This window comes from Primulina eburnea, chromosome 14 (genome assembly GCF_022965805.1).
Source record: "Primulina eburnea isolate SZY01 chromosome 14, ASM2296580v1, whole genome shotgun sequence".
NCBI lineage: Eukaryota > Viridiplantae > Streptophyta > Magnoliopsida > Lamiales > Gesneriaceae > Primulina > Primulina eburnea.
Window position 1 is genome coordinate 17,594,225 of NC_133114.1, and position 72,089 is coordinate 17,666,313.

The 72,089-nt window shown below is 39.0% G+C and overlaps 1 protein-coding gene and 1 non-coding gene across 5 annotated transcripts; one reads left to right on the forward strand and one right to left on the reverse strand.

Annotated features, from left to right (window-relative positions):
- The first annotated feature begins 17,427 nt into the window (after positions 1–17,427).
- On the forward strand, positions 17,428–41,072 carry LOC140813314 (telomerase reverse transcriptase). 4 transcript variants are annotated; one of them, XR_012113883.1, is made up of 14 exons: positions 17,428–17,823; positions 19,085–19,162; positions 19,358–19,423; positions 19,509–19,677; positions 20,285–20,407; positions 20,532–20,779; positions 30,410–30,536; positions 30,944–31,088; positions 32,191–32,329; positions 33,264–34,535; positions 34,688–35,247; positions 38,461–38,733; positions 39,030–39,403; positions 40,890–41,072. XR_012113883.1 is itself a non-coding variant. In XM_073171816.1 (13 exons), the coding sequence occupies exons 1-13, from the start codon at positions 17,536–17,538 to the stop codon at positions 39,301–39,303; spliced, it is 3,762 nt and encodes a 1,253-aa protein (XP_073027917.1). In that variant the 5' UTR covers positions 17,428–17,535; the 3' UTR covers positions 39,304–39,610. The 4 variants fall into 4 exon arrangements, 3 of the variants coding, with proteins under 3 accessions (XP_073027917.1, XP_073027919.1, XP_073027918.1); XM_073171816.1 differs by lacking the exon at positions 40,890–41,072 and having other exon boundaries at positions 39,030–39,610; XM_073171817.1 differs by lacking the exon at positions 40,890–41,072 and having other exon boundaries at positions 17,685–18,483; positions 39,030–39,610.
- An 8,383-nt stretch (positions 41,073–49,455) lies between these two features.
- LOC140813384 (small nucleolar RNA R71) lies at positions 49,456–49,561 on the reverse strand. Its single transcript, XR_012113919.1, has one exon. It is a non-coding gene; the product is annotated as a small nucleolar RNA R71 (small nucleolar RNA).
- Positions 49,562–72,089: the final 22,528 nt, after the last annotated feature.

The following is a 72,089-nucleotide window of genomic DNA, read 5'->3' on the forward strand; positions in this document are numbered from 1 at the left end:
TTAGAAGAACTTTGACCTTCGCATTTCTATAAGTTAGTTCTAGTAATTATTGGGTTCAGCTTAATGTTCCAATCTTTCAGGGAGAATTTTTATAGCTGGTTCAGCTACGAATGCCTTGATAGATTCAGGGGCTACTCATTCGTTCATTTCGGAGACCTTTGCAAATTTTCTCCAGATCAAGACCATTGGGCTAGATGTATCGTATTCAGTAGTATTGCCTTCTAGAGAGGAGCTGGCAGCTGCTAATGTGATCTGAGACATAGACCTCGAGCTTCATGGTAATCTCGTTTATGCGGATCTTATCGTACTGCCGATGCCAGAGTTTGACATCATTTTGGGGATGGACTGGCTATTAAAGAACAGGGTTTTGATTGATTTCCAGCGGAGATCTGTGCTAGTCCGACTGCCGGGGAGAGAGCAGTTCTTATTTGAACCAAACAGGTACTTTCCTTTACCGCGCATTATACCTTGTGTCCAGGCTAGGAAGCTTATGCGTAGAGGGTGTCGAGCGTTTTTAGCGACTTTTGTATCTGTTCCCGAGGCACCCAGTCAGTCAGCCTCCGATGTCCCAATTGTTAGGGAATTTCTAGACGTGTTTCCTGATGATGTCTCTGGTACGCCACCTGTGCGAGAAGTGGAGTTTTCTATTGAGCTTATGCCAGATACCGCACCGATATTAAAAGCACCGTACCGATTAGCACCGACAGAGATGGCAGAACTCAAGAAGCAGATTCAGGAACTTCTTGACAAGGAGTTCATTCGCCCGAGTTTTTCACCATGGGGCGCGCCAGTCTTATTTGTGAAGAAGAAGGATGGTTCGATGAGGCTCTGCATTGATTACCGGGAATTGAACAGGGTTACAGTGAAGAACAAATACCCACTCCCGAGGACTGAAGATTTATTTGATCAGTTGCAGGGAGCTTCAGTATTCTCGAAGATTGATCTGCGTTCTGGTTATCACCAGTTAAGGATAAGAGATGCCGATGTTCTCAAGACTGCTTTTAGGACTCGTTATGGCCACTTCAAGTTCCTTGTGATGCCGTTCGGTTTGACGAATGCCCCAGCGATCTTCATGGATCTCATGAATCGCGTATTTCAGCCGTATCTTGATCAGTTCGTGATAGTATTCATAGATGACATTATCGTCTACTCAAAGAATCAAGAAGATCACAGCAGACATCTGACCGCAGTTTTGCAGACCTTGCAGAAGCACTAGCTATTCGCGAAGTTCAGTAAGTGCGAGTTCTGGTTAGAGAAGATGGCGTTCTTAGGCCACATCGTTTCTAGCAGCGGTATTGAGGTAGACCCAGCGAAAGTTGCAGCAGTCAGAGATTGGGTCGTGCCGCAGAATGAATCAGAGATTCGTAGTTTTCTTGGGCTAGCAGGATATTATCGTAAGTTTATTCAGGGATTCTACTCTATCGTAGTTCCACTCACGTCGTTGACAAAGAAGAATGTTAAACTTGTGTAGAGCGATGAGTGTCAAAAGAGCTTCGATACCTTGAAGCAAGCTCTTAACTCCGCGCCGATATTGGCCATGCCGTCAGGGCCCGAAGACTTTGTTTTGTATACCGATGCTTCGAAGCTCGGTCTAGGCGCAGTGTTGATGCATCATGGGAGGGTGATAGCATATGCTTCTCGTCAGTTGAAGATCCATGAGAAGAATTACCATAATCACGATCTAGAATTGGCAGCCGTATTTTTTGCCTTGAAGATTTGGAGGCATTATTTGTACGGAGAAGTGCCAGATCTTTACCGACCATAAGAGCCTCAAGTACTTTTTTACGCAGAAAGAGCTGAATATGCGTCAAAGGCGTTGGTTGGAGCTAGTGAAGGACTATGACTGTGACATTAGCTACCACCCTGGCAAAGCTAATGTAGTTGCGGATGCATTGAGCAGGAAAGTCGCAGTGATGGCTCATTTGGTGATTTCGAGACCTCTTCAGTTTGATATGCAGAGGTTTGATCTAGATACATATCCTTGAGGTAAAGTTCCCCGTCAATCTACTTTGACGATTCAGTCTTCTCTTCTAGACCGTATTCGCAGGGGCCAGCCAGCAAATGAGCAGTTGGCAAAGTGGAAGCAGAGAGATGAGCCCAAGGGCAGTATCTTGTATACAGTTAGCGACGGTATTGTGAGATATCGAGACAGAATGTGGGTTCCTAGCAGTGGTTCTATTCGAGCAGATATTTTATCCGAGGCCCACATGTCGCCGTACTCTTTTCATCTTGGGAGTACGAAGATGTACGAAAATCTGCAGTTATTGTATTGGTGGCGCCGAATGAAGAAGGATATCAGACGTTTTGTATCCGAGTGTCTGACGTGTCAGCTAGTGAAGGCGGAGCATCAGAGACCAGCAGGTATGCTCAAGCCCCTTTCTATTCCCGAGTGGAAGTGGGAGAATGTTACCATGTACTTCGTGATCGGTTTGCCGAAGTCAGTTAGAGGATCAAATGCTATCTGGGTGATTGTTGACTGTCTTACCAAATCAGCGCACTTCTTGCCTATCAAGATGACTTTCACCATGATTCAGTATGCAGAGTTGTATATCCGAGAGATTGTCAGATTTCATGGTATTCCCGTTTCTATAGTGTCTGACCGAGATCCTAGATTCACTTCTTCATTTTGTAAGAGTTTGCATTCGACTATTGGTACGAAGTTGTTGTTTAGCACAGCTTTCCACCCTCAGACAGACGGTCAGTTAGAGAGAGTTATCCAGATTTTGGAAGATCTTCTCCGTGCATGTGTCATCGACTTCTCAAGGAGTTGGGAGTCGAATTTGTCATTGGTAGAGTTCACCTATAACAACAGTTTCCAGTCGTCTGTAGGTATAGCTCCATATGAAGCACTGTACGGTCGTAAGTGCAGATCTTCTATTCATTGGGATGAAGTAGGGGAGAGATCATAATTGGGTCCGGAGATTATTCAGCAGACTACCGATGTAGTAGTCAAGATCCGTGATAGGTTGAGGTATGCTCAGAGTCGACAGAAGAGTTATGCGGATCAGAGGAGGAGAGATCTAGAGTTTGCCGTTGGAGACCATGTGTTTGTGAAGATAGCACCTATGAAGGGAGTCATGCGGTTCGGGAAGAAAGGGAAGCTCAGTCCGAGATTCACCGGAACATTTGAGATCCTCGACAGGGTTGGGACGTTAGCTTATCGTGTTGCTCTTCCGCCGAATCTGGCCGGAGTACACAATGTGTTCCACGTCTCCATGCTGAGGAAGTATATGGCGAATCCTTCGCATGTCCTAAATTTTGAACCATTGCAGCTCACTCCGAACCTATCTTATGAAGAAAGACCAGTGCAGATCTTAGACAGACAGGAGAAAAAGCTTCGGAACAAACTGTTTAAGCTAGTAAAAGTCAAATGGCTTAATCATTCGGAGGAGGAAGCTATGTGGGAATCTGAACTAGAAATGAGAAGTTGGTATCCCGAGTTATTCGGTAAGTTTTAATTTCGAGGATGAAATTTCTTTTAAGGGGGGAGAGTTGTAGAACCCGATAAATCAGATTACTTATAAGTCATGCATAATTACTATTATTTAAATTAAAAGGATTTTTATGCATGAGGGTTTAAATTCTTTCTTTTTAAATTCATTAAGTTATGATTATTTATTTTTCGCAGAAGTTTAGTTTTATCTTTTCGGTTAAATAAGCGAGGCCGGACTGGAGTCGGAGCATTGAGATAAAATTTAATAATAAGAAAATATTCCTAGAATTTATTTAAGATAAAGAATGATTTATTTTAATGTAAAAGAAGGTTTAAGGATTTATTTAATTAATTCAAGTTAAGTTAGTAAATAAGTTCTTTTTGTCCAATAATTAATTAAAAGCCTAAAGTAAATTATGTGACTAATTGGGATAAATTAATCTAGGCCTAATTTATTTAAGAAATTGTAATTTAACATGTTAGTAATTTATTTTAAGAATTAGCCATGCATACAAGAAAATTACTATCCTAAATTAATTTATTAATTCACTAAAATACATAATAAGTGTTTAAAACTTTAAAGAGTTAAAATTCAAGAATTAAGCAATATTTTACCCCATTTTAATAAGCATAATTCGGCCACCCCTTGTAGGATTTAAATATTGATCGACAACTCTCCATTTTTATTCCTTTCCTTATCCTTTCTTGGTAAGATAATTCCCTCACTTTTTAATCACCAACAATTAATAATTTAAGAAATATTTCTACCTTACTTGGCTAGCGAAAATCGGCCATCACCTCAGCCCATCAAATCTCCCTCAATCCCATAATATCATATGATTTCCTATCTAACAAACAACTAGGATAGAAAGATCTTGAATTTCCATTCTAAATGCCCATTTTATTTTGCAACTTCCCCATTCATTCCTAGCCATTCTCCTCCCCCATCCCTTCGAATATTTCAGAGAGAAACCTCAGCAAAATCGGGAGTTTCTTTGAGAGAAACAAGAGAGAAAATAATAAAACGAAAGGGACTCTGTCTCTGCCGCGCCGCATTCGTCGTAATTTATTTGTTTTATTCAAAACGAATTTCCAGGCATGTATATGTATTCTCTCCTCTTAAATCAAGTCTTATACGTATTTTTAAACCATTTAGTGACCATAAATTATGAAGAAAAACCAAAAATATGACAGAACTTTTCGAAAAACATGCACAGAATTTTTCGGCCCTTTCCTTGTCCTTCACGGGTTTGTGTGCTTTTGATGTTTACAGGGAGTTGGTCAGTTCCAGGCGCTCGAGGCTGCATCTAGACATGATATAGAGTGTGTTAAGAAGGTGTTGGTCCATCGGTTTAAGTCCATTCGCCACAGCAAGACGAAATGGTCAGCAACTCTCCATAGTTGCATACTTGGAGTCTCGATTTCATGGTTTATTGTCTAAGTTGAAGGTTCGGATCATGGTTGGTCTAAGGCCTGTAACCATGGTTAGAACCCTTCCTTAGCATGTCTAGGACGTGACCAAGATGACCCTTCAAGGCTTGGTTCATGGTCCCATCGATTTTGAAACGAAACAACACGAGTGTCCCTCGGTTTTCTTTTAATTTGCTGGTGTGAGTGAGTTTTGATTTTTAGGGTGTTGGGTAGATCTTGATTGGCTTTTAGCCCTTAACCACGGTTCACACAATACCTTTTGATGTCTAGATCATGCCATGGTCGATCATATGGCCACTGGAATGAAAATGACAGAAAAATGAAAGCAACACCCCACACGTGCAATATGTGTTATCGGGTGAAGCTTTGGATTGTCTTAGGTGTTTTCTTGGATTGTGTTGGCCTAGGGCCCTTAACCATGGTTCAAGCCATACCTTAGATGTTGGGAAGAGGCTGTGGTCGGTGGTTCAAGCCCCAATGGCCAATAGCCTCGTAAACGAAGCGATGCAAGCACAAGTGCTGCTACTGTAATTGGACAGAAGCTTGGGTTTGGTTCAGGAGGCTGGTGCGAGTTCTAGGTCGGCTTTTAGTCTATGGCCATTGACTGGACAATACCTCAATGATTAGGAAGGTCATGTTTTTGGCCGTTCGTGATTTGGTTGAGTTTAGAGGTCGTACGAGAATTTACGGTACAATGTGCCAAAGTGACTCTCGAAAGACTTTTTTTTCGATTTTGGCCTCCATTCACCCTTTTCGTGCATTTCGGTTAGTATGAACATTGTTTCATCGTTTTAGGTGTATTTTAATCATGACTAAACAATGGTTCAATGTTGGTTCGGGTTGGTACGAAGTCATGGTTGAATACTAAGTTTGTGGGCGTAATCGTCTCGTTTTTTGTTCGATTATGAAGTGTTGGTCAAGTTAAGTTTATTTGCATGTTTCTCATGTTAGAATTAGGTCGCAGCGAGCCTGGGAACGATCCAACTCAATTGGTAAAATAAAAGAGGATTTTAATTATATTACGTACATAAAATGTAAAATGTTTATTTTTGAGATATATGCAATATGTCTTGTGGCTACCTTACGCTTATGGGATTACTTCACCCGGTGACTTACGACCGGTCATGTTTATGTATGGGTACATATATCCAGTCCAATGGATGTGATGATCTCTACCGTCCAGTATACTGTGGTTTAGTCTGATCAAACATGCATGTTATGTTACGGGCCACTTGCGTAGAACATTATCTCTACAGAAAATTACGATATGATAATTTATGACAGGGCTCTATCGAGCAACTCTCTTACGTACGATTTTAATTTATGCACGTATTTATAATTATCCATGACACGGTTTTCACCTTACGCTTTACGATACGATATTTTATGTTAAGCGCAATTTTATGATATATTTACTTGTTATTCACGATATATGCATGCTGAGTCTTTAGACTCACTAGACTTGATTGTTGTAGGTACTGATGAGGTCGGAACGAGGGCGGGGACCAGTGAGCTAGCTTGGGTCAGTAGTAGTGGGAACCTGAGGACCTCACTTTTTCAGCACTTACTATTTTTATTCAAACTCAGTTTTTACTTTGATGAAATATTTTTAAGTTGTGGTTTTGAAAACAATATTTTCTTCCGCTGTTACATTAAACATTAAACCTTTTTATCAGTTTATTCTATGAATGAGGCATATTATTTATTTAAAAAGAAAATTTTTAAATAATTCCGCAAATTTACAAATACGAAATACGGGCCTCTAAAATTCTTGTGCAAGCATTGAAAACCAGGTTGCAAGGCAAAGGAAAAGACTGAGGGGAAGAGCTACCCAGTGTTCTCTGGGCATACAGAACCACTCCCCGGGCACCCACTCAAGAAACTCCCTTTAATGTGGTATATGGTTCTGAAGCAGTCTTGCCAGTTGAAATTGGGAAAACTTCTTCTCGGGTAGAATCTTACCCGGACAACAATGATCAAAGCCGGGCCATGGAGTTGGACTTGGTAGAAGAAAGGAGAGATCGAGCGTTGATTCGAATGGAAGCATACCGGGGTCGGGTTATGAAATCGTATATAACAAGAAAGTATGGATCCGAGACTTCCAAGCAGGGGATCTGGTTATGAAGAAAGTTAATCCATCAGGAGATGTGGGGAAGCTGGAAGCTCGATGGGAAGGACATTACAAAATAACCTGGAGGGTCAGCTCGGGATCCTTTTATCTAGAAGATGCCCAAGGATGTTCTCTCAAAAGGCCTTGGAATGTATTTAATTTAAAGAAGTATTATGATTGACAGATGTAATTATTTGATGGAAGATATAATGAAATATCTATTTTCTCAGAGAAAAGTGTTGTGTATGTTTCTTATATCTTAGCATGGGAGGTACAAAGCCCCGGTTATTTAAAAAGCCAAGGGAACGACACCTTGGCTCGGGGAACCACACAGGGATTAACAAAAAGCCCAGGGCACCACACCCTAGCTCGGGGAACCACACCTCGATCAACAAAAAGTCCAGGGCACCACACCCTGGCTCGGGGAACCACACCTCGATCAACAAAAAGCCCAGGGCACCACACCCTGGCTCGGGGAACCATACCTTGATTAACAAAAAGCCCATGGCACTACATCCTGGCTCGAGGCACAACACCTTGACTATTCCCAATTCTCAGGACATGATCCCCGGCCCAAGGTTTCTATGTCCTAGTTATTCATACAATGAAAAATTCTGCACCCTGGCTTAAAGGATCTACACTTCGAGCATTTATTAAAAATACAAGGATCTTTACTCGAGAGCATGGTTCATTATCTTGATTGCTTGTTAATAATCCCGGTCAGTTCACAACATTTAGAAAATTTTCTGATTTTTTGCATACCAGCAATTATGTTACCCGGGTTTTGAAGATTTATCAAGATATTATTAAGGAACAGTTGAAGGAAAGAAAAAATTTTCATTAATAAAAGCCCGGAGACTGAAGATTACAAAAGAAAAAATTACAGAGAATACAATCCTACTTTAAGTCTATTGGTCAGACCCGGGCTGTTCTTCATAAGCCTCCTCCTTCTCTTCCTCGCCCACCTTAGGAAGGAATGCTATGGCACGTCCAAATTCCGGGAAATCTTCCTTATCCTCAGGTATAAGCCCGGCTTCTTCGAATTGTTCCGTTTGGAAGAGAGGATAGGCCCGGTCTTCAACTGCCTTCTTGAACTCGGGAGACTGAAGGAAGGAGGCCTGCCATTTTCCTTTATTGTACTCAGCCAGGGCCAGGGCGCTTTCGGCTTTCTCTGCCCGCGATTGTTGTACCTCTACCTGCTCGGAGAGAGAATGGTTCCTCGACTCCAAAACAGATATGGTACCTTGCAGATTTTCTTCCCGAACAAGGCCTTCATTGATGTCATCTTCGGCCTTGTCCAAGGCAGAGCGCAAGCTAGCCACTTCCTCTTCATAGGTGGCTCGAGCCCGAGACAATTCCTCTTGTAGTTTTGCTTGAGTATCCTGGAATTGCAGGGCTTGATTATTGGAAATGGTGGCAGTAGCAGCAACCTCCTCGAAAGCCGAGATCATCGGTTGAGCAGCCTGTTCAAAACAAGTTGGTAGTAAAAAAAGAGAAAGAAAAAAGGAAAGAAGGACTTACAGCCAAGAGTTTGTTGGAACCTTCAAAAAGCTTGGCAGAAGGCCGAGACTTTTTTCTTGTTATGATAGAGTGCTCCGCCCCTGTCAAATAAAGTATAGGAAGAGAACTAGAAGAACTCTTCAAGCGAGCCTCCTCGTCGGGAGTAAGGAGCTGCTTAAAGATCCTAAGCCCTGTCGCCGAAGATCCCTCCTCAAAAATATTAACACGGGTGGGCTGCTCGGAGATGAGGGACTGTTGGGTAGCCTGTTGTCGGGGATGAGGGACTACTGATTTGCTTGGGAGGAGCCCTGATCCTTTTCTTGATTACTCTCGACCAGAATCAGCTCAGGGCTTGTAACAGCCTTTCGCTTCCTCTGGGTGAGAGGGAAGCGGTCTTCAAAATCTTCACGAGATTCATCTCGGGTCGCCTCCTCCTCCTGTTGAGTCTCAACCCGAGTCGATTCAGCCTGCTGGGCTACCTCCTCCTCGGCATGTTTCTTCCTCTCAGTCACAGCCTTCCGGGCTGCCAGTTTATTTTCCTTTGCTGCCTTCTCAGCCACCCACTTCCTAGCAAAGGTTTCTTGCATTTCGGTGTTATCTACACAAGAGCAAAAATGTTAGTATGATTATGATTTAGAAACTAAAGTACAAAAGAATGCATTAAAGGGATTTATCGGGTTGAGCGCCCGAGTCAGCAACCTCATCAATTACCCGGTCTGTCGGGTCTTCAGCCCGGGCAATCAACCCATAGGCGATCAAGTTCTCATCTGAAATGAGAATATAGGAGGAATATTTGTGGCCTTTCACCAAAGGTTGGCTCATGAGGAAAGAATCCTCAAATTTGTAAGACTTGGGAAGGGCAGTTTGTGGAGGAGGAGAAGGGAGAAACCCGATCAGACAGGGAAGAGGACCCGAGAGTAGAATATAAAAGAATCGTCCTTTCCACCCCTTCTGAGAAGAAAGAATGTCATCAAGGAATCAGGAGTTAAGGTGGGCAGACAGGGAGAAAGCATTATCTCCCAGTCTGCAAACAAAGAAGTAGTGAAGAATGAGGGGGTTGAGGAGGAGATTATTCATTTTAAAAAGAACATAGGCAGAGGCCATAATGTGGAAGGAATTGGGGTGGAGTTGATTGATAGGCACGCCAAAGAATTTGCCGACCTCGATGTAGAAAGGAGGGACATGGAACCGAAGGCCATTTCCAACTTGGCCCCGGAAGAAAGTATTGTAACTCAGGGAAGGGTTGTCTGCCCTGTCAGAAGCCCCGGGAATTATGATGGAAAAGGTAGAGGGGATGGTGCCCAGAACGCGGAGTTCCTCGTCTGCCTCCGAGCGCAAAGTGCTGCTCATTGATGAGAACCAAGGAACTTCTGGGGTCTCAGAAGTAGGAGGGTCTTCAGCCCGGGCTTTGCCCTTACCCTTGTCCTTTTTCAGAACTCGGGAAGTGCCCGAGGAGGTGGGTTTAGAAGAAGATGATTTTGTTTGGCGAGCCTTTGGTTTTTTGGAAGCTGGGGTAGAAATGCGACGGCGAGGCGGAGATAGGGGAGAATCGGAGCACATCGCGGTGGACTCATCACTAGGCGAGCCCCACGCATTTGCTCCAGAGGTAGAAGAAGTGGAATTCGATATATTTTTGAAGGAAAAGATAGATAAACTTACGAGTTTTTGAAGAGGAACGGTGGCCGGACGATTGAAAGGAAGTTGAAGATCACCGGAGGAGGATGATTTTGTGCGTCGGAACTTCGAGAAGAAAAATTGTAAGGGCTTGGCCGAAGTTGTGCCTTTGCGTTTTAAACGCTCGAATATCCTTTGAAGACGAAGAACGGAACGCGACGACGACTTGAAATTGGCTTGATGCTTCGACAATTACTTCTGAAATTTGTGTGCAAGTGTGCCTTGTGGTTTTCAGAAATTGGTAGGCTGCCGAGAGAGTATGTGGGAGAGAGTTTTGGTATTGGGAAATAGGGTGGCCGAACTTATGTCTAGCTTTGAGTAGGGTTTGAGATCAATTTAACAAATTAAATACTAATTATCACTAAGTAGGCTTTTAGGCCTATTAAGCCATAAATTTAAGCCCATTAGTTTAATTTAGGATTTAATAAAAATATTGGCAAAGTTTTCTTTTAATACAAAATTTGAATTTATTAGTCGAGTTGCTAAGAAGCTCGATTTTTAGTTGAAAAACCAACACCGATAAAATTTACGTCCCGGCGTAAAAATTATTTCAAAACCCCTTATTTTCAAAAATACTAAAAAGCATCAACCATCTTTTAAATAATTAAAAATAATTCTTTAATAAAAACATTTTACATTTCTTCAGCCCTCGGTCCCCGTTCCTCGATCGTCACTTGAATATTCCTTAAAAATACAATTTTTATGCAATCATGAAGAAAATACATTTTAAATATGCATGTATGCCAAACATAATTAATTCATGCAATTAAAATCTTTAATTAAAATACACAAAGAATTTAATAATTGCATGCATGTGGTTTGCGTGGACTTTAAAATTTTCGGGGCGTTACAATCTTCCCCCCTTAAATTGAATTTCGTCCTCGAAATTCGCTTATCCTTAATAACCCAAAGTTTAGACTTAGTTCTAGTATCCCAAAAATCCACGCTTCCGCTGCACTTTCTCTGATAAAACTTAAACTCTAGAATGTCCTTACATATCCTTGATCCGAATTAAATTTTCTTTCTAAATCCTTATTTTCAAATCGCGACTTAAAAAGACCCAAATACTTTGTGTTATTACTATTATAACCTCGAATTTAAATTTTTCTTGCGATTCCCAACATTAAAAGGTAACTGTCCACACTTTAACGTATATTATTTTTCTTAATTTATACCCAAAATTTTCATCAATTTATCATATTTCAATCTTAAAATCCCAAATGCGTCTGCTAACGCTTAAATTTTCAAGCCTAATATCGATTCATCCTTAAAAATCCTTGATTCAAACTCCTTATAATACTAAAACCAAGATATCCCAAGGTTCTGAATATTCTTAAAAGTCTAAATCATCGAAATTCCTACCATATAACCCTTACAATTTGCGCTTATTGCTAAACTAGTCCCAAATCTCTTAAAAATTGCAAAATAAATTCTTAATTTTCCTCAAAATTATCTTAATTGGTCCTTAATTTCAAAAATCTTACAATTAACCCATAAATTCTTGGAATTCTTAATTCCTTTCTACCGGTTTCCCATAACATAATTTCAATAAATTTAAACTTATTTACCCAAAAATCAATGACTATAACAAATTTTACCTCTCATCAAAACTTAAAATTCCAATTTATACATTTTCTTATTTTCAAGTCATTGCAAATCCTCAAATCATTATTTCTCATGAGTAATTCCCAAAAATTTATTCGACTAGTAACCATGATTCATAAATATTTTCTTAAAAAAATCTACGTGTCCCAAAAACATTCATAATATTCACGATTAGCTTATGACCCAAAAGTAGAATGTCAATACTAAAATCCAAAAATCAACGTAGTCCAATTCCACCACAAATCCAACATGCGTTGAAATAAAATAATTTTTTATTCCGCAACGTAACACGTATAAAAATCATGAAGCATATAATCTTTTAGCATAACAAAGTCATGCAACTATGCAGGAAGAAAATCGTTTACCATGCAACCTTAAACACCAACGTCATTCACTTCAAAACGTGTATGCACATGTAGCTCAAACATATAGATCATGTAAACGTGTAGGTAACATCATAAAATCATAATAAGCATTTAAACTTACAACTTTGAGGCTTGACGACTGATCTTCCCGGCACTGATGGTGGCACAACCCTTTACAGAACCATTGGCTCTGATACCAACTGAAACGTCCCGTGCTCTTGCGTTTAAAATGTACTAGGAAATTTTTTTTTTTTTAAATTCGGACCGCCCATGAAAATATTTTAATAAAATATTTTGCCCATGATCTAGAACATTCGCTAGCTAGCATTTTAAAATCAAGTGAATAGACATGAAGGATAAAATCATCGCATGAGTTACCAAACCTAAAAAGCAATATCCGTGAAACATATTCTCCTCTCCAAAACCACTTAAAAGCATAAATAAAGGGTTTTAAAAAATATTTTAACGTAACATTATAACCCATAATCATGAGTGCGGAAAATCGTAGAAGCGGTGGTCCTTGGGTTGTGTGCACCTTCAGTCCAGTCATCTCATGCATCAAGTCCTCCCTCACCCTCACCTGCATCCATCACACCTAGTGAGTCTAAAGACTCAACACACCAAATCTTTGTAACGAGTAATATATATAAAATCCCATGCAACAGTGAAAATACTTTTACGTAAAATAACCTTTTCGTGATATGCATGACATGAACCTTACCTTTACCTTTTCCTTGATCATAACATAACATGATAACATGACATAATAGCATGGCGTGATTCTTTTCATGCTCATAACTTTATCTTTTCCTTGATTGAATTCAGATCGTTAATTGTGACTTTTCTGACGTGACATGACATGACATGACATGACGATTGTACCATCTACATGAAACCACAGTACTGGGCGGCGGGGACATCAGCGACACATGATCGTCAACTGAGCCTTGGCATATTCTTGATCATAACCTCAAATCCTCAAATCCTCATAGTCACAATTACTTCACTTTCATCAAAATTTTCATGTTTTCATCACCTTATAAAATCATGCATGAATATATTTTCTTTTGAAACCAAGCATGCACCATGTAATTTAAATGTCAACTTTAATCATAAAATTTCATGGACATTTAAAATAAATCATAAATAAATCATGAACATCTCATAAGTATTTAACAATGATCATAATATCATAAAAACAGCATTTAGGGCACTGCCATGACCGTTACTAATTTTAGGTGTAAAAAGACCGTTTTACCCCTAATCGTGCCATTTTACGTTTCTGACTTTTTTCTTGATTTCTTGACTCTAACATGTCCCAAATAAATATTTAAGCTTACATGAATTTTTTCGTAATTTTACTTAACTTAAATAATAGACATTTTCAATTATCTTTTCTTGATTATTTTAACGGTGTTTTAATCCCGAAAAATACCAAACTTTAATATATAATTCCTAAATTCAAAATTTAGTCTTTTTATATTATTTTAGCCCTTATGGATCACGACCCGACCCCCGTGAGCCGTTTTCCAACTTTTCTTCATTTTAAAACTCATTTTGACACCTAAACTTCGACCTCGAGCCATCTCTTAATTTTATCGAGTTACCCCCGAACCAAATTGAGCCAAAACTTGACCAACATCTTAATTAATCCTACTGGACAATAGCTTCATCAGGTAGACCATCCTAAACTAAAAAAAACGAGCAGCCCCAACAACCCCTATGCTTGGCCGAGAGTTACTCTTAGAAAGGACTCTACGTTTTGGCGCTCGTGGCTCCAGCCAGCGTCCCAACCCTCGAACCCAACCCATGTGCACTTGCTTAGGACTCTAGGGACTCCTTCTAACCCAGCCCGTGGCCCCTGAACCGAGCCCCTCCCTCCTGGACTCCTACACTTCCCCACGCTCATGCAGTGTGTTTTCTCGGATGGGAGTCCTAGCATGGCTAGGACTCCTTTCCCAGCCCTTACCGTGAGTCCTAGCTTGGCTAGGACTCTCGTCCTGACCCTTGACAGCCCTGACCGAGCCTTGGCTCAGCCAAAACCCTGACCAACCCCTCCCTCGCGAAACCTGGACATGCGACCATGCAGCAGAAAATTCGCACCAGCAGGTTTCCCTCAATTCTGTGGCGTTTAGGTTGCAATTCTAAGACTCTAACCCATGTAAAAACTTGGCTTGATCCTGTCCTAATCATGGCAGCCCTTAGAAGCACATAAAAACATGTTTTTGAAACTTTAAATCATGACTTTTACCCATGGTTATGCAAATATACGAAAATTTCATATGAATTTCCAACTTATCATGCAAACATAATTTAAACCACTAATATGATGTAATGGATGAGCAAAGGAGATTAGGGTGTGCCTTTGCGTTTTAAACGCTCGAATATCCTTTGAAGACGAAGAACGGAACGCGACGACGACTTGAAATTGGGTTGATGCTTCGACAATTACTTCTGAAATTTGTGTGCAAGTGTGCCTTGTGGTTTTCAGAAATTGGTAGGCTGCCGAGAGAGTATGTGGGAGAGAGTGTTGGTATTGGGAAATAGGGTGGCCGAACTTATGTCTAGCTTTGAGTAGGGTTTGAGATCAATTTAACAAATTAAATACTAATTATCACTAAGTAGGCTTTTAGGCCTATTAAGCCATAAATTTAAGCCCATTAGTTTAATTTAGGATTTAATAAAAATATTGGCAAAGTTTTCTTTTAATACAAAATTTAAATTTATTAGTCGGGTTGCTAAGAAGCTCGATTTTTAGTTGAAAAACCAACACCAATAAAATTTACGTCCCGGCGTAAAAAATATTTCAAAACCCCTTATTTTCAAAAATACTAAAAAGCATCGACCATCTTTTAAATAATTAAAAATAATTATTTAATAAAAACATTTTACATTTTCTTCAGCCCTCGGTCCCCGTTCCTCGATCGTTACTTGAATATTCCTTAAAAATACAATTTTTATGCAATCATGAAGAAAATACATTTTAAATATGCATGTATGCCAAACATAATTAATTCATGTAATTAAAATCTTTAATTAAAATACACAAAGAATTTAATAATTGCATGCATGTGGTTTGCGTGGACTTTAAAATTTTCGGGGCGTTACAGAATCAATCTCCACCGTTGATCTAGATCAGATCAGACGATCAGGATGAATCTAGGAAATTGTGCAGGCAGGTGAAAGGACGCGAACAGATATCGAGGAGACATGCTTATTATTATCTCGGAATACGAAACGAGTTTTGGCGGTTTAAATGCTAAAGCATGCGTCATAATGACACCCCTATGACTGCCCGAGAATACTAAACGACAAAAATATTCAAAGTCCGGAAGACATGAGGCCCTGGCACAATATTCAAATTCCGGGAGACATGAGGCCTTGACACATTATTCAAAGTCCGGGAGATATAAAGCCCCGACATCTTACCCTAAGCCCCGGTGATATCAGACCTCGGTATCTCGTCCCATCTCTGGGATATTTTAAGCCCCCGATGCTCTTACACATTTTGAATTATTTTTCTATAAAAAAACAAGTATGATTGATCGGGACAGCGAGTAAGAGTCTAGCCAGATTATTTTAAGAATGGGTGGTGATACCCCCATAAGGATCCGGGTCATGAATGACCCGGGTTATTAGTTGTATAGCCCAGATTAGAGCCAATATGCCGGGTACTTTCCTCACTAGCCGGGCATTTCTCCTCTTCCCGGGTAATCAATAGCCCGGGCCTTCATACAAGCACCCGAGTACCTTACACCCGAGCCACCTCGAGAATTGCGCCACACTCGATTGTGATTGATACAAGCTGTCTAATCTATCAGAGCTACATGGGGTTGGAGTGTTCTAAAAGTCATCAGAAGCTATAGTATGGCAACCGACTTGCCATACTTAGTAGGTGGCACTGGAAACGAGGCACCTACCCCTTTTTCTACTATAAATAGCAGGTATTAATGTCATTTACATATTCTGAATCTTTGAACTCTCAAGATGGAGCTATATTTTTCAGTACAACAACAGAACAGCTGGAAAAGGCACACATGAAGCATTTTATTTTATAAAGCTAAGGAGGTCAGAGACAAATATTCAAAAATTTATCAAAGATCCTCCAACCGAAGAAAAACCCCTTGTAGCTTCATTAGCTGAAGATAACATCTCTACCAGAAGAGCATGGGGTCTATGAATCTGTATAATCGAAATGGAAAAAGTCAAATTTCTATTTAAGTTTTATCAGAATTTCGTAAATGGATCTTTTTTTTAAATACTATGACAAAAAAACAAGTTTTGCAGAATAGTTATTTGAAAAAAGTTAATCTTCCGTGGAATAGCAACCTGCCGAGGAACAAAGAATCTCGTCAGAAATTTTGTAACATGACTCATGTGGGAAGATGGTCGGAAAGCATCTGCTAAAATAAAGCAGACATGTTATCCAACCAGTCCATTGGAGAAGGATGAACCACTACTAAAAGACAATTTAACTAACTAGTGGAAGATGAACCGCTCATCCACTCATAAAGACACGCCAATAACTAATGGTTGAAGGGACCACCACTCACAAGATGCTGCCGGCTACAACTGGCAGAATAATTTACAAGATTTAAAGTTCGGATTTCAAATCCACAAGACTCCTATAAATATTAAGACAGAAGGAAGATAAACTCATTTCTTTCAAATAAATCGTAAGATTTCTCCTTTTAAATTTATGTGTTGTATTTCGGCTACTATAAGTAGCTAAGCAAGTTTCTCCTATTCTACATGAGATTATCATTATTAATAAATTGTATGTTTGAATAAAAAGACCAATGCTTACTGCTTTTCTTATGTATTATTTTCAAATTGAACTACTTTTTTATATAACCTAAAATATGAAATGAAACATGTTTGTGCTAAGTACTGTTGAAGGAATCTACACAAGGAACAATCTGTTGCGATTATGTGATTAGATTGTAAGGAGCAATCTGTAAAACCCGTGGATACAACCCGGAGGCACTTCGATCAAAGAGGTAAAACGTTCAATTTATTTTACGGAAGCGTGATGGACCATAAAAAAATTAAAAAAAATAAATTTAATTTAATCAAGATATATAGGTGAAAACTTTGTGTAATTGTATGTTTTTAGGCTATATGCTATAAAAACATGTTTGATATATATAACAACATCATATATCAAGATTATAGAGCTCAAAGATGAATTTATAACATTGAAAATAAAATAGAAAGTTTAAACTAATTTATGAGAAAAAAGAGAATAAACTTAAATGATGATTTAGAAATTTATTTACAATTTGCCAAACAATAAACAGTGTTCGTAAAAAAAGTTGGAGCTCTATTACGTACAGTTTCTTTCTCTATAATGGCAATTACTGTACACTGACACACCCCAAAGCGACTGTTCAATTCTCCATTGCTCCTCCGCGCCGATGGCCAGGAAAAGGAGAGTCCCGGAGGTCCTGTGGAGGCTGTTCCACAACAGTGCTCGCACTCTAGCCGAAACAATCTTAGCTTTGGTCCCTCCACCGCCGGCCGAATGCAGGTGCCGTGGGCGGCGCTGCCTCAGTTGCATGTGCGACCAAGCAATGTCCTTCATTCTTGGACCCGAAGATCCTCCCGAGTACCGTAAGCTCTTAACTGGATGCTATGCTGTTGTTTCAGAAAATGCTCCTCCGATTCCGGTGTTTGACCCTCACTGCCGTTGGCCGCAACGAGAGGTATTGTTCTCCATTCCTTTCTTTGGTTGTCAGTGCTTCTTACTGTAGAGATGAAGAGAATAGTGAAGTATCTCCAGTTTTGGCGGGAAAACACGATGGGTCTCGTTCCATTGATTTTTAGAGGGAGGCTTTTGCTATGCCATGGCGTGATTCGTGTTTTTTGCATCCTCTTGTAATAGTTGTCGTGCCTCCAGTCCGGGTTTAAACATTTAGTGGACCTGTATGAAGTTTCTATGGTGAACCGTTATATTTACAAACATGACGTGCATATCTAGATCCTTGTGTACTTAGGAATTTCTTGAATGGTCGAAAGTTACAGATATACGCACCATGGTGGATGGCCTGGACGAACTTCTATGGGAGATTTATTAGGAAAATTAGAGGTGAACAAGATGAATGACCTTGAAAGCCCCTAAGAAAAATTAAAAACTTGAGAAGGAAATCGTGGAATCATGACTTCCTGCCCTATTGAAATGATTCCTTTACACAGTTCAATACTTTAGTTTACATGTTTTTAGCTGGAGTTTATCTGAGATTGCGGAGACATCAGAATGTACAAGTCACCGATTTGGACACACTAGGTGTGCACCTGATCAAGCGATGTACTAATAATACATAAAAGTGGTCGAGCATGCCTACAACAGAGAGAGACTGCATCATGTAATTTGGATTTCCACCGTTGTATCAGTATTCACATGATCATTAAAATATGCATGACATTTAAACTTTTCTGATTCTAAAATCTGAAGAACCCTTAAACTTGATTTTTTGGGCACCTCATATTCATGAATATTACAAATTACCTTTAGTGACAAAAGGTTCTTTCAGACTACTTGATTTAATATATTATCTGCCTTCAAGCTTTTGGCTGTTGGTACTTGCATTTATCAGTGGTCTTATTTTACATTCATAAAGTTTACCACCCACTTTCAATTTGTGGAAGCATTCATGATTTGACACCTGGACACACATATTATTCAGTTTAGATATATAAGTATATAACTGAATATTCTTTGTTCTCGGACACATAACTCTTATGTTACTGTTGTGAGTATGGTTCTAATGTGATGTCACTTTCAAGAGGGAAATGTATCAATGTTGCTTATAAGAATATAGACCCCACTTAAGCAACTGTTTTAATTTGCTTGTAAGTGGAACTCTGGGCCTGACTAAAGCAATTATCTTAGTTTCAATATACCAATTGGAATGAAGTTTACGATTTTGATTGTATTGTAGTCTAATATCGTACTTCCTGAGTCAGATTGTCAGAAGATCCATTGAAATGATATTGTATGAAGAACCATCTTCTTCAAATCTGATCTGCTGTGGGTATGACAAAGTGAGTTTTTATAACTTTTACAAATTAATCAGTCTATTCAAGTATTCTATTACTGGTAGAAGTTTCATATGCTAAAATTCATCTAGAGGATCTCGGAGATCAACCAAGTATACATACAAATGCCATTTTTAATTATCATGCATAAGATAGCTTGATGGTAGGTGAATTCCCATAGAGGAATTTCATGTCTGGCAGGCCAACCGCTCTAGTGGAATCATTGATATATTAATGTCCCCAGCATGGATTCTACTCCTTACAAGAGTAAGTAGTTATATGGTTTCTATCAGTATTTTCTTTAGCTTTGTATATTGCAACCATGGTGGTGTACCAATTACAATTTACGTAGGTCGGCGACGCTCTGATGATGTATTTACTGAAGTACACTTCAATATTTTTGCCCCTGCCTCGACATAAACATCATCAAATAATTGGTTTTCCTATCAGCGAGCTGAGCTTAAAGTTGTCTAGTTCCTTGCTTGAGTCTAAATCTCATAATCATCCACTCACCTATTGCGGTAATGCTTTGGACTTGTGTTGTTTGAAATGGTTTCTCGTATTTATTTTGTTTTCTTAGATTGACAAGCTACATGAGTTAAATGACACTGCATACAAACACAGTTATACCACATTTCAGAAAACTTAGCTGGAAGATGTTTGTGCTAATTTTTAGATTCAACCTACAAGATATGCTGTCGGATCTGGGATGACCATGTTGTAAACTTCCTTGCCGACCTAAAAATCTTTAAATTCTATAGTAAACTATGCATTTTATTTAAATTCTTTGCAAATTGGAATCATTCTGACAACCACCTTTACAGCCAAGTTGGCAGCATATATGCAAATCATCAGTTATTGTAACTATGCAATTGCTTAATCATTCGTTGACATCGAAGGACCTTAATGTATAGAACCGTCTCAAAGCATTTTAGCCTTTTCAACTAGACACTAACTGTTTCAGAAAATGTTTGTCAATAGCTTGAGCCCACTTCTTTTCATTGCTACTCTTATAGTCTGTTGCGTTCAAATTGTCTTTGGAACTTGTATCACTTGACTTCGTGAGAATTGCCAATTTATTTAAGGTTTTCGTAAAGTGTATCCGGTTCAAACAATTTTTCTGATTAGGGAAGAAGAGAAAAAAGGCCGACGAAGATGAGTCAATAGTAGGGAAACAACTCTGCTCGCGTTCTTTGGGTGTTGAGCCTTCTTCAAACTCTATTAGGCATGTTGATAGTCTTGGACCTCATGGTAGGGTTGACTCAACTTTATCTCGTAGTTCGTTTCTAATAAAAAAAAAGAACTTTATCTCGTAGTTATTGAGAAGAATAATACTTTCTCAAAAAATTTGCCGAACAAGATGTATAACTTGCAGGATCTTGGTGTTCTTCTAAGGAAGAATTTACACTTAAAAAATCTGAGGGGACCTCAAAACCAAATGTCGGACCTTGTCGGAAGCGTAAAAGACTGTATCGCTGGCAGCGCCAAATAAAACGTAAACAGTTGGCCATTCAAGAAACCCGTTCTTTGATGATGCCCGGTGAAGTTTTTAGCAACAACAATTGCGTATCCATAGGCCTTCAAAATGCCATCTTCTCAAGTTCAGTTCAAAGTGATGAAACTGTACGTATGTTGGTTTCTGTCAAAAGTAAATAGTTCATTCCTTTTAATTGTATGCAAGTTTTCTCGTATTGATGAACATAAATAGTTAGGTCTTCACTAATAGCAGAATCTATGTACTTAAACTACTACTCTATAGCAATGACAAATGCCTGCTGGTGGACATTAATATCCATGTAAATAAGGTGTCAATCTCTATGTAAGCTTAATGATTGGACATTCTTATTGAGTTGCCTGACCTTATTGATCCCCCAGGCTGATCTTGGGCTAATTCTGTTACGAATATATCCAGAAGTTCTCTCCAGTCTGGTTATCTATCACTTCATGTAATATTATTAACAATGTTCTAAATGGCGGTCGAGACGGCCGCCTAGGCGGTAGGCGGCCCTCGACCGCACCGCCTATGCATGAGGCGGGTGTTTTAGGCGGCTCAAGCTATACGGCGTCGGGGAGGCGGGTCGATGCGGCAAGCAGGCGGGCGAGGCGGCAAGCAGACGGGCGAGGCAGTCAGTCAAGATTTTTAAGTTGTAGTCAACAATTTTAAAAACCTAGTCAAAGTCAAATAATTTTAAATATTAAAACCCTAACACACCTTACTTTCTTTATTTATTTATTTTTTTGGTTTTCAGTCTCAACTCTCAACCACCACACACAATCCGCCGGCCGCAGCCCGCCTACCGCCGCCGCCGCCTACTGCCGCCAACAGTCAAAAAAATAATTAAAAAAATTTAAACTTAGTTTTTTGGTAAAAATAATTATATTACTTTGTTAACATAATAGCATTTATATTATGATGAATCTTTATTAATTGCACATTATCATTTTGTGCTTAAACATTATTTAATTGCACATTTTATATAAAAATGATTATATTGCATGATTATCTAAAAAAATTACTTAAAAAATTCAACCGCCTAGGCGGCTGAGGCGGTAGGCGGTCACCGACCGCCCCGCTACCGCCTCCCGCCATTTACAACCTTGATTATTAATCAAATCGATATGAAGAATAATTGAGTTAAAATCCCAAGTTTGAACATCAATCACTTGATGTAATATTATTGATCAAATCGATATGAAGAATAATTAAGTTAAAATCCCAAGTTTTTGCTTTGTTCATGCATTTGATTGTTGTTCTTCGATTATTCAACATTACTAAATGCTTTTCTCTTAGTTTATACTTTATACTATTCCATTTAATTTAAGTGACTTTTTATTCTTTCAAAATTCTTCGTCTTTAATTAAGGTATTAATTATTTTATTTCCATAAGTACCCTCATTCGTGATGGCAGTATCTCTCATTCTAGTTATTAGCAATGATTCCCCCTAATAACTAGAATGAGAGATGCTGCCATCACCAATGATTCCCCGTTAAAGGGAGTAGAATTGATAAACTATGGCCTAATATTATCAATCAAGGCTTCCTATATATGTGTTTTTCTCGAAATCTTCACTCCAAACTGTCAGAGGGGCACACAACAGTCAACAAAAAATTTATAAGGGTAGGATAATATTCTATTGATGGTACAGAAAATATGACTAGATCTCATTGGGTTCACTGTGTTGGTCTTCGTGTCAACTCTATTTAAAGTAAAACTCCTCTTAAATGGGAAAATATGGATTTGAAGGACTGATATTGTGAGCTTTGTTTGATAGCTGAAAATAGAACAAAATTACACAACTCTTCTCCTAAGTTCTTGTCGATAAAATAAGCATGATTTGATTAGATTAAATATGTCATGATTTTATCTGATTGGCATAAATTTAGGAAGGTAATTATTAGGATTATAATATTTCCTTATTTTCTGAGATTTGGACTTGTACAACGATGTATTGAGATCTGAATTTAAACGAATATAAAATAGATTTCAGTTTTTTTCTTTCATTTTCTTTTGGCACATTATTCATCAGTTAGTATCAGAGACCGGCTCTCGGTCATGAATTTCAAAGCCGCTATGGTTGGCGCAAACTCAAAATCGTCTGGGTTGAAAGCTGGCTATAGCGCACCATCCTTGGAAGGAGGAACCGACTAAATCCAAATAGCTCCATGTCCGATTACCTCCAAATCACCATACATAGATTCAATGGAAAAAACTACCTTGATGGGCTCAATCTGTGTGCTTGGTGATTGTTGGTAAAGGGAAACTCGAACATTTGAATGCAGAAATAAAGCCACGAGCCTCAAATGATCCGAAATAGAAACAATGTTGCTCGGAAAATTCTTTGGTGACTGCCTAGCTTATTAACTCAATGGACCCGATCATTGGCATGCCTTTCATGTTCTTACCAACAGCTCGTGATATACGGGAAGGTGTACGAGAAACCTAATCTGATATGGAGAATCATTCTCAACTGTTCGAATTAAATATTCAAATGTGGAGAATGCATCAAGTAAACCGAGATCTTACTGCCTATTACAAAGAAATGATGACTGTATGGCAGGAACTAGATCTATTTGAAGAAGAGGAATGGGAAAACTCCAATGATGGTATTCGATATAAAAAAGAACCTAAAGAGAACCAGGATGTTTGTGTTTTTGACAGGTTTAAATAAGGAGCTTGATGTAGTTTGGGGGACGGATACTTGGGAGAAAACCTCTGCCTGCCATTAGAGAAGCTTTTTCAGAAGTCCGTCGATAGGAGGCTCGACGCCAAGTGATGCTGAAAGGAATTGAAGAACTAAAGATAGTGGATAGTGAGGGATCTGCCCTTGTCACCAAAGGAACCAGCTTTGAAGGAGATAAGCGAAAAATCTGGTGTGAAAGGTGCCACAAACCGTGGCACATTTGTGGAGACATGCTGGAAAATCCATGGCAAACCAGAAAATTATAAAAAGAAGTCAGGCAGCAGCTCTAAAACTACTAAAGGTGGTGTTCGGGCCCTTTAAACAAGTGGTATTGATTCTGGACAGCAATCATCAGCCTCTGAATCTCTTACTTTCACAAAGGATCAAATAGAGCACCTGTGTAAAATACTTCAATCTCAATCTCACACTGTTGGAAATTCTAACTCTTCTTGCTCTTTAGCTCAGACAGGTATATTCCCTATAGCTTCTATCTCCAGCACAAACTCAAATGGTTCTTGGATATTAGATTCAGGTGCTACCGTCCATATGATAGGGATATCATATCACAATTTTTCTCGTCATATACACCGTTCGTAGGGAATAAAAAGGTTAAAATTGTTGATGGATCATTTGCTACTATCGCAGGGAAATGAACTGTTGTTGTCTCTCATTTCCTCGTCCTTGTCTTTAGAGATGCTTTGCATGTTCCCTATTTATCACATAACCTGTTATTTGTCAGCAAACTTACCTTTGATCTAAACTGTCATGCTGTTTTTTGTCCTCTCACTGTGAATTTCGGGATTTAGCCTTGGAGAAGATCATTGCCAAGACCTCAAGACCTGTTAAAACTTGATTGCTACTTCTCATGAGAGTGAGATTATAATATATTATGGCATTGTCAACATCCAAACTTTCAATATTTAAGACAATTTTACCTAAGTTATTTTAAAGTTCATCGTTTAGATGTGAATCTTGTGAATCAGCCAAACATCATCGCTCGGTGTTTCCATTAAAATCATATAAAAAATCAGCACCATTTACTTTGATAGATAGTGATGTTTGGAGTCCTCTAGGGTGGTAGCATTGTCCGAAAAACATTGGTTTATCAAATTTATTGTAACGCTCCAGATTCGACGACTGTCCTCACTGTACCGAGACGAGTCTTTCCAGCGTGCTTATGTTCTCACTCACACGCACTCTGGGAAACTTCCCAGGAGGTCACCCATCCCAAAATTGCTCCAAGCCAAGCACGTTTAACTTTGGAGTTCTTATGTGATGAGCTACCGAAAAGAAGATGCACCTTCGTGATATGAGTAGTACCAATCAAATCTTTTTAAGCCCTCTTCAATTGTACAATCCATTACAATGAACAGTCTCGGAATCCCTCTCATTCCGATGTAAGATCGGTTCATTCGTGTTCCCTCCACCTAAAAGCCTGCCAGGAGCCACTCATTGTCCGTGCATACTCATGGCACTGGCGCGATCACCCCCCGTCTTCTTCGGCCCCGGGCCTCACATTTATAGATGATCATACTAGAATGACTTGAATATTTCTTTTGAAAGATAAATTTGATGTTGGAAATAACTTTTAAAATATGGTTCGACCACAATTTCAATTACATATTAAAATTTTTCATAGTAATAATGAGAAAGAATATTTCAATCAATTGCTAGGGAAATTTTTTGGTGAGAAGGAAATTGTTTATCAAAGTTCTTGTATTCACATTCAACAAAATGGAGTAACTGAAAGAAAAAATAAGCACTTTCGAAATTGTTTCTCTCGCTCTCGACTCTTCACATATATTCCCCTAAAGTTTTTTGGTAGCATTGTCTTCGTTCACAATCATGATCCAAGGATGTTCTTAACTTGATCAAAATTTCTAAATGCATCTTTGTTGGTTACCCTACAAATCAGAGTGGATCGAATGTTTTGATCCAATTTCAAAAAAAAAAAAAGGTATCCTTGGATATCACATTTTTTGAAGGACAACCTTACTAAGATTCTCATCATCAGAGGAACTAGATGAATGTTTTAACAAGTCGAACTTAACCTTTTATTTCGAGGAAGAACCTAAACTTGTGCCATTTCAAAACACTGACATGATAGAAAAGGGTAACAATCGGTTCAAAGGTTTTGTTTACAGAAGGGAAGGTCGGGCTCAAAGAAAAGAAGACATCGTCCATTTACAAAACCAAGAATCTGATCAGAGGCAAATTATGAGACCAACAATGATTACTCGAAGATCCCTAACAATAGAACCCATGGTATGTTTGACGAACCATGTCTTAGAATACTACTATTTTAATACTTGCGAAAAAATTTTAAATTTTCTTATTAAATAAATTATAATAAATATAACTCGTAAAATAAAATAACGGTCACTACTCATACTAAAATAAAATGAACATTAAAACTCCATCATTTGAAATACCCAAACCATCAAAATCTCAAGTTTAAAAGTCCACCATAATTTGAAAATGTCTTAACATAATATAAAAAGTTCAGCATACTAGTCACCAAAACCAGTAAAATAAAAACAGAGTAAATAGTTTTGAAATGTGCATAATAAAAACTCGTGAACTACAAGGTCCTCGGGTTTGCACCAACTCTGGTCCGAGCCTGCTCACTGGTCACTGCCTCCCGTCTCCTCAACTACATTATCTGCATTGATCAAGTTTAGTGAGCCTAATAACTTAACATGCATAAACCGTGGATAACAGATACTAACTACGTAATAAAAATCCATGCAATTTAAACATAGCTCGTGCATAGCATAACATAAGAATAAATATAAGCATAAATGTGTATAACGCAACTTTCTTGCATAAACATTTCATAAAAATCATATTTTCATGCTCGTCGTAGAAATCGTAATCGTAAATCATTTTGCGTAGAGATCTGTTTAATGCAAGTGGCCCATGACATAAATCGTTTGATCAAACTAAACCACAGTACTGGGACGACATGGATCACCACAACTCTTGGACTGGATGTCCACTCTCTAACATAACATAATTCCTCCTGAGAGGTTGGAGAGGTCCCCGGACACGTTCTCCGGCTTCCAGACCTGTAACATAATTTGCCTACAAGACAAATCGCATACCTCAAAAATAATTATTTTGCACGTCACATATATTTACGAACATTGCGAACCTCGTTGGATCGTCCTTGGACATGCTGCCCTAACATACTAAAATTTATACCCAAAACATCCCCTAAGGTTCATTCGGACACATACGACTCCCGAATTAAATAGAAACACTTATGACATACCAATCGACTTGGGACTCAACCCACACATAAAACACATCCTAAGCTACTGCCGAAGGCCCTAAACTACCCAAAGAGTGACGTTATGTCACTTATGCGTTTCGTACGAATTCTATCGATTCTAACTCGAAACAAGCCCTAACCAAGCCTTAGACTCGACCCTTAGACATCACTTAAGCCTCTGATCCAGCCCATAACGCACCACGGCCCATCAAACCACAAAAAATGTGAGCCCTAGTCACGCCTAAGCCCTACGCGCGCAAGCTGATGTTCATGACTCCAGCACCTATTTCCACCCAACCGGACCCTAACCAACCCATACCAGGCCTACCTAGGACCCTAAGACCCCGCCTAGACCCTAGCCACGCACCCTGGTCCAGCCTTCAAGCACCCCGACGTGAAAACCTGCGGCCTGACCCCTATGTGTGCGGTTGTGTGCTTGCTTTGTTTCCTACTATCTAGCAGCCTCTTGCCCCATCATGGGCCACCTAATGATATCTAATCACCCCCTAAAACATAACCATATGTGGCAGCAAGCCATAGGATCGGTCCAGCGAAGAAGATGATAAAAAATTCGAGAAAATGTTGAAGTTCATGCAATATATATATTGAAACGATTTCAATAACGTTCTAGCATACATATAATCAAACCAATGTATTTTCATGCATAATTTGTATTAAAATACAATATATTACAAGGCCGATGCATAGAAGAAAGGTTTAGACATGCTTTGCGTTAAAATGCACGATATATCGACAAACGAATACGGGGAAGAACGGAGGCAGAATTGAGACGGATTGCTGAGTTTAATGGCTAGAAAAGTGGCTAAATTAATCAAGGATTTTAGTGTGAGTGTTCGGCTATAGCTTTTGATGGAAGAAGATCAAAAAATCCAGCCCTTGCTTGAAGAATTTCGGCCGAACTACGTGTTTTTGTGTGTGTGTGTTCTTGTTGTTCAATGTGTGTGTTGTGCGTGCGATTTGTGTAGTGTTAGGGTAGGACTTATACTAGTATTTAAATAAAATTAAAATTACTTATTAAGCCCTCCAATTTTTGAAATTAAGAGTCCTACAAATTATAAATTCTACCCATAATTAAATACTACCTAATTTTAAGTAATTAAATCATAAAAATAATTATTGAAATATTGTATTTCAAGTGAGAGTATTTAAATCCCTTATTTTCGAATTTTGCTAATTAAAATACTTAGCATACTTTTATCCCACTCGATAAATTAAATTTAAATGCTAAAATATAAAAATCCTTTAAAATACTATTTTCTTGACTTAAAATAAAATTTAACTTTAAATTTTTTGAACATCTTAATCGTCTCCGGTCTCCTTTCCCGGTTCGGCATCGGATATTCGTATGAAAACTAAAAACTCATGAAAACATCTTAAATTGCATAATCAAATAAATAGATATATTTAAAATAATTTATCACATAACATGCATCACATAAAATATTAATTAAATAATTTGATTATTTTAATCATGCATGAGTTTTACGTGTACTGGTTTTTTGGCACTACAACATGTTGAGTTAAATTCCTCTAGTCAAGTTGATCTTCCAATTGCCCTAAGGAAAGGAGTTCGGTCATGCACACAACACCCATTTTCGAATTTGTATCTTATAAAAATTTGTCTCCTTATTGTACTTTTGTTTCACAACTCAGCAGTGTTAGTATTCCAAATAATATTCAAGAAGCTCTAAAGATACCTGAGTGGAAATAAGCAATTTTTGAGGAAGTGAGCGCCTTGCAGAAGAAACCTACCTCATGGTAAATCAATTGTTGGATGTAAGTGGGTATTCACCATAAAGTACAACTCAGATGGTTCTCTAGAACGATATAAGGCTCATTTGGTTGCTAAAGGCTTTATGCAAACTTACACAGTAAACTACTCTGAAACATTCTATCAAGTAGCTAAATTAAACATAGTTCGAGTTTTGTTATCAGTGGCTTCAAATCTCGATTAACTGCGAAATCAATTAGATGTGAAGCATGTGTTTCTAAATGCTAATTTAGAATAATAGGTCTACATGGAGGCACCCTAAGGATTTTCTGATTAGTTTGAGTCAAAAGTGTGTAGGCTGAAAAAATCTTTCGATGGACTGAAGCAATCACCCAGAGAATGGTTCGAGGCATTCACAAATTTTGTTGGAAGACAAAGGTTATACCCAAGGACAATATGATTGTACTTTATTCAAAAAGCTTCTAAGAAATACAAGGTTTCTGTGTTTGATCGTTTATGTCGATGACATAATCTTTATTGTAGATGATATAGAAGAGATGAGCAGATCGAAAGCAAACCTAGCCAAGGAATTTGCTATTAAAGAATTGGGTCAGCTAAGGCACTTCCTCGGAACGGCAATCGCAAGATCAAAAACTTGTATTTTGGTGTCTCAGAGAAAGTAAATTCTCGACCTCTTAAAGGAAGCTGGGATGAGTTGGTGCAGAACAACAGATACTCCAGTCGAAGCGAATGCAAAGCTGGGAGATATAAAAATGACATTCCGGTAGACTTAGTAAGATATCAAAGACTTGTTGGGAGACTAGTTTACTCTCATGCTTGCCCAGACATTACTTTCACAATGAGCATGGTCAGTCAATTCATGCATTCTTCATACGAAGAACATGTTGATGCAGTGTACCGAATCACAAGGTATTTAAAAAGAACACCTAGAAAGTGATTTTTCTTCAGAAAGAATGAGAAAAGAGATATCGAAGCATATACAGATGCAGACTAGACAGGCTCTGTTACTGATCGAAGATCAAGTTCAGGGTATTGCACATTTGTGTGGGCCAACGTGGTAACCTGGAGAAGTAAGAAGCAACGTGTTATAGCCAGAAGAACTGCCGAGGTTGAATTTAGATCATTGGCTCAAGGAGTATGTGAGATTCTTTGGTTAAAGAGAGTTTTGGATGAACTAAAGAGCCCAATAAGCCTTCCTATGAAGCTATATTGTGATAACAAAGCTGAAATCTATATTGTTCATAATCCAGTTCTACATGATAGAATGAAACACATCAAAATTGATAAACACTTTATAAAAGAAAAGCGGGAAGACGGAACTATTTGCACTCCATTTGTTCCAACCACGCTACAAGTTGCAAATGTTTTGACCAAGAGACTTTCAAGAGTTAACAACTCTTTGAAACAAACGTTAACAAGTCGTGCATGATGAACATCTTTGCACCAACTTGACTGAGAGTGTCGATAAATTAGGCATGATTTGATTAGATTAAATATGTCACGATTTTATTTGATTGACATAAATTTAGGAAGGTAATTATTAGGATTAGAATATTTCCTTATTTTGTGAGATTTGGACTTGTACACTTTCTTCTATTTAAAGATGTATTGATATCTGAATTATAAACGAATAAAAAAGAAAATTTAGTCTTTCTTCTTCATTTTCCTTCAGCATTATTCAGAGTTCTCTTTTGGAAATCTAAATATGTTATTAATGATTAATCATATGAAACGAGGAGTCTTTGCCTCTACTTGAGAATGCTCATATTTTTAATTCTAAAGTAGTTGGGACAAATCAACTTCTAGAGTGAATGCTGTTGTCAAAGTGGTGATTTTTTGCTTAAGGAATTTGTTAACTGGTTTAAACCTTTTTGGACAATACGATCATGCTTGTTTATTAAGCTACATGAACATGGTGGAATGTTTATAGCGGGTTTTTTGTATTTTTTGTGACTTTACCTTTGCATCAATACACAATCTTTTTTGTTTCATTGCATTTCATTTTTTCTTTCAAATGATAGGCTTTTTGGTTGACTTTTTGCAGAACATGTCACAATGCTTTTGTTGTTTGGTGTTTCGAAATTTACCGAAGTTGGCAAAAAGTGCTGAGATTCGTAGGCGAAATATATTCTATAGATTGGAGAATTCATCATCTGTGTTCCCCAAAAAGCGTATCCTTATCATATATTTCAGTACATCCAGCTAGTCCAGGAGTTTTTTACCTGAAGATTCCTGTATCTGTTATCCTAGTACACCGAATCATAGTGAAGCATTCAGCATTGTGTTTGTTTTCCATGGAAACTTACGACCTTTGCGCTCATCGTTATTTAGAAATTTTCAAATTCAATTAATTTGATTTCCCATTTGTTGGCTTGAATTAGCTGTTAAATCTTCACTGTTACTTTCTTTAGCTTCCAGTTTCTGTAAGATTATCCCATTTGCACTTGACCCAAAGACCTCGAACTTTTAGAACGCTGGCATTACTCTCCTGTGCAATATTATTCCTTTCAGTTTGTTTTTTTAAGAAACCTTTCAGTTTGTTTGAAAATGATTATATTCCATCCTCAACAGTGAACAGACATTTTGAATAGGTTGAAGCCCAATGAATTTGGAGCAACTGTTCTTTTCAATAATATCTTTGGAATTCCTGGCATGGACAAGAATTCTCAAGCACTGCAGTGTGTTCACAGCAAAAGCAGTTACCCTATCAAATCTGACTGTTTGTAAGAACCAAATAGTGTTATGTTATTTGCATGGATCGATGTGATCTCATATTTTTTCCCTGCCTTTTTTTAAGTGTTGGTTGTATGGTTGAGTTTGATATAATTCCATAAAAGTTTACACTTTGTTGTTGGCCTCTATATTTGACATGATGGTCAAGGTTTAGAGCTTGATATTTTACTGTTGGTCAAAGTCTAGAGCTTGACATTTCACTGAAATGAAGTTCATATTTCTCATCACGTTCTCTGTTTTGTGCAAAGTGTGAGGAAAATGAAATGAATTATGTTATCTGTGCAAAGGGATGTAAGAGCTTCACCAGCTGAAATTCAATTATGCTGAATCATGTTAAATATTCTGATTTCTAAATTTGAGCTCGTTTATGCTTACAGTACGTTTTAGATATGTATGTTATGTAAAAACATAACTTGGATATTCAGTGATTTGTTGTCAAGGAGTAGGCCCTTATGTTTCTTCACTTATGATGTACCAAAATATGGAAAATTGATTAGATTTGTTATATTACAGCTCAACTGAGGTTTAATTTTCTTATTTGGAAATTTTTCTGGATATTTTGGCTTGAGGGGAGGATAATTTCTGTTTCTGCTTTTATAGCTGAAATATTCAATCCAAATGTTCCTAAATGCTTATTTTATGTGTTCTAGCTTGTTCATAATTTTATTCATATTTGTTTTCTGGTAATGGGTTCGAAACATCTGAAGTCATGTGAAAGCACCTCTATAGATTAAAGAAATATCTCATGTATAAAATATAGGAAAATTCTCCCGTTATATTTTGAGAATGGGCCAGGCACATGATAAATGGTTTTAAAGTGCCCCCCTTTGGTTTGTTTCCAAACAAAAATAGAAAAATCTATCCATGGCAAATTACATTCTCCTTTTTATACCTGCTTTAGTTTTATTGATTGGGAAGATTGCACTCAATATTTTATTTTTGTTTGGAGGACCTTACTGAAAAAGTTACTGCACTTGGTCATCTATCAACACATTATCCTTTTAGATTGTGATCACAAATGCAATTTGGAATTCCTTAAAACTCTCTCCCTTATCAGATGTTCCATCTAATGTCTTGTACCCTGTCATCTAGGTATCACTATCTTATTAAGCTTCTCAAAAGTCTAATTCGTAAGACTCGTAATTGCCGACATTTGAGGCTGTTGGACAAGCACTGCTCCGTCACAGCCTTTTATGAAAGTGCAAGTAAGGGTCCAGAACCTATGTCTCAGGTCAGTATTTATGATCGAGGATATTTTCTTGTTTGTCTTGTACAATTTACAGGTCCGCTTTTTCCAATTGATGTTTTTCGTACAATGAGCACTTTATAAAGAATGCTTTATTGAACTTTGAATCATTCTGATCTCAAGCTGAAGAGTCATGTATTAGGTGTAGGGGTGTAAATTAACCGAATCAATCCGAACATAAAGAGAAAATTAGGGCTCGAATTTTACTCAAAATAGATATATTCGAGTTCAAGTTCGGTTTGAAGCTCGAAATATTTATTATTTTTGGTTTTAACTCAGGTTTGAATCAATGTTCGAGTTCGGCTCTAAATATTTTATTAGGTTCACGAGCTACTCGAAAATAAAGGCTCGAAACATATTCATTTAATATATAATTATATTAATAAGAATTAAAGGTCGTGAGGGGTTCACGAACTATTGAAAAAACTAATTTGAGCTCGAGATCGACTCGAAAAAGTTCGAACATATTCGAGTTTGGCTCGAATTCATTGATTTTGAATGCAAATTAAGTGTTTTTTCGAGCCGGTCGGTTCGTTTTCACTACTAATTTGGTGGCTACTATTGCTGATCAATTTTTTTTATATTGCTTCAGCTTGATTGCCCGAGAAAATTTTAACGAGTTCAGACTTTTAGTACACGACTCTTTGATGGATTCTTTTTGTTGTTACTTTTCCTTTGAAGAAGATTGAACAGGACATGAACTTTATTATGTTGTGCATGCTCAATTATCAAATTTAATGAGTTCGTACTAATGGCAGGATCTAGTTTTTTATTCTTCCTTTTTAAAAGGAGGACCAAGATTAAATCCTCCATTTCCTTCCCATGTGACTCGCACGATATCATCGAGGTCCATTTAAACTTCATCATGTTGTTTTTATTATGATTTTTTAATTGTGATGCTTTTGGCTTGTGGGTTTAGGAAAATGATGATGGAAAGAGCATAACTGCGAGTGGATGTTGTGGGGGTGAAATTGAAGGCCAGACATCTCATGATGATACTGAGGCAAGTTGCAAGATGTTTTCTGAAGCCACTAATGATCTGGTTGAGCCAAGTAAGAGTTATTGTCTGAAGAAACAGGTTATTGCGTTTATTTGGGCAATTTGTCGGAGAATAGTTCCTGTACAATTGCTTGGAGCCACTTCTAATTGGAGGATTTTGAGGAAGAACATATCGAAATTCATTCAGCTGCGAAAATTTGAGAAGTTCTCGCTGAAGCAATGTACACACAAATTGAAAATATCAAAGTTTCCTTTATTGTTAAATAACCATTTTGCTTGTGGCTTAAGCTTTAATGGGATGGGTCATTCTAGATGGTTGTCTGGGTATATGGATAAGGGATGCAGTGAATTTGCTGTAGCAGATCTTGTTAGGCATAAGATTTTGGAATGCTGGATGTTTTGGCTTTTCACACAAATAGTATCGCCACTGGTTCAAGCAAACTTCTATGTCACAGAAAGTGAGAATGAAAAGCAAGAGGTATCATATTATCGAAAGTCTTATTGGAAGAAACTGCTGAGAGAAGCAGAGAATGGCCTGAAGGATCAGAGTTATTGTCAACTAAATCATGCTTCCACCAGAAAAATTTTAGAAAAAAGGTCATTTGGTTTCTCGAGGATCAGACTTTGTCCCAAGCGAAAAGGTTTTAGGGTTCTGGCAAACCTTCAGGCGTCCTCCAAAATTCCACATTGTCCACTGCTTCCTGGAATTCACTTCGATCAACATTTGGGGAGAACATCAAGTCACAATCTGCGAAGTGTCAAATTTGAGTCATTTAAGTCGGTAAATAGTGTCCTTCACGATTTGCACGTGGTTCTAAAAGGTATACAAACGATAGAATCGGATAAGCTGGGTTCATCGGTATTTGATTATAATGATGTCCACAGAAAACTAGTTCCTTTCTTGTTTAATCTGAAAAATGGACCTGCCCCCATGCCTAGTGCATTCCTTGTGGTTTCGGATGTGTCAAAAGCTTTTGATTCTCTTAATCAGGATAAATTGCTCGATATTATGAAGGATGTCATGTCTTATGATGAATTTACTTTGGAAAAGTATATTCAAGTTATCTGCACAAAAAAATCGTTGAAGGTCCATCAGCGTCTTGTACTATCACAACAAGGCGTAGTTTCTGAATCTGAAAAAATCAGACGACGACTTCCTGCCCATTCATCGGATAGTATTCTTGTTAAGAAGGTATTGATATTTTCTAAGAAGAATTGCTTTTGTGAATTAATTATCTTAGAACTAGGATTAGACTCTAAGTAGCAAGTCATTTTCTTTTCTCTAATTTTTCCATTAGGATCAATCTTTGAGTAGTAATCACTTTCTTTCCTCTACTTTTTCAGGCATTTAGCCGAAAAATAAGGAAGGAAGAGTTTAACGTACTTTTGAAAGAGCACATAAAGCATAATGTGGTGCAATTAGATAAAAAATTTTACTTACAACGTGTTGGTATACCTCAAGGAAGTGTTTTGTCTACTTTGCTTTGCTCATTTTACTATGGACACATGGAAAGGAAGGTAGTCTTTCCGTTTCTTGAGAAATCTTTTGAGAACATTTCTGGAGATAGTGGTACATGTGGTGCATTAATTTCAGAGGGTAATCATACTGAAGAAATATTTGCGCGAACTTCTGAATCTCTTCTACTTAGGTTTATTGATGACTTCCTTTTCATATCAACTTCAAAGAAGCAGGCTTCTATGTTCTTCTCCCGGTTGGAAAGAGGAGTTCGTGAGTACAATTGCTACATGAACAAGGAGAAATATGGCTTAAATTTTAATATGAACAGCAGCCAAGGATTTCTGTCAAACAGGCTACATGTTGGCAAAGATGGTGTCTCATTTCTTCGTTGGAGTGGACTTCTGATCAACTGCAGTACGTTGGAAATTCAGGCTGACTATACGAGGTTGTGTTCTTTATTCTGTCGTTATTTACTGGGATAGACGTATGAAATGAAATGTTTTTTCTCTTATAACCATTATATTCTTCTTGTCTAAGTTATCAGTCAAGAAGTTCACGACTTCTTTCAGACACTGACATTTTTTAAGTTTCCTGAATGAATTTCCTTTGTGCCATGCATGAACTGGCTAATCACGCTAGCAGTATATATGCTGTGTGTGGTCATGCATGAGACATGTAAATGAGTTTTCCAGGTAGGTCGTGATATATTTCCCTGTCCGTTGCACCTTCTTCCTCTGCCTTTCCAAGTTTAAGGTTTGGCTCTATTAGAATTGTGGGGACCCGGACGCTAATCATGTTCTTAATCATTATTGGGACTAATTAATCAATTATAAAACAGGGTCTAATTTTTTTTTTTTTTTTTTAAAATACAAAGCGGAACGTAGTGAAATAAAACATATATACATCTCAGTATAAAAGTACAAGTCTTGTACCACATACATTTAATCAACTAAGGTTTAACAACTAATATCAAGTGTCTAACTCTATCTCTAATCCAAGTCCGGAGCCTCCACGCTATCTAATCTTCTCTCATCCTCTTCTTGACCCTGATCCAGCCCCACCTGTTGTCATGCACACCTACAAAACAAGACAACAGCCGGATAACTCCGGTGAGAATAAATCCCAGTATAAACAATGTATACATGCAATCATATCAAAGCATATACAAAAGCATATATAGGAAATATTCTTAACCTGTATCAAATCAGAAACATAAATCAATATCAAACATTCAATAATCATGAATGATATAACAATGTAAATCAACATGTCGTATCATACTCAAATCAACCGACGCGTCGTCTCAGACTCGACTCAACTCTAACCTAGGGATCCCGATGTTTGGATATAGGTAATTATATCGAATCTTAGTCGATAGGAATGAATCAATCCCTAAACAGCATCGATATAATTTATATATCAGTGTCTGGGCGAATCAGCCACAGAATTGACGAATCAGTCAAGAATTAGGCGAATCAGCCAATAACCAGACGAATCAGCCTGTAATTAAGCGAATCAGCTTAAGTTTAGACGAATCAGTCAATAACCAGACGAATCAGCCGGTAATTAAGCGAATCAGCTTAAGCTTAGACGAATCAGCAGGTGACTAGGCGAATCAGCCCATGACTCAACGACTCAGAAATCAACACATGCAGTGGCTATAAATCAATAGACTACAAACATCAATCTCATCAATTACAAATGTCAATGTAATAATCTAAGTATGTGATTTAGGGAGACTCGAGTCAAACCTCACTCGAGTTGTGCAATCCCAACTCAACATTAATTTATACCTTTATTTCTGATACTCTGGCTCTGTCGAAGTCTCGAACTCAAAACCTGTCAATATCAATCTGGCAATGACAATACCAAGGAGTATACTATCAATACCCGTTCAAATCAATACTGGATATAAACAGAATTCAATCAAATTATGTTTCAATAACATAATGTCATAATCTTAATATATCCAGCGCTACCATATCAGTCAGATATCAATCTCAACATCTCATACTCGATAACAATTCAATTCTGATATGAATTGATTCCAAAACTATTCCAAAAATCCTCACAATTCCATAATCAGTCCGTTTCTTAATCTGACTTCGATTCTATGATGTCTAATACGTCAAGAACAACATATATGAGTTCCATTCAATTCTGACAATATCATAATTTCAAAGCATGTCAAAACGTAGTAAAACTTACGTCCAGTTGTAGCCTACGTCGATAGGAACTTAATACTGAAGTCGGATTCAAAATCGGACGGACGGATTTTTCACAAAAGGCGTAGGGATTTTCTACTAACTTTCCTTAAGCTTTTCTCGTTCTTTTCTCGATTCTTTTCCCTTAAATCTGAAGACTTACGTATATATATATCCCAATTGCATGTGTATGATACGTGTCTCATCTTTACACATTTTAGGCGGCGCTCGGGCGGTTAATCTTTACCGCTCGGGCGCGGCACCTTCTGTCCGAAACACATTTTTGTTGAACACTGGCGCTCGGGCGGTAATGTTCTGCCGCTCGGGCGCCATACTTTCTGTCCGAGCCTTTCCTTATCACACATTGGCGCTCGGGCGGTAATATTCTACCGTTCGGGCGCCACAGGTTCTGCCCGAAAATCACATAACTCATATGTTTTAACCAATTTGGTCTCGGAGCGGTCCAACTATACTCACATCCATTCATAATCAATAAATCATCTCAGATTATGGTAATCAAATTCTTGGCCATTACAAGAATGATTGCTGGTTTGCATGCTGCCTTGCCTGTTTCTTTGAGATCGGTAACATACTTCTGTTGGGAGATTAAAATGCCATGCTTAAATTGAGCCACCTCAACTCCAAGAAATCATGTTAGCTTCCCTAATGCTACTTCTTAATGCAAAAAAGCGATCTTGACATCAAACTGCTACAACTCCCAACCACAATTAGCTGATGATGACAATAGTATTCTAACGGTATTCATCTTTACTACTAGAGCAATGGTTCCTAAGTGATCAATACTATAGGTTTGAGTATGGCCTTAGCTACCAACCTTACCTTGTATCTCTCTATGTATTTATCTGCTTTATGCTTACTATATGGATTCATGTTCACCCCACATGTTTCTTTCCTACTGAGGACTTCACCAACTCTCAAGTTTTGTTCTTCTATTCATGTAACCATAACAGATGAAACACATTTACAGCATACTGGGTAAGAAATACGCCATGACTACTTTGTCTTTTAAGAACATCACACCCGTGCAGATATCAAATGATACTCAGAAATTTCCCGAATTTATTAGATAGTGGTAGCAATGTTTGCATCATAATCTTCTGGTACAGGTATATGGTTTATGTGTTTGTTTTCATTTTTAAAGTATCACTCTGTTTGTGTGTCCCTTCATTTAATTTTATAAGGCTTTCCGTCAATTCCTCGAAAGAGTTTAATATAAAACAATGTTCCATGAACTGAAAACTCAGTTTATCATTGGTTACATTAAAATGGAAGGTCTTGTATGTTTTATTCCTGTTTTATATTAGAGTCAAACTTGCAATATGAGACAGCTATTGGTAGACATCAAAGAACTGATTTTTATTGATAAAGTTTTTTGAGGTCCATTCACGCTCCTTTGTTTCTATGTACTGAATGTAGATTTATATGCTGAATAGGTACCTGAATTCTCATTTGAGTTCGACTTTAACAGTCAGCTGTCGAGGTAAAGTGGGTTGTAAGCTGAAGGCAAAGTTGTGTGATTATCTGCGACCTAAATGTCATCCAATATTCTATGACTCAAACATCAATTCTAGTGCTGTGGTTAGGCTTAACATCTACCAAGTGTTTCTTCTTTGTGCCATGAAATTCCTTTGTTATATCTCGGACCTCTCATCAGTGCCTAAATTCCACCCAAAATTCCTCATCAATTCTATCGATGCTTCTTTGAGGTATGGATTTATATATTATTGCCATTAGTTTACTTCTGTTGAGGGATTCAGCAACTATTCTCACTACCTTGTTCTCGGACTCATTCATGTTTTAATTTCTTCACTTCTCTCCAAGTGAAGCATTTCCAACTTGGGGCGAATCCAGATATAGGGCAACTAACCCCAAAAAATGAAACAAATAGAAATATTAAGCCACCTTTATTGACTAAATCATTGGATTTTTCCCTGTTCCCAATCATCTTTTTACTGAAAAAAATCATCATTTTACTGAAGGCATCATATTTACCAATTTCCAGGTACATGCACAGGCTCATAAAGAGAAAGATGTATACCTTTGAATCTGAGATTGATTTTCGTCCAAAATACAAAATTAAAAAGAATGAAATACTATGGCTTGGGTTTCACGCGTATAGTCGGGTTGTAAAGAAGAAGCAATCCCGTTGCAAGAAGCTCTTTCATTATCTGACGCGTAAGTTGAAGGCACTTGAGAAAGTAGAGAACATTTCTTCTGATCTGAGTTACGCTACTGATGATACACATTCATCTGCACTTTGGAGCATCAAGTATTGACCTTTCAGTACCATGATTGTGACGGTTGACTTGCATTTTTTGCCTCATATTGTCAAACCTCTCGAATTTTTGAAGTTAGGCAGGCAGTCGACCGAGCTCAGTAAATGTATATATTTTTTGTGGCAAACATGAACTGTGCTTGGTCATGGTCCTGGTTTAGTGGAATGGGATATTCATCTAGTGACTTGAGTCACTTTCATTAAGAGATAATTTCGATCTCTCGTTGTTTTAAAGCCTAGCGATATTCCATAAATGGGCTCATCAAGTGGTCAAGTCCAAACCAGAATTTGGACCCGACCCATCCCTATAGGTGACCCATGGTGGATCTCATATACTCTCATATAAATATCAAGTTTGAAAGTCTAATTTATTCATTCACTCTATTGACTTTCAACATCTTTGGCTGCTCTCTCATTTTTGCAGTGTTCTAAATGGCGGTCAAGGCAGCCGCCTAGGCATCGCCTAGGCGGCAGGCAGCCCTCGACCGTATCGCCTATACATGAGGCAGGTGTTTTAGACGACCCAAGCTATATGACGTTGGGGAGGCGGGTCGAGGCGGCGAGCAGGCGGCTAGGCGGCGAGTTGGTGGGCGAGGCAGACAGTCAAAATTTTGAAGTTGTAGTCAACAATTTTAAAAACCTAATCAAAGTCAACTAATTTTAAATATCAAAACCCTAGCATACCTCAATTTCTTTATTTTATTTTTGGTTTTCACTCTCAAGTCTCAACCACCACATACAGTTTGCCAACCACTGTCTTCCGACTACCGCCAGCAGTCAGAATATTTAGGTTAGGCATTGCATATTTATTATTTATCATAATTTTTTTTATATAATATTTCAGATTTTGTAATTTCAAAAATTAATTTGTTTTTCCTATTATTATTTTATTATTGATTTATTGTTGAAGATTAATGACGGAAAAAGTTAAAAAACTGGAGTTGGAATTTAAGCTAAAGTCTAATGATATTGTTTGAGAATATAGGACGTTGTATAATAAAGAGAAAAATGATTGGATCACATGCAAGTTGTGTAAGAGACTTATTAAAGGAGTAGTTTATAGGATGAAACATCATATTACAGGTATTGTAGGACAAGTTGAAGCATGTCCTAAAGTATCCGATGAAGACAAAAAAAGATTGAGAGACTACTTGTTCTAATGATTGATAATCGATTGAAACTTTGAAATTTAAACTTAGTTTTTTGGTAAAAGTAATTATATTACTATGTTAGCATAATAGCATTAATATGATGATGAATCTTTATTAATTGCGTATTATCTAGATGATATTATATTTTATGAAGCTTCTTTGTGCTTAAACATTATTTAATTGCATATTTTACATAAAAAATGATGGCTATTTGTGATTATATTGCATGATTATTTATAAAAAAAATTACTTAAAACATTCAACCACCTAGGCATCGTCTAGGCGGCTGAGGCGGTAGGCGGTCACCGACCTCCCCACCACCACCTCCCACCATTTACGACCTTGCATTTTGTGCTTAGCACCTGACTTGAGCGTCAGAAGGGTTAAGTCCGGACACCCTCCTGACCCTTTCTAACGGTCTCTTTTGTGATTTCAGGCCCACAGTAGGTCTGAGGTCTGAGATGCCCTTGAGAGCCTACCACAGTATGTCTTTTGTGGGGAATAGAAATAAGTGATGGTACTTCCATGAATCGCCCGAGGATTTCATCCTCAACATGAAATTACAAAAGACCTTTACTTGATAGGCGAGAGGGAGCTTCATCAGGGAATCGCCCGAGGTTTCACCCGTCCGGAGCCTTCCATGAATAAACCAGGAGAGCCGAGAAGAGAGTGATGAGGTCAAGATGCCCTCTAGAGCCTACCAATCTAAGAGGGAGAATGAACAAGGACAATCCTCCTACGAGAGGAATGATTCATATGATCTCAAGAGATGCTACTGATGGAGACTCGGACGAGCTCAGAAAGCACACAGAAGAAGGTTGGAGAGCTTTGAGATATCTAGGGATGCAAACTTACCACAAGATCACATAATCAGTTTTGGGCCGAAAAACCTCCAAGGCGTTGTGGCTCCACATAATGATGCTTTGGTGGTGACGACCACCATTGCTAATTACGATGTGGCAAGAATCATTATCGATAATGAAAGCTCAGTGGATATTTTGTTTAAAAGAACATTGGATCAAATGAAAGTGGAATGATTTGAGTTTGAGCCGATCTCTACTTCTCTGTATGGGTTCATGGGGCATGCCATTCACCCGTCACCCGTTGGGTCAAATTGTTCTTCCCTTAATTGTGGGGAATGATCTTTAGCGTGTAACAAAGATGATAACATTCACCTTAGTAGATACTCCATCATTGCATAATGGAATTTTGGGACGGTCAACCCTAAAGGATTTTAGAGCCGTAGATTTCATCTATCATCAGATACTTAAGTTTTCTGTGGGAAAAAAGTTGAAGTTTTGTGCGGAGACCAAAAAGTTGCGGGCCGATGTTATGAAGGGGCAGTAAAAGAAGAGGGAAAAAGTGCATGTACAGAAGTCAACATGATTAGGAAAGAAAGAAGCGGGTTACCAATAATGAATAAGGAGGTTCATGAGATAATGGGCGAAGAACTTGAAATTATAGAATTGGGTCCGAGAAAAAGACATTCAAGATAGCACCTGACTTTGATTCAGAAGTTAAGAAAGAACTCATTACTTGTGTAGAACTCGTAACTTGGACTGCGTATAAGCCATGCATAATTCCTAGTAATTAAATTAAAATGATTTTTATTGCATAAGTATTTAAATTATTTTCTTTAAATTTATTTATTCTACGCAGTAGTTTAATTGTTACCTTGTCAATTAAATAAGTGAGGCCGGACTGGAGATGGAGTATTAAGATAAGCTAATAAAGATTTATTTAAGAAGTGGTAATTTAGCATGTTTATTTCATTAATTTTTGTTTAATTATTTTTATGCATTCTAGGCATAATTCATGCATGATATGATTTGTTTCATGAAATTTTAAAAGTTCGTGCATTAAGATTTTTAAGTTGCATTTCACGTTCGAACGAGGATCGGAGACCGGAGAATTTCAGGAAAATTATTTTTATTTCTTGAATTATTTTTATGAATTAAGTTAAAGTATTTTTAAGTTTATTTTTGAAAAATGGGAATTTTGGATATTTCTACCCGCAGATTTTAATTTTTAGCGGTACGATAATTTTATCGAATCGAGGGACTTTTTAATGGTTCGGCTATTATTTTCAAAATCTTTCCAACTCGAAATATTTTTCGAGAGTGTGTTTGAATTTAATGGGTCTATTTTTAAGCTCGTCGGGCTAAAACTCTTTTAAGCTTTTGATTAATCAAATTTAGGGCCCATTAACTACTAATTTATTATATAATTAAGCACCTAAATCATTTTTAACCTAAACCTAAAGCATCTAGCCGACACCTCCTCCACTCACAATCCATCCTCGTGAATGGCTGCTGCTAGGTGTCGGTGAAACCATTTTCTCCTCCAAGCAAAGAGTTTCCTCCTTCGGTTGTTGGCTCTCAATCATTTGTCCAAGATTTATTCACAGGCACGCGAGGTATTCATTGTTTCTCATCACACACGTTTATATACTGCTGAATGTGCTGGCGCATGCAAAAGAGTTTCGATCCAGTCCTTTTCTTGACTTTTGTGTTCGGTTTTCACATATTCATGCCACCCCATGTTTTGTGCTCGCGTTTTTTTTAGTTTTGATGCAAGGGACTGCCACTTTCGGTTGGTAAGGAACTGTCTAGACTGTGTCTTATAAGGCTTAGGTGTTGGTGAGCAGATCCGATCGAGTAGTAGTGTTTGAGGGTCGTACGGGTTAGATCGAGTCGTGAGGGAGAGCCGGCCGTGCATGGCTTGACCCAAGCCTTGAAGCTGACCCTCTTGGGTCCGTGGAAGGTCTGGGAGATGGCTGGGAGCGGCTGGTCTCGGCCTGCAAAGAGAACCGAGAGGCTGGGTTAGTTGGAGAGTGGTCGCAGGTTTGCTCCCTCTCGGTTGTACGCCGTTCGGGCTGCATGGGGTCAGTATCACGGGTTGAGTAGGACCAGTAGGATACTAGGAGTGGACCACGGGCACTTGGACGAGGGAGAAGTTCAGATCTTGGAGGTGTTGCTCGATAGGGAAGAAATGCAATAGTTGCTCGGGTTATGCGTATGATTTTACAGCAACATCTCGCGTGGGTTGGGCTTGGTTTAGGAGGTCCTTAGAGCCTTAAGAATGAGATTAAAAGGTTAGACATGTGGAGGGGTTAGGGGACCGAAAGATTTTAAGAATTGTAACCATGTGTTGGAAGATGATTTTACAAAGAGGGGGCCGAGAGTTTGGCTTGTTCTAGGATTTTGGCCGTGAGTTAGGGGCCTAATGACATTGGTTTAGGAGTATTATAATGTTTGTAAATTATGGTAAAAAAAAAATGGGAAAATTTTAGTTAAATTTTTTTGGTTCGATTCGGGTTAAAATCGGGACCCCGGTCTAGGTTTTAAAACAATTCGGTTAAGTTATGAAATTTGTTCGAAATTACTCTAGGAATACTTTTAAAAATATTTTGGGATATTTTAAGGAGTTTGGTAAGCTTCGGGTCAATTTTAGAGGTCTAGGGTTGAAACGATAAATTTTGGGTTTCCAGGGGCAAAATGGTCATTTTGCACCCGGGGTAAGATTTTGGTCCTAGCAGCGCCTTGAGCACGAATCATAATATTTTTAAATGTTCATGCATCACGTTTACGATTTTTTTTATGCTATTATAATAATTATGGTGCATGCTTAATTTAAAGGAATTTAAGTGAGGAAGTGAAGAGCACTCCGTCTCCGCCGCGCCGCGTCGTTATTTTGTTTGTTTTCAGTCAAAACAAACCAATGCATGTTTATATCTTCTTTCACTCTTCAATCAAGTCATATAGGTATTTTTAAATATCGCAAGCACATGGTTTTAATGCAAGAAGATCGAAATTGTTCATATTTAATTATGTTGATTAATTATATTACGTGCAAAAATATTCATTTTGAGATCTATGCGATATTGCTTGTGGTCACTTTACTATCATGCTTAAGTCCGGTTCCCAGTATCGGCCCGGTCACCAGTTACCGGTCAGTTCAGTTGTTTCACCCAGTACTGTGGCAGTAGTCTGATCAGACGTAAATCCGATCCCCAGTATCGGTCCGGTCCCCAGTATCGGTCAGCTCAGTTCAGTTCAGTTCAGGGACCACATGCATAGACCATAATCTCACCAGAAAATTATTACATGCTATTTCAGTACAGGGCTCCAAGGAGCAAACATTTTTACTATGATTTTCAGTTCAGTTATGCACGTATTATAATTGCTCAGGACATGATATTTTACCTCATGCAAATTTTATTATAGTATTTACTTGCTATTTACGATATATGCATGTTGAGTCTTTAGACTCACTAGACTTGATTGTTGTAGGTACTGATGATGTTGGGACCGAGGGCGGGGACCAGTGAGCTAGCTTGGGTCGGCAGTAGTGGCACCCGAGGACCTCAGTTTCAGCATTTGCAAATTTTATTTTTATGATCAAACATTTTCCCCTTGTTGAATTATTTTAAATTGTTACTTTGCAAATATTTACTTCCGCTGCTATTTTAATCATTTAACATTTTTGTCAGTTTGTCTATGAATGAGACTTTTAATTATTTAAAAGAAAATTTTTAAATTTTCCGCAATTTTTTTAAGTAAGGATTTTCGGGCCTTTACAGTTGGTATCAGAGCAATGATTCTGTATAGGGTTGTACTACTACTGACCACGAGAAGCTCACGAAGTCACGTCTTCGGTCTGTAAGTTTTACATTTACGCATTTTATTTAAAGCATGAAATATTTTAACAGCAGGTTTTCATGAAATCTTTTACGTTCAGATTTTGGTTATGCAGTATTTGTTTAAATTTAAAGAAAATATCAAATTATGCATGTTGGGTATGTTTGGAATTGGACATGTCTAAGAATTCGAATATTGGACTTTAGGAGAGGTTGAAAATGATTTGACTATATTATTTTTAGGTCAGTAGTGCTGATGTCCTCCTTATGGATTATAAGTTAATCTTGAAAATTATGAATGTTTTTTAGACTTGTAGAATTTCTAAGAAATTATTGATGGTTCTTGGTCTAGTCGAGTAACTTTATGAGGATTTCATATAAGCAATAGCAATTCGAAGACTACGACAATCTTTAGGATTATAAATGTACAATTTGAGGATTTTAAGTATCTATGGAAATGTAAGATTAATTATGAGAATTTATTTAGGATGCATGCTCTACATAGTTGGATTTTATGATTGAATTGCAGGAATTGAGAATTTTAAGGACCTAATTGTAATAACCAATGATTGGAGAACCTAAGTTCCAAAATAAAATTCTAAGGGACTATTTTCGAATTTACCAAATTTTGGGATTAAATTTCGAGTTCGAGAATCTAAAAGTTTAATGAGGTAAAGATGGAAAACTTTATGGGGACAATGATGCAAATTTCGAAGAGTTGTAGGGCCAAAATGTAAGTTTGGAGAACTGTGAGGGCCAGATTGCAAGTTTCAAAATTTTAAGGATGTGATTGCGAGCTTTTGAGAAACACTTGGGATTGTAAGTATTTCTAGAAATGTAAGACGTATTATGGGAACTAATTATGGGTTTAATAAACTTAAGATTATTGAACTTTATGATACGGGAAATCTATAAAATGAAATTGGGAATACTGAGTACTCATGGGTAATTGTGGAATTTTCGAGATTTAGGGAAAAATTGGACGATATTCGAGGAAAGTAAGAATTAATTTTACTATTTTAAGAAATTTGAGAACTTATTTAGTAGTAAGTGAGAATTGAATGATTTAAATGGTAGGAATTTTCGGTTATTTAGGCTAAAAGGAAATATAGAATATTTAGATGTTTGAGTTATAATGTTATAATGAATGGTAACCAAGGACATTGTAGGATTTATCAATCTTAGGCGTGAAAATTTAAGCGTTAGTGAAATAATGTTGTGGCAAATTAAGAATTTAAAGTGATGACGATTTAAGGTAAATTTGATCGGTTAGTTAAGTTATAAGGATAAACATTGAGTTAGTAAAATTTTGGGAACATAAGTTTGACGTGTCACAAGTTGTAGTAATGATCTTAACAGTTAAGATTATACCTTGTGAGAATTTAAAATTTTTAAGAAAGTTGGGTACGATGATGGTTACTTTAATTGGTTGACGCACGTAAGAGGTGAGGTGGACACTTTGTCTTGAGAAATTTTGGAAATCATTAACAAACTTGGGACTAAACGGATATGTGTATTGGAATTATTTTATTCAAAGCTATTTAGATTAGGTAAATTTGAATTTATAATTTATGGGATATTTGTTCATACGGACATTTTGAGTGAAATAAAAACAAAAGGGAATTAGTTGTGTTCAATATAAGTTATCAATTGATGAATATGAAGATTTTTATCAAGTAAGGAATCTAAAATTTTGATATGGGGATTCTAGAGTTCTATGGGTTATAAGTGAAATTGATTTATTAAAGTTAGTCTAATTCTACCTTGGGCTAACTTATTAAGTTTATATGCTATAATTAAGTAAGCATTAAGGATACATAAGAATGCGACACTCGTTCCAATGAGGAAGTTCAGAGTCCTTGGCCTCAACTAGATTGTAATTGGGAAGAGGATAGTTTGAGCAAGTAATTGATGCTAGAAGTGTTATTATTAAGGTAGAAGGTCGACGTTGTATAATTGAGTTTTATGGATTAACGTTATTCGAGGTTTAAGATTTACAACAATTTCACATCCGGGATGCACTTGTAAATAATAAGTTACGTAAGTTTAGTGCTGTAAGATAAAGATTCGATTCAAGGATTTTAGGCTAATACTACTATGAGGTTGAAATAAGGTATAACCTTTAAGCGTTCTACTGAGAATAGAAGTCGATCTGTGATAGGTGGTGTTTTTACGTGTTTGTTGCATTAGTTTTAGTTGTGTTTACATTGTGCATGCATGCATTTCATTTACATTTTGTTCATTTTATAGTAATTAATTGCATTTTATCATGTCTCACTTGTGTGTGATGAATCTGCAGAAAAATGGTCGGAGAACGAAAATCAGAGCGAAAGGTGGAAGACTCAAGAATTTGGACAGAACAAGAGGCGCCCGAGCGGTACATTTCTACCGTCCGGGCGCGAGAAGTGAATAACTGAAGGACCAAGACAGAAAGTTGGCGCTCGGGCGGTACTTTTCTACCGCCCGAGCGCGAGACAATGCCTCCGAAGATGACCTTACAGAAAGCTGGCGCCCGAGCGGTACTTTTATACCGCTCGAGCGCGAGAAGTTGAAGTGCCAAGACAGGAAGTTGGCGCTCGGGCGGTGCTTTTCTACCGCCCGAGCGCGAATGCCGCACCAGCCGAGGTAAGTTACAGAGAGTGTGGCGCTCGAGCGGTACTTTTCTACCGCCCGAGCGCCGCCTATTTTTGGAAGATTATTGTGCGCGATTTCTTACCTTAATTTGGGAGGTGGCTGGGATGGAAAGAGGATTGGTCGACTTTTGGGCATTATTCAGAGATTATTGAAGGACCATAAGGAGTTTTGGAGAGTTTTTGCACTTGGATTGAAGATTCGACGGTTTCCGGGCATCATTCTTCGCAGATTTCGTCACGTCTCGTATTTCTAGTTTATTTTCCTTTATTTAAATATTGTTTTGCTTATTTTAATTATGAATTCTAGTAGCTAAACTTTCATATTTGTTGGGATTAAAGGGGATCCTACCCCGAACGTTGAATCGAATTAATTTATATGTTGATTGTGCGTTATTCTTGATTTTACTACAGTTTTATCGTGTCATTAAAGAATAGCTAACTTTAACGACGTTTTTATATCACGAGTGAGTTCGAGAGAATAACGAGTGATAGGATCGAGTAGTAGAATTCGCGGATCTACAATTTACATAGATATATTAAATTGGATACGTGCCGATAGTCATAGTCCTTAGGGTCGAAAACTAGGGGATTTCATCAATCGAAATGCGATTCATTCTTGATAAATAATTAAAGATATTTAATTACTTCATTGAGTGGAATTAGTTTGGCATAGCTCGAGAGAGTGTGTTCAATAGATTAGGAAATCCTTTCGGAAGCGTAGATCACGATCGAACGAATTAATTGATTAACGAGGGGTAGGTGAACCGAGATTCCCAACAAATCCATTTCTCATTGAGTTTAATTCAATCATTTTAGATATAAATTCTCATTCATCACTTGTTGAGTCATTTTAATTGCATATTTAATTGAGTACAGTAGGAATAATCACACAAATCAATTTTCGTTGCTAAATGTTAAATAACTGAAAATAATAATTGTTAAACACAGTCTTCAGCGGAGCGATACTCGTACTCACGTACACTATATTATAACTTGACATCGTGCACTTGCGATCAATTTTTGAGCATACAAAATAATATTTTATTGGGGATTTCACTGTGCAAGTTTTGCTCGATCAAGTTTTTGGCGCCGTTGCCGGGGACTGTTAATCTACAATTATATTTTTAGTTATTTTCTTTAGTGTATTTTATTTTTATTGAACTAACACTCCATATTTTAATTCAGATATCTCTTCCGGTGCATGCCAAAGTCACTTGACTTGGAGCTTGAGTGTGACCCTGAAATTGAAAGGACTTTCCGCAGGCGAAGACAACAGCAAAGACTTAAGGAACTGATGGAGAGGCACGAACAAGAGCAGGAGGCGGAGCGCCAAAACGAGAGACGAATTGAGATGCCACGCCGCATACCCATGTTAGAGTATGCCCAGCCTTCTTTGGATGGTGCACGCCCCAGCATTGTGAGGCCGATTGTGCGGGCAAACCAATTCGAAATCAAATTAGCCATTATCCAGATGATTCAGAACACCGTCCAATTTGGTGGAACTGCTGTGGACGATCCAAACACACACATCGCGGATTTTCTTGAGATTTGCGATACTTTTAAATTTAATGGAGTTTCTGATGATGCTGTTAGACTGCGTCTATTTCCTTTCTCTTTGCGTGATAAAGCTAAAGCTTGGTTGAATTGTTTACCTGTAGGTTCGATCGCTACATGGGAGGACATGGCGAAGGCGTTTCTCATCAAATACTTCCCTCCATCGAAGACCATGAATCTGCGGGCAGACATCACAACATTTGCTCAGTTCGATCAAGAGTCACTATATGAGGCGTGTGAGCGTTTCAAAGATCTATTACGAAGATGCCCACATCACGAGTTGCCACTTGGGTTAGTCGTTCAAACCTTCTATTATGGCTTACTTACTCCTAATCGTACTATGATAGATGCTGCTGCTTGTGGAAATCTATTGAGGAAGACTGCGGAAGAAGGATATGAGTTGTTGGAGGAGATGGCTGCTAGCAGCTATCATCCTCAATCTGACAGGAACAACCAGCGGAGAAGTGCCGGAGTTCACCATGTAATTGATTTTTCTGTTATTACTGCACAACTTGACGCTTTAAACAGGAAAATAGACGGCTTGAATGTGGGTGGCACGGCTATGCGTCTTCAAGAGATATTCTGTGAAAAGTGTGGAGGAGAGCACTATGTGAAAGACTGTCAAGATGGAAATCCCTTCTATGTGCAAAATGAGGCACCGGTGAATCAAGTGGGAGTCCAAAACCGCCCAAGGAATGACCCTTATTCGAACACATACAATCCTGGGTGGAGGCAACATCCCAACTTCTCGTGGGACGGTCAAAACAGTCAAACTAGACCGCAAGGAGGACAACAATATGGCAAACAACCGATGTACAGATCCGATCCTCCTAGAGAAGAAAAGTCCAACTTGGAGCAAATGATGTCTAAGTTTATTTCATCCACTGAAACTAGACTTCAAAATCAGGATGCGTCGATTAAGGGACTTGAGAATCAAATTGGACAGTTGGCCAAAATGATAGCAAGTAGAGAGCCGGGCACCTTGCCAAGTAATACCGAGACTAATCCAAAAGAGCAAGTGAAGGCCATTGAGTTGAAGAGCGGAAAAGTTTTGGAGCCTAGGGAAAAAGAGAAAAGCCAAGTGCCGGATGAACAAGATGCGACATCTAAAGGTAAGTCTTCTAACCCTACACTAACACCCACTACACAACCAAAAATTGTTATACCTCCTCCTTTTCCTGCTGCATTGAAAAAAGCAAAACTAGATGCACAATTTGGTAAGTTTCTCGAGGTGTTTAAAAAGTTGCATATCAATATTCCCTTTGCCGATGCTCTAATGCAAATGCCTAGTTATGCTAAATTTTTGAAGGATATCTTAGCAAATAAGAGGAAGTTGGAGGATCATATGACAGTCAACTTAACTGAAAATTGCTCCGCTTTGGTGCAAAACAAAATCCCACCTAAGCTAAAAGACCCAGGGAGTTTCTCTATTCCTTGCATGATTGGTGATGTTGTTTTTCATAAAGCAATATGTGATCTTGGTGCAAGTATTAATCTGATGCCATTTTCTGTGTTTAGGAAACTTGGGTTGGGAGAGCCTAAGCCGACGAGGATGTCCTTGCAACTGGCTGACAGATCTGTCAAGTACCCCCGCGGAGTGGTTGAGGATGTGCTAGTGAAGGTGGACAAATTCATTTTTCCTGCCGATTTCGTGGTGCTCGACATGGAGGAGGATACCGAGATGCCTCTCATTTTGGGGAGACCATTCCTTGCGACTGGAAAGGCACTTATTGATGTGCAAGAGGGAAAGTTGAGATTGAGAGTGGGCGAAGAAGAGATTACATTTGATGTTTTTAATGCACTTAAGCACACACTGCATTCTGATAGTTGTTTTAGAATTGATGCTTTTGACTCTCTTGTATCCAACTATGTGCAGGATGCTCTTAGGGACCCTTTGGAGGCCACTATCAATACTGAATTGGGGGAAAAGGAGTTAGACGAAGAAAGAGCTGAAATTGTGGCACACTTTAATGCCAACCAACCATGGAGAAGGCCAATGAGGATGCGATTGGAGGATCTAGGAGAACGAAGAGATTTGACCCCTCAAAGGTCAAGCATCGAGGATCCACCAACGCTTGATTTAAAGCCGTTGCCTCCACACCTCAAGTACGTATACTTAGGTGAGAATAACACTTTACCTGTCATTATTTCTGCTTCTTTGACAGATGTGATGGAGGACAAGCTGTTGGAAGTTTTGAAAGCGCACAAGGGTGCATTTGCGTGGAAGGTGGTAGATATCAAAGGAATAAATCCATCCGTCTGCATGCACAAGATCTTGATGGAAGAGAAGTACTCACCTCTTGTGCAACCTCAAAGACGATTAAATCCAAAGATGCAAGAGGTAGTAAAGGCTGAAACAATTAAGCTTCTCGACGCAGGTATTATCTATCCTATATCTGATAGTGCATGGGTAAGTCCTGTTCAGTGTGTGCCAAAGAAAGGTGGGATTACTGTTATCACAAATGAAAATAATGAATTAATACCCACTAGGACTGTTACGGGATGGCGTGTGTGCATTGATTATAGGAAATTGAATGATGCTACCCGTAAAGACCACTTTCCCCTTCCCTTTATTGATCAAATGCTTGAGAGGTTAGCGGGTCATGAGTTCTATTGTTTTTTAGATGGGTATTCTGGGTATAACCAAATCATGATTGCGCCCGAGGACCAAGAGAAAACCACTTTCACTTGTCCTTATGGCACTTTTGCTTTTAGACGAATGCCATTTGGTTTGTGTAATGCCCCTGCCACTTTTCAGCGATGCATGACTGCTATATTCCATGATATGATTGAAACTTTTCTTGAGATATTTATGGATGACTTCTCGATTTTTGGCTCGTCTTTTAATGATTGTTTGCAGAACTTGCAGGTAGTGTTGAGGAGATGTGAGGAGACAAACTTGGTGCTTAATTGGGAAAAATGCCACTTTATGGTGCAAGAGGGAATTGTCCTAGGGCACAAGGTTTCGGGGCACGGAATAGAGGTGGATAAGGCGAAAGTTGAAGTTATCAAGAACTTACCACCTCCGGCGTCCATAAAGGGAGTTAGAAGTTTTCTAGGCCACACCGGTTTTTACCGACGTTTCATCAAAGATTTTTCTAAAATTGCAAAACCTTTATCTTCTTTACTCATGAAAGATGTGCCTTTTGATTTCGATTCTGATTGTTTGCAGGCATACGAGAAGTTGAAAGAGCGCTTAGTGACGGCTCCTGTCTTGGTGGCACCGGATTGGGATCTACCCTTCGAGATCATGTGCGATGCTAGCGATACTGCGGTAGGTGCTGTCCTCGGACAAAGACAAAACAAGATATTTCACACCATATACTATGCAAGTAGGACTCTAGATGAAGCACAATTGAATTATGCCACCACCGAAAAAGAGTTACTTGCCGTAGTGTTTGCACTTGACAAGTTTCATGCTTATCTTGTTTTGTCGAAAGTAATTGTGTTTACTGATCACTCTGCCCTTAAATATTTACTTGCAAAGAAAGATGCAAAGCCACGCTTACTTCGGTGGATTTTATTATTGCAAGAATTTGATGTGGAAATAAAAGATAAGAAGGGTGTTGAGAATGTGGTTGCAGATCATTTGTCTAGATTAGGATTTATCAGTAATGATTGTGTGACTGATGCGATTAATGATTGGTTTCGGATGAGCAGTTGTTTGAGGTAAAAAATTGTCCATGGTATGCAAATCTTGCGAATTTTCTTGTTACAGGCTCACCTCCCCCAAATCTAACATTCCACCAAAGAAAGAAATTCTTTTCGGACGTGAAATATTATTTTTGGGAGGAACCTTTCTTGTTTAAGATTTGTGCAGATTCTATGATTCGGAGATGTGTGACGGAGGAAGAGATGAGATCGATTCTTACTCATTGCCATGACCGTGAGGTAGGTGGTCACTTTGGACCAACGAGGACGGTATCTAAGGTATTCGAATGTGGTTTTTATTGGCCAACCCTCTTTAAAGATGCTCGTTCTTATGTGCCAGCATGTGATAAATGCCAACGGACATGTAACATCTCTAACCGTCACGAAATGCCTTTAAACAATATCATTGAGTGTGAGGTTTTTGATGTGTGGGGAATAGATTTCATGGGACCGTTTCCCAGTTCTTTCACAAAAAAATACATTTTGGTGGCGGTGGATTATGTGTCTAAGTGGGTAGAGGCGGAAGCATACGCCACTAATGATGCTCAAGTGGTTCTAAAATTTTTGAAGAAAAACATTTTTAACCGCTTTGGAACACCACGAGCAATCATTAGTGATGGTGGCACTCATTTTTGCAACAAACTCTTTGAAAAACTTTTAAGCAAATATGGTGTCACACATAAGATCTCTACCCCTTATCACCCCCAGACGAGTGGTCAAGTGGAAGTGTCGAACCGAGAGATAAAGAGAATTCTGGAGAAAGTGGTAGGCGTCAGTAGGAAAGACTGGTCGGTGAGGTTAGATGATGCTCTATGGGCATATAGGACTGCTTTTAAAACACCTATAGGCACTACACCGTATAGGTTGTTATTTGGTAAAGCATGTCATTTACCTGTCGAGTTGGAGCATCGGGCATATTGGGCAACAAAAGCGCTGAACTTTAATTTTAATGATGCAGGTGAACAGCGTTTGCTTCAATTGGACCAATTGGAGGAGTTCCGCAATTTGGCTTATGATCTTGCACTGTCTTACAAGGAGAAAACCAAAAAGGCTCATGACAAAAGAATCATCGAGAGAGAATTTAAGGAGGGTGAAAGTGTTCTGCTCTACAACTCCCGGTTGCGCTTGTTTCCCGGTAAATTGAAGTCGCGATGCTCCGGTCCATTCGTGATCTCGAAAGTTTATCCATCGGCAGCTGTGGAATTGAAAGATGGAAAAAATGGGACATTTACGGTCAATGCCCAGCGCCTAAAGCACTACATGGGTGGCACACTTGAGCCACAACTTGGAATCACACGGTTCCAAGAGAATCCGAACTGAGACAGACCGACAGCCAAGCTCTCGACTATAAATTGAGAACTTTTTTTTCCCCTTATCTTGCATTTAATTCAATTTCGATTATTGTCATCTTTATTCTTATTTATTGTTAATCTCGTTTTTGTTCTTCAATTTTGTTTCAAAAAAAAAAATTGATTTTCTCGATTCTGGGCAGAAAGTTGGCGCTCGGGCGGTATTTTTTTACCACTCGAGCGCGAAACTTCCCTTGGCTTACAAAAAGTTGGCGCTCGGGCGGTGATTTCCTACCGCTCGAGCGCGCCCGCTTACCTCTGACTTTTACGTCCAGAGAGGTTGGCGCTCGAGCGGTAACTTTTTACCGCTCGAGCGCGATTGCTTTATATGCGCGATTTCCTTTCTTTTTCTTCATTCTGCGCGCACATCTTCCCCAATTTCTCCCCAAATCCCTAACCCTCTTCCACTCTACTCTCAAATTTTTGCAGGCAATCTCTCCTACCATCAAGACTCAAGCATCGTGGGCAAGCTCATCCTTCGGAATTCAAGCGTCATCTTCTCCGATTCCCCCAAATCTCTCTCATCCACTACTATGGCTCCAAAGAAGAAACAAAGAGGTACTTCCGCTTCTTCCTCTTCTTCGACTTTTGATAGGCATCGCTTTGTTAATGAAGAAGCTCGGGCTAGGTATGAGCATGCCAAGATGAATAGAAATCCGATAGTAGAGAGGGGATTCCGAAAAGAATCTGCCGATCGGCACCTAGGAACTCGGATAGAATTGGAACGGCGCGGATGGGAAACTTTTTCCAATCAACCTAAGGCGGCGGTAGTTTCGGTGGTGCGTGAATTTTACGCAAATGCTATGGAGGGGAGAAATGGGACGGTGTTTGTTCGGGGTGTACATGTCCCGTGTGACTCGGCAACTATCAATGCACTGTTGGAAACGGCGGAGGTCGACAACTCTCGTTTTGAGGCTTTAGCTGCTGACCCGAACTATGACTTGATTATCACCGCGCTATGCCATCCGGGTGCGGGTGCCATGTGGAAACCAGTGGGCGGACCGCCGAGCTGTTTCGACGAGAAATTCTTGACCGTTGACGCTGCCATGTGGTACTTATTTGTGGCCCGACGGATGATGCCGGTCTCGCATAAGAACGAGGTCCAAAAGGAACGAGCGATTCTCCTTTTTGCGTTAAATCACGGCTACAACGTGAATGTGGGCACACTTATCCACTCTCAAATCATGTTGTGTGCTCGCAATAGTCACGTCGGTCTATTCTTCCCGACAATTATCTCCGAGTTGTGTGCCCGTGCGGGAGTTCGATTCCGGGACGACGAGGAGTGGATTCAACCCATGAAGCCGATTTCCATCGAAGACGATAAGCGAAAGTATGCCAAGCGACAGATTGACTTCCCCACTGAGGAGGAAAATTTAGGTGGCTCCAGCGCCGCCGCTCCACGCCGCCGCCCACCACAACCCCGCAGGCGAACGACGAATGATAAAATGGATGAAAATCTAGCCTTCCAAGCTCATCAGGGCCAGTTCAATTCGTACGTCGCAGACCATTTGTCTCACCTGGACTACATGATGCGCTCGATGCTTGTGCACGGGGGCGTTGACCCGTCGACCATTCCACCGACTCCGATACCTCCTCCCCCATTCCAGTTCCAGTATGATTATTCTCAACATGGGGAGGCCGCAGGAGTGCCACCGCCGGAGCACGATGAGGATGACACTTGATCAGGGGAGTTTACTGTTTCCCCTCGTTTGCACATTTATTTTTTCCTTTTAGCTTTCTCCTGTTTTTTTTTCTTTCTTTTCGTTGTTTCCGTCTAGCATGTTTATTCGCTTTCATGTTTATTAGTCTGCATTTGTGTTTTCACGTCTATGTTTTAGTCTTCTGTGCAATGGGGACATTGCACACGTCTAGTATGAGGGGGTCGTTATACGTCTTCTTCGTTGTTTGCATTCGTCTGTGTCTTGAATGAGTAGCAGTGATGGTGACATTAGTAAATTGGTAGCCGATGATGATTGTGGGATGAATGAACTGCATGTTACTTAGTCGTATCACACGTTATGAATACCCCAGTAAAATGAAATGTTTATTTTATATGCGTACATTGTGGGTATTATTAGTAGTGTACACGATAGTCGAGTTTAAGAATCTGTGGGAGGAACTGAAATAACATGAGATGCGAGTCGAACTTGAACGAATTTTTGTTGACATTCGTGACCGACCGGTGACATGAAAGAGAGTAGATCACTTGAGCTCACCGGAGTAACCTTTCGTCCCAATTGTGCATAACGCCTCAAGCGTTATCCCTAAGTCAAATAAACACAAATCCCATATACACAAAACCTAGGGAGTACACTTGAGAAAATTATGCACTAAAAAAAGGAGAAACACAATGTTGTGAAAAAAAAAAAACAGGAGATGTAAGGTGTGGGGGAGCCAAAAAGGGATGAAATCCTATCCCGAGGCTAAAAGATGGAGATGTAAGGTGTTGAAGAATGTCAGCTAAAAATTCTGACAAGTGCATAATGAAAATGATCAGTGTACGTCCCATCTGTTTGAGCCGTTTGAAACTTCATGATATTGACTCCCTAAATTCCTATTGTACAATCTTGAAATTGGCTCTTTGTGTTTGCTTGTTGGTCACGAGTAGAAACCAAACTCCGGATAGGGAGACTTGCATTGAACTGTTGATTGGTGACTCGCATGATTTACGAATGAAACTGTCTGAAACACGAGCTAGTGAACCCCACAGCACACACAAGACCATACTGTCTGTAAAAATCAAATTGCTATAAGGTGCTTTGAAAGGGGCATTGATGAATGTTGTGATTTGACTAATTGTATGTGGTTCACAAACCAACTGAGGCAGGATGTCAGTTTGCTACGTCACCATCACTTTCGTTATCTTCATACCTTCATTTTGAGTCTGTTTCGTAATGATTGGTTATGGTTTGTAACCTATTTTGCTTGAGGGCAAGCAAAAGGTTAGTTTGAGGGGGTTGATAGGTGGTGTTTTTACGTGTTTGTTGCATTAGTTTTAGTTGTGTTTACATTGTGCATGCATGCATTTCATTTACATTTTGTTCATTTTATAGTAATTAATTGCATTTTATCATGTCTCACTTGTGTGTGATGAATCTGCAGAAAAATGGTCGGAGAACGAAAATCAGAGCAAAAGGTGGAAGACTCAAGAATTTGGACAGAACAAGAGGCGCCCGAGCGGTACATTTCTACCGCCCGGGCGCGAGAAGTGAATAACTGAACGACCAAGACAGAAAGTTGGCGCTCCGGTGGTACTTTTCTACCGCCCGAGCGCGAGACAATGCCTCCGAAGATGACCTTTCAGAAAGTTGGCGCCCGAGCGGTACTTTTATACCGCTCGAGCGCGAGAAGTTGAAGTGCCAAGACAGGAAGTTGGCGCTCGGGCGGTGCTTTTCTACCGCCCGAGCGCGAATGCCGCACCAGTCGAGGTAAGTTACAGAGAGTGTGGCGCTCGAGCGGTACTTTTCTACCGCCCGAGCGCCGCCTATTTTTGGAAGATTATTGTGCGCGATTTCTACCTTAATTTGGGAGGTGGCTGGGATGGAAAGAGGATTGGTCGACTTTTGGGCATTATTCAGAGATTATTGAAGGACCATAAGGAGTTTTGGAGAGTTTTTGCACTTGGATTGAAGATTCGACGGTTTCCGGGCATCATTCTTCGCAGATTTCGTCACGTCTCGTATTTCTAGTTTATTTTCCTTTATTTAAATATTGTTTTGCTTATTTTAATTATGAATTCTAGTAGCTAAACTTTCATATTTGTTGGGATTAAAGGGGATCCTACCCCGAACGTTGAATCGAATTAATTTATATGTTGATTGTGCGTTATTCTTGATTTTACTACTGTTTTATCGTGTCATTAAAGAATAGCTAACTTTAACGACGTTTTTATATCACGAGTGAGTTCGAGAGAATAACGAGTGATAGGATCGAGTAGTAGAATTCGCGGATCTACAATTTACATAGATATATGAAATTGGATACGTGCCGATAGTCATAGTCCTTAGGGTCGAAAACTAGGGGATTTCATCAATCGAAATGCGATTCATTCTTGATAAATAATTAAAGATATTTAATTACTTCATTGAGTGGAATTAGTTTGGCATAGCTCGAGAGAGTGTGTTCAATAGATTAGGAAATCCTGTCGGAAGCGTAGATCACGATCGAACGAATTAATTGATTAACGAGGGGTAGGTGAACCGAGATTCCCAACAAATCCATTTCTCATTGAGTTTAATTCAATCATTTTAGATATAAATTCTCATTCATCACTTGTTGAGTCATTTTAATTGCATATTTAATTGAGTACAGTAGGAATAATCACACAAATCAATTTTCGTTTCTAAATGTTAAATAACTGAAAATAATAATTGTTAAACAAAGTCTTCAGCGGAACGATACTCGTACTCACGTACACTATATTATAACTTGACATCGTGCACTTGCGATCAATTTTTGAGCATACAAAATAATATTTTATTGGGAATTTCACTGTGCAAGTTTTGCTCGATCTATCAGTAAATTATGGTAAAAAGGTTTCTTAAGTGGAACTGCATAAATTCTAATATAATAAGTCGATGAATATTACGAGTATAAGAAAAGTAAGGTGCGATAAGTTTGGACATCCATCTCTAGTATGAGAAACTGTGGGATAAGTAAAAAATTCGGGGCTATAGTTGAATAGAACTAAATCACCATAAGTTATTTTAAGTTGCGATTCACAAACGAGGATTTTGGTAGACAAATTTATTTAGGATTGAGGAGACGTAAGGACAGCTCGACATTTATTTTATCAGAGTAGCGCAGCGGAAGCGTGGATTATTGGGAGGTTAGAATTAAGAGTTTAAACTTTTGTGTATCGAGGATAAGCGAATTTCGAGGACGAAATTTCTTTTAAGGGGGGAAGGATTGTAGAACCCGTAAATTGGACTGCGTATAAGCCATGCATAATTCTTAGTAATTAAATTAAAATGATTTTTATTGCATGAGTATTTAAATTATTTTCTTTAAATTTATTTATTCTACGCAGTAGTTTAATTGTTACCTTGTCAATTAAATAAGTGAGGCCGGACTGGAGATGGAGTATTAAGATAAGCTAATAAAGATTTATTTAAGAAGTGGTAATTTAGCATGTTTATTTCATTAATTTTTGTTTAATTATTTTTATGCATTCTAGGCATAATTCATGCATGATATGATTTGTTTCATGAAATTTTAAAAGTTCGTGCATTAAGATTTTTAAGTTGCATTTCACGTTCGAACGAGGATCGGAGACCGGAGAATTTCAGGAAAATTATTTTTATTTCTTGAATTATTTTTATAAATTAAGTTAAAGCATTTTTAAGTGTATTTTTGAAAAATGGGAATTTTGGATATTTCTACCCGCAGATTTTAATTTTTAGCGGTACGATAATTTTATCGAATCGGGGGACTTTTTAATGGTTCGGCTATTATTTTCAAAATCTTTCCAACTCGAAATATTTTTCGAGAGTGTGTTTGAATTTAATGGGCCTATTTTTAAGCTCGTCGGGCTAAAACTCTTTTAAGCTTTTGATTAATCAAATTTAGGGCCCATTAACTACTAATTTATTATATAATTAAGCACCTAAATCATTTTTAACCTAAACCTAAAGCATCTAGCCGACACCTCCTCCACTCACAATCCATCCTCGTGAATGGCTGCTGCTAGGTGTCGTGAAACCATTTTCTCCTCCAAGAAAAGAGTTTCCTCCTTCGGTTGTTGGCTCTCAATCATTTGTCCAAGATTTATTCACAGGCACGCGAGGTATTCATTGTTTCTCATCACACACGTTTATATACTGCTGAATGTGCTGGCGCATGCAAAAGAGTTTCGATCCAGTCCTTGTCTTGACTTTTGTGTTCGGTTTTCACATATTCATGCCACCCCATGTTTTGTGCTCGCATTTTTTTTAGTTTTGATGCAAGGGACTGCCACTTTCGGTTGGTAAGGAACTGTCTAGACTGTGTCTTATAAGGCTTAGGTGTTGGTGAGCAGATCCGATCGAGTAGTAGTGTTTGAGGGTCGTACGGGTTAGATCGAGTCGTGAGGGAGAGCCAGCCGTGCATGGCTTGCCCCAAGCCTTGAAGCTGACCCTCTTGGGTCCGTGGAAGGTCTGGGAGATGGCTGGGAGCGGCTGGTCTCGGCCTGCAAGGAGAACCGAGAGGCTGGGTTAGTTGGAGAGTGGCCGCAGGTTTTCTCCCTCTCGGTTGTACGCCGTTCGGGCTGCATGGGGTCAGCATCACGGGTTGAGTAGGACCAGTAGGATACTAGGAGTGGACCACGGGCACTTGGACGAGGGAGAAGTTCAGATCTTGGAGGTGTTGCTCGATAGGGAAGAAATGCAATAGTTGCTCGGGTTATGCGTATGATTTTACAGCAACATCTCGCGTGGGTTGGGCTTGGTTTAGGAGGTCCTTAGAGCCTTAAGAATGAGATTAAAAGGTTAGACATGTGGAGGGGTTAGGGGACCGAAAGATTTTAAGAATTGTAACCATGTGTTGGAAGATGATTTTACAAAGAGGGGGCCGAGAGTTTGGCTTGTTCTAGGATTTTGGCCGTGAGTTAGGGGCCTAATGACATTGGTTTAGGAGTATTATAATGTTTGTAAATTATGGTAAAAAAAAAATGGGAAAATTTTAGTTAAATTTTTTTGGTTCGATTCGGGTTAAAATCGGGACCCCGGTCTAGGTTTTAAAACAATTCGGTTAAGTTATGAAATTTGCTCGAAATTACGTCTAGGAATACTTTTAAAAATATTTTGGGATATTTTAAGGAGTTTGGTAAGCTTCGGGTCAATTTTAGAGGTCTAGGGTTGAAACGATAAATTTTGGGTTTCCAGGGGCAAAATGGTCATTTTGCACCCGGGGTAAGATTTTGGTCCTAGCAGCGCCTTGAGCACGAATCATAATATTTTTAAATGTTCATGCATCACGTTTACGATTTTTTTATGCTATTATAATAATTATGGTGCATGCTTAATTTAAAGGAATTTAAGTGAGGAAGTGAAGAGCACTCCGTCTCCGCCGCGCCGCGTCGTTATTTTGTTTGTTTTCAGTCAAAACAAACCAATGCATGTTTATATCTTCTTTCACTCTTCAATCAAGTCATATAGGTATTTTTAAATATCGCAAGTACATGGTTTTAATGCAAGAAGATCGAAATTGTTCATATTTAATTATGTTGATTAATTATATTACGTGCAAAAATATTCATTTTGAGATCTATGCGATATTGCTTGTGGTCACTTTACTATCATGCTTAAGTCCGGTCCCCAGTATCGGCCCGGTCACCAGTTACCGGTCAGTTCAGTTGTTTCACCAGTACTGTGGCAGTAGTCTGATCAGACGTAAATCCGATCCCCAGTATCGGTCGGTCCCCAGTATCGGTCAGCTCAGTTCAGTTCAGTTCAGGGACCACTTGCATAGACCATAATCTCACCAGAAAATTATTACATGCTATTTCAGTACAGGGCTCCAAGGAGCAAACATTTTTACTATGATTTTCAGTTCAGTTATGCACGTATTATAATTGCTCAGGACATGATATTTTACCTCATGCAAATTTTATTATATTATTTACTTGCTATTTACGATATATGCATGTTGAGTCTTTAGACTCACTAGACTTGATTGTTGTAGGTACTGATGATGTTGGGACCGAGGGCGGGGACCAGTGAGCTATCTTGGGTCGGCAGTAGTGGCACCCGAGGACCTCAGTTTCAGCATTTGCAAATTTTATTTTTATGATCAAACATTTTCCCCTTGTTGAATTATTTTAAATTGTTACTTTGCAAATATTTACTTCCGCTGCTATTTTAATCATTTAACATTTTTGTCAGTTTGTCTATGAATGAGACTTTTAATTATTTAAAAGAAAATTTTAAATTTTCCGCAATTTTTTAAGTAAGGATTTTCGGGCCTTTACAACTTGTCTACATGTCGATCTCGACATATTTTCTTGGTCAGCCCAAGACTCAAAGGCACAACCCCAAATGTCGTATAGCATTGCCTAAACATCTTTCCGAATGCTCGTCCTGTGAAACAAAAGAAGAGACACTTCGGGCTCGAAAAAGACAAAATAATAAAAAAATAATTGGGAGAGTTGCTTAGTGCCGGGCATATCCGAGAAGTACAATTTCCTTCTTGGTTATCGAATGTCGTCCTAGTGCCGAAGAGCCCAGGAAAGTGGAGGATGTGTGTTGACTTCAGGGATCACAATAAAGTGTGTTCTAAAGATTGCTATCCTTTGTCTCGGATAGATCAATTGATGGACTCCAAGGTCAGTCATCAATACTTGTGTCTATTGGACGTTTATCAGGGTTACCATCAAATCCCCTTAACCATGGAAGATCAAGATAAAGTGAGTTTCATTACCTCAGAGGGACCTTTTGTTACGTGGTCATTCCTTTCGGACTCAAAAATGCTGGAGTCACGTATCAGCGATTAATGAATAAAGTGTTCTATGAGCAAGTGGGGAGAAATATCGAAGTGTACATAGATGATATCATGGTAAAGTCGAAGGACTCAACCCAGCTAGTAGCCGACTTAGTTGAGACTTTTTCTACCCTTATGTCTTATGGGCTGAGGCTGAACTTTCAGAAGTGTATCTTTAAAGTGAGGAGTGAGAAATTTCTGCGATATATGGTGATGGAGGGAGGAATAGAGGCTAACCCCAAGAAGGTCCGAGCTATCCAAGACATTGTTTCCTCTCGAGGATCTAAGGAGGTCCATCAACTGACAGGGAGGATTGCCACGCAAGCACAGTTTATCTCCAGGTCCTTTCACATAAGCTTATCTTTTTCCGAACCTTATGTAAGGAGAAGAAGTTTGAATGGGGTACATATTGTGAGAAGGCTTTTGAAGAGTTAAAGAAATATCTAGCTTACCCCCTGTCCTGGCCGAACCGGCAATAGGTGAGCGTTTGTTGGTATATTTATCTGCCACTGAAGAAGCTGTGAGTTCGGTTCTTGTTAAGCAAGAAGGATCGACTCAACAGCATGTCTGTTATATTTCACATGCACTCAAAGGGGCAGAGAGAAGGTACTCGAGGCTGGAGAAGTTGGCTTTGGCTTTGGATTTTGTAATTATGGTGAGACGCTTGAGACCGTATTTCTTATATCGTCCAGTTGTGATGCTCACCAACCGTCCTTTGGGTATGATCTTAACTCATTCAGACATGTCTGATTGTTTGATTAAAAGGACTACTGAGCTAGGAGAGTATGATATCCAATATGAGCCAAGAACAGCTATTAAGGCACAAAACTTGGTCTATTTCCTGGCATAAACTCTGTGTAACGAAGACCTTTGGAAGGTATACGTAGAAGGTTACTCTTCCAGTGATGGAAGTGGGGTGGGGGTGGTATTAATCTCAGCGGCTGAGGAGGAAGTGAAGTTAGCGATAAGGTTGGACTTTTGAGCATCCAACGAGGCCGAGTATGAAGCCGTGTGGGCAGGGCTCCGGGCAGTCTAAAGTGTGGGAGCTGCCTGGGTGCTTGTATTTTCTGACTCACAACTAGTGGCATAACATATGAAGTTAGTTTATGATATGAAAACCGAAAAACTATGCACAGGAGGTGGACATGGTTAGAGAGAAGTTCGCAGATTTCGTGTTCAAGCAGATCCCTAGGAAGGAGAATGAAAGGTAGACACTATAGCCAAAATGGCTGGTGCAATGAGATGTTAGAAGACTAGAGATGTTGTATTTCAAGTGAAAACTCACCCCTCACATGAGTTCGCCTGCGGTTGAATAGGGAGATGAGGATTGAAGAATTGTCATAACTAGTTATTTGAAGGAGAGAAAGGTTCTTGATAACCATAGGGAAGCTCGTAAATTGAAAATAAAGTGTTCGCTTTATGCGTTTGTCGAAGAAGTGCTATATCGAAGATCTTTTACGAGCCGCTCCTTCGATGTGTAAATTATAAAGATGCTGATTATATGCTCCGAGAAGTGCCTGTGGGATGTTGTGGTAATCATGTGGGAGCCCATGTTTTAGCAAGAAAAGTGTTGCTAACAGGTTATTGTTGGCCCTCGGTTCTACATGATGCCCAGGAGTTAGTGGCATCTTGTGATAGTTGCCATCGACATTCTCAATTGCATCACCAGCCAGCCGCATTGATGTGGACTATCGTAGTCGCTTGATTTTTTGACCGATGGCCTGTAGCTCCCGCTCAGAAGAAATTTTTGTTGGTGATAGTTGACTAGTTTTCAAAATTGGTGGAAGCAGAGCCTTTGGCTAGGATTACTGAGAGTGATGTCTTGAAGTTCTTATGGAAAAATATAGTGTGCTGATATAGAGTGCCTAGAAGGCTGATATCCGATAATGGGAGACAATTCCAAAGAGCTAAGATCTAAGCCTGGTGTAAAGAGATGAAAATTCAAAAAGTATTTACTTCTGTAGCTTACTCGCAAAGTAATGGACAAGTGGAAGGGACTAATATGACGCTAATGCAAGGTCTAAAGGTTTGATTTAGTAACGCCGAGGGAAATTGGGTGGATGAATTATCAAGTGTCTTGCGAGCATACCAAACCATTCCAAGAGAAGGAACAAAAGAAACTTCTTTCAGTTTAGTCTATGGCAATGAGGCGGTGCTCCCAGTTGAAATTGGAGTGAAATCAGCGAGGATGATGTTATATGATGAAGATAATGAGATGAGGCGGGCCACTGACCTTTAGCTGTTGGAAGAAAAAAAAAGAGGTTGCAAACATTCGCATGAAAGCTTATAAAAATCGTGTAGGTCAGGCATACAATCGTAGAGTCATTCAGAAAAGCTTCCAAGTGGAGGACTTGGTCCTGAAGAAGGTACAAGAGGAGCAAAGAGGAAAGTTGGACCTGAAGTGGGAGTGTCTTTTTAAAGTGATCGAGAAGCTCAATTCTGATTCCTACTATATGGATAATGCGCAGGGTGAGGTCTAAAGAGGCATTGGAATGTTTACCACCTTCGAAAATATCACTCTTGACTTTATCGTTAATGTATTTCGTTTTAAAATTTGTCCTCTGTAATCGATTGAAATTTAATAAAACCAACTTCTTATATTAAATCCATGAATGTTGTTGTATTATGAGGAAGATAGAAGCCAAATCATACCTACTAAGGCTGAGCCTAATAGAGGAGAAGAGATGATGATTGTGAGAACCCGAGATTTTACGATCCGAAACAAATCAAGTAAGTAATACGAACTTAAAATTTAACTCAAACTGAGCTCAAAAAGGTTTGTTCCAACTAAATAACTTGAATATTAACTGAGATTTTCATTAAATTTAACTCGAGGAAGCAACTTCAAAGCTCGGGAATTAGCTCAACAGGAGGCCGAGCTGCAAATAACGGCATCCATCGAAGAGTTGTCACAGGAGAAGTAAAACCCCAGCTCAAGGGCACAAACTTCCAGCTCGAAGAAGCCCAACAAAGCTTGTCCTAACATGACCAAAAGGGAGCTAATGGAGGAGCTAAAGGTTTGGGCAAATTAAATATGCAAGAAATGACCTTTGAGTTAACCCATGAATGAGCTGCGGGAGGAGCTAAGGGATAGGACACATTTATGGTGCAGGAGAAGTCTTTTGGTGCTTAATATGGAGCTTGGCCATATTTAATGTTGCTTGGGCACCAAGTGGTCGACCAAGGGGAGTTCAAGGGGCATAATTTCTCTATAAATACTACACCATGGGTGAAGGGAAATGCACACCAAAAACCTCCCAAGTTTCGGCCACTCCCCTCCACAAAACGTCCCAAAGAAATCGTCCAAGGCAAGGAAAGAAGCTTCGCGCAGTCTAGTGCTACAATTCTACGTCGAAGTGCTGCTCGATTTTGAGAAGAAGTTTTATACCAAAAATCTGCAAATACTGTAAGTGGGCTTTTGTTTTACGTATCTTTTTTCTATTTTTAAACTTTGATATAGATAACGTGACATGCATGTTGGTATGTCTTTTTCGAAAATATTGGTTTGCTCAGTTTAAAAATTCGATCGATTATGTTTACTTGCTATGCTTCGAAATTCGTTGATTCCGCTGAATTAGTTTGAAACTCTGATATTTGAAAGCTCTAATACGTTGCGTCCGATAAAATCTGAAATCTTTGTTACACTGTTACAAGTCAATTTGAAATGATACGAGAATTGTGATTCTGTCTGGCCCCCAATGGTGGGTATAAAACTATTTCTGTCTGGCCCCCACCGGTGGGTATAAAACCGAGTTCTGGCATCACCCCTTAGAGGACTAATATATTGGGGACAATTTGACCATGTAAATGAGATGAGTAACAGTGTTGTTTCCGATCTGTCTGAAATAATCTGATTCGCTTCTGAACTATTTGCATCATCTGGAAGAGAAAACTTTGTCTTTTTTCATTTCTGCTAAGATGAGTTAAAAGTAATAAGATTTGAAAGATTGATAAAGCACTATTTAAAGAATTAAGTTCTATATGTATTTTTGGAATCGATCGACCCCCACTTGCTGAGTGTTTCCCAAAACACTCACCCTTTACAAATTTCAGATAAAAATGAAGAGCAAGTGAACGAGGAGGAGCAAGAAACTTTCTGGGGTTGGTGAACCATGACCAAGATCAAGAAACAATTTATTCCTTTTCTTTAGTTTTCCGCATTCCGCAACTCTGATGTATTTTATTTCATTGTCATTGTAAGACATTACTTTATTTATGAAAAAAGACTGGTTAATTTGATACAAGTCTTTATTGTTTTCAATATAATTGTTAAACAATGCCGGATGTCACCGACGCTTCGGACTCGGGGCGTGACAATGATTGAAAATTAAATTTGATCTACTTAGGCTGAACCTAGTAGAGGAGAAGAGTTGGAGAAATTGAAAATAAAATTTTAACTATTTAGGCTGAACCTAATAGAGGAGAAGAGGTGGAGAGATTGAAATTTAAATTTTACATACTAAGAATGAACCTAGTAGAGAAGGACTGCTAAAAATTAACAAGTGAATCAATGAATGAGGTTCTCAAACATGATATTTATAGGAGAGAATATGAAGTCCATCAGGGCTACCTTACCTTGGCTAGAAATGGGCTCTTGGTTAGAATGGGCCAGGGATCCAAAGTCTACGGAAAAATTCGAGTTGGGCCTGACCACTTGATGAGCCCATTCATGGGGGACCAGTTTCCCCCTCCCAAATCGAACTGAATCGCAGGTTCAAAGTTCAATTAATTGGACTGACCTTGGCCTACAAAATGTGAGTCGTACATTCTTCCCCCGCTATCAATTAGTCTCCAAAATTTTGGAACAAGATGAATAAAACAATAAGTTAAATCACATTCCTATATCCCTTGACGCACCATCCACCAATCACCCTTAATTTTTAGAATGGTCAGATCTACTTTGGACTCCTTTGTATATATTTAACTCCTTTCTTCATTCTCTTCTCCCCACTTAATATATTCTTGTCCCCATGTCCACTAACTTTGCCCCTCCGCCTCCACTTCGTGACTCCGCGTGGATCATCCCTCGTCCGCAGCCTCTCCCTCACTATAATTCACCCATCGCTCTCTCCTTGCCCCTCAGCGCACTTTATTGAGTAAGTTTGTGGGCGAGAAGATAATGCATTGAATTGGGGTGAATAGATATCGTGGTGATGGTGGGCGAGGCAAGGTGATTGGCGGATGCCCTAATATGATTAGGTGGACGAGTTGTAGAGATGTCGGGCGAGAATGACGAACGCAAGATTCAGGCGAGCAGACGTTCGAGAGAGGGTGGGTGAGGTAAATGTAGATGAAGAAAGTAGAAATGGAAAGCGAAAGTGATTTTCCTTTCTTTCTTTGGTATTATGTCAGAGGGCTTCTCGTCAAATTCTAATCAATCGAGTATATAAGAATGCAATGGAAGTATTAATCATTAGAACACTAGGGAGGTTTTAGAATGTGGCTTGTTGTATCAGTATACCAACGGGATCAAGTGTAGTGTGATACTCAATAAAAATATAAGGTTTGATTTTGGTATAGGAGACTACCTGAATTCAGATATCTGGCCTACTCTAGGCTTGAAATCACAAAGAAACCCATTAGAAGGGGGTCGAAAGGGTGTCCCAGCGTAGCCCCTCCGACGCTCAAGTCAGGTACCGATGATAAATGACTAAATGAGAGAGCGTCTAAAGAGGCTGCTAAAAATTAATATAGTGAATCAATGAATGAGGTTTTCAAACATCATATTTATAAGAGAAACATTTGGTCCATCATGGGCTACCTTACTTTGGCTAGAAATAAGCCTTTAGTTAGAAATGAGCCTAGGTCCAAGGTCTACAGAAAAATTTGAGTTGACTCTGACCACTTGATGAGCCCATTATGGGTTATCACCAAAGTGATACTCACTACAAAGATAAGGTTCGATTCTGGTAGATGAGACTAACCCGAATTTAGACATTGGACCTACTCTAAGCCTGAATCACTAAGGAGACTATTAGAAATGAGCCTGGAGGGTGTACCAACATAGCCCCTCCGACACTCAAGTCAAGCACTGAGCACAAAAATGAGAGAGCAGCTAAAGAAGCTGTTGAAAGTCAATATATTGAATGAATAAACCAGGCTTTCAAACCTCGTATTTATATGAGAGCACATGAGATCCACCATGGGCCACCTACCTTGGTTAGAGATGTGCCGGGGTCCAAAATTTAGTTTGGGCCTGACCACTTGATGGGCCTATTCATAGGGCATGACCAGTCTTCCCCTCCTAAGTCGAACTGAATCGCATGTTCAAAGTTCAATTACTTGCGCTGACCTTGTCTTACAAGATCCGAGTTGTGCATTCATCCCCTGCTATCCATTGTCTCCGAAAATTTTGGAACAAGATGAAGAAATGTTATAAGTTGAATCACCTTCCCACATTTATAGACACGCCCACCCCATAATCCTTCGTTTTTTGAACGACCAGATCTGTTTTGGGCTTCCCTATAAATATTTATCATCTCCCAACACAATATTCTCTTCTCCCTTCACTCACTAGCTCTTCCATTCCGTTTCCTCTTCGCCTCTCCCCTTAACCCGCTTGCCCTCGCCCACGCCACGCCCTCGCCCACGCTCGCCCTAGTCTGCTCGCCCTTGCCCTCACCCACGCCCACATCCAGCGCCCTCACCTCGCCCACACATGCACACTCTCGCCTTAGTCTCGCCATAGCTTGGACTTTGCCATAGCATGTAGCTCGCCCTCGCCATAGCCATAGCCATAGCCCACCACTTGTTCCATAGATCGCCTTATCTAACCACTACCTCGCCTCGCCTCGCCTCTCTGACGCTCTCCACGCCTCCCTCCTGCACTTCAAACGCAGCCTCGCCCTGCCTCGCCTCGTCTTCGCCAGCCCTCGTTCATTGCTGGTCGACATGCTGCCAACACCGACGATACGAGTTGCTCTCTTCCCCGGCCAATATTTTGTCCAACTTCAACGGTTCATTTGCTCGTTCCCCTAGTCTTTTACCTCCAGTATTTCCCTACGCTTCCTTCGCATAAGTTTTTCTCCCTTACTTGTTTAATTACCCTTAAAATCCATGTATTCCTTTGATTTTGAGTTCAATTCCTCGAGTGCTTGCAAGAGGTCTCGTGAGTCTGATGAGACTAGGACTTCCTTTGAAGATCCCGAACTTTCCCCCGACTCCCAAGAGGAGGAGATCGTAAGTCAGTCATCCTGGTAAGGAAATCTGTCACGTGAATCAACAGATAAACGTAGCCAATGCTGATACACCCACATCTCTCCTACTAGTGAGTCAGACCTTAGGGCTTCTTGGCACATTCTTTCTTCCCACAAAATCATCATTCCGACCTCCAAATACCGGCCCTATCTAGCTTCCAAAAGTTGTTATACATTTTTCCAACATCAGTTAGAAGAATGTCTCTGCTTTCCTCTATCTGAATTCCTCCAAGAGCTGAGCAGTTATTACAATGTGCACCTAAGTCAACTCACTCCAAATGACTTCCGTTCAGTATGTAGTTTCGTGGTATTACTACGTGCTCTAGGCCTTCTTTTAGATTGCATCAATTTCTTCTATTTTTTGGTCCTGGCCAAATCGAAGGAAAGGCCTTTTTATGTTACCTTTCGATCCAACCGCAAACTTTTTGACGGGGCTCTAGTCACGTAAAAGATCGGAAAAATATTTTTTCTTTATCCAATCTCCAAAGAATGGACTTGCACAACAGAATGATACCCCACTTTCACCAAACCTACCCTTTCTAAGGGTTTCAAGAAGGATAAAATATACATGCACATAATGAGTGTACTATGGGATTGATGCTTTATTATTCCCAAACTTTATCTAAAGATCTCCCGTGCTATGTTAAACTGAAAGGGGAAGCTGATAGATGTTCCCTTCTTCTTGCACTAACTTGTTTCATTTTTATTTATTCTACTATTTGATAACGTTCTCATCTGGTTCATTGTTTTTATTCGCATGTACTAGTCATGAATGCTATATTTCTCCATGAGCTCGAGAAAAAAAGAATGAGAAGATAAGAGGAAAATTAACTATATATTGAACAAGTTAAATTTTAAAGGGAGAAACATATCTCGGTGAGACTGCTGTATGTCCGGCAGGCAAGATCAGACCACCCAAATGAATTCAAAAATGTTGCATCTGCGTGGGAAGAAAGCTAAAATAACAGCTTCTGGGATATGTTGGTAGGACCTCGTGGAACAATAACTGATTCGGGGGTACACAAAGGGTGTATCATTGGCCCATAATTCTTAGTCTGATCTGGACACCTTTTGAGAAAAGGCCAATGTGATTGAGGTCGCGGGAAGTTTCCGTTTACTTTTCTGTTAGACTGATGGACTTGGACCGGTGGGAGTTTTATTCTTGCCAGAGTGAGGAGAGGACTTGGCCTGAGGAGACGGGGATGAATCGGGCTTTCTTGGGGGATTCATAGAGGAAACTCACCTCTACTTTGAAGAAGATGAGCCTGCTATCTTCTTTATGGTGGTAGGCGAGCTAACATGTTTCTTTTCAGCAGTGGAACAATTTCTATATTTTTTATGGTGGTAAGCGAGCCAACAGGTTTCTTTTAAGCAGTGGAACAATTCCCTTTGTGTTTGTCATGACGGCTGGAGTAACTTGCTTCTTGACTGCCGATGTTGAACCCCCAGCTTTCTCATTTTTCTCGAGCTCATAGAGAAATATAGTATTCATTACTCTAGTACCTTCGAATAAAAATAATGAACCAGATGAGAATGTATCAAAGAGCAGAAAAAGTAAAAATAAAACAAGTTAGTGTAAGAAAAAAGAATATTTATCAGCTTCCCCTTTCAGTTTAATTTTTGCAGGACATAAGCATATCACATGATATCTTCTAATAAAAGTTTGGGAATGCAAAACATTGGTCCCCTAATATACTCATTATGCGCATGTATGCTTTATCTTTCTTGAAACACTTAGGAAGGGTAGACTTGGTGAAAGTGTGGTACAATTTTGTGGTGCAAGTCCATTCTTTGGGAGGTTGGATAAAGAAAAATATTTTTTCTGATCCTTTACGTAACTACAAGTCCCATAAAAAAGTTTGTGGCTGGATCAAGAGGTTACATAGAAAGGCCCATTCATTCGATTTGGCCAAGACCGAAAAATAGGAGAAAGTTGTGCAATCTAGAGGAAGGCCTAGAGCCCGTAGTAACACCACAAAGCTATATATTGAACAGAAGGCATTGAGAGTGAGTTAACATAGGTGCACCTTGTAATAACTGCTCAGCTCTTGGAGGAATTCAGTTAGAGGAAAGCGGACCTGCTTCTAACTGATGTTGGAAAAATGTATAACAACTTTTGGAAGCTAGATAGGGCCAGTATTTGGAGGTCGGAATGATGAT

Excerpts from the sequence above, each read along its gene's own strand:
- LOC140813314 (XM_073171816.1), top strand. The coding sequence starts at position 17,536 with ATGGCCAGGAAAAGGAGAGTCCCGGAGGTCCTGTGGAGGCTGTTCCAC. Across the intron at positions 19,678-20,284 it reads TCATCCACTCACCTATTGCG|GGAAGAAGAGAAAAAAGGCC; the intron begins GTAATGCTTTGG and ends TTTTCTGATTAG. Across the intron at positions 35,248-38,460 it reads ATTCAGGCTGACTATACGAG|GTACCTGAATTCTCATTTGA; the intron begins GTTGTGTTCTTT and ends TATGCTGAATAG.